This window comes from Ambystoma mexicanum, chromosome 7p (genome assembly GCF_040938575.1).
Source record: "Ambystoma mexicanum isolate Mex_15411 chromosome 7p, UKY_AmexF1_1, whole genome shotgun sequence".
NCBI classification, from domain to species: Eukaryota; Metazoa; Chordata; class Amphibia; order Caudata; family Ambystomatidae; genus Ambystoma; species Ambystoma mexicanum.
The window spans coordinates 165,049,712-165,121,800 of NC_090939.1; the positions used below are offsets into that span (position 1 = coordinate 165,049,712).

A 72,089-nucleotide genomic window follows, 5' to 3' on the forward strand; every position below is an offset into this window, starting at 1 on the left:
CTAATGCGCAGATCTATTGATTCAAGGTCAATAGTTAGTCTTGTTTTCAGTAAATATTATACCTCACTACCGTATCATCTTATCAGGTTACAAAGCTCATGTGTGAGTAGCAGTGGTAAAACAGTGGTAAAACACCACCAGTAGCATTTCCTTTGAGGGGAGTTCAAAGGCGCTACAGGCCATGGGTGTGGCTGAAGGAAGAGTGAGCCGTAAGCAGGATAGAGGGAGCGACCCCCCTGTAAAAGTAAAATATATGGTGGTATTTTTACCAGCAGCTTTCAAATGCCAGCATTAAGAGGTAGAACCACCGTTCATAGTTTAAATATATTGGCATCCTCAGGCGACAGCCATGTATGCAATGTAGGTCCAATGTGGCCTTTCTTGTGAGCCTCTGGCACCACCACCACGGTGTGCCGTTTTTTTTTCTTTTTGCTTGCCCAGTGTCCTGGCCCCGAATATCATCTTCTTCTCCACACCCTGAAATCCTGCACCCCCAAACCTACATCACTTTGACCACACGACCCCACATACTGTACACCTCCACACCAGCAGCTTGTACCTCATTCCCACCACCCACCTCGCATACAGTGTCACCCAAAAAAGACTTCCTATAGAAGAATAAATCTATGAACGCCTCGGAGGATGGCCCCAGGTTCTAATAGCATTCAGCCCGCGGCAGGAAATGGCTGATAATGTCCTTAGGCCCAGGGTATGCTGTCAGGCTGCGACCGTCCAGTTCCACCCTCAACACTAGGCTAAATGCTATAATAGTGACCCATTGAACAATGTCAAAATAAATCCACCACCATTTTCTGGTTTAATAAAAGAGCACAGCGGTCAAATATTGAAAAAGTCTGGTATATTTAAGTCACATAAGGCGAGAGAGAAAGTAAAGGTTTCCATTGTTACATGTTTTTGTCAGAATAGGGTTTGAAAACATGTAAAGGCTCAATATCTAAGTAGTTCCAATAAAGCCAAAATGTGTCGTAAGTGTCAGGACCATCTTGCCAGATCCGCAGGAGCTGCTGAATCCCACAGACCCTCTCCAGGTGTTCCCCACACAGCCCTCAATTCTACAGCTCATTCGGTCACCCGCGAGAAGGGAAAGGTGCTGTGGATAAAAAAACAAACAGCAGAACCTCTGGTCACCGGTTCTTTCAGGATCTGCAGTGGGAAAAAGACATGCAATTACATACTTAACACCCTCCTTATGAAAACCTCTATCTTTCCCACTATCCTCCCGGTATTTAGATGTTCTCTTTTACCTGTTAACCTCGTCCAAGAGCTGGGATGTGATTATTAGTTCTGTGAGTATTCTTCTTTCCTACTAATTTCTCATGATAAAATAATTTGACTTTTTGTTCTCTTCCCTAATCATATTCAAAGTCTTTCGATGAGTAGAATATTTTTTTTGTTCAAAATCTTTTCTTAATATTTAACTATCTCTATGCTAACTAATCAGAGTAACTATTGAAAGAACATATTTACATATTTTATGTATCCTCTTCTTTTGCCTGCCTTCTGAAATAATTGATATCAGTTCTCTTTAAAGGATTTCTTTCTTGGTAGACTATCCCAGTACAACGCTGTTGTTCCTGAATGAGGACTGGTATCCTTGCATACTCGATGGACAGTGAGCTTAATTACGAGTCTGCGGGTACGGAAACAAGGGTGCCGGTAAGCTCACTGGCACCCTTGTTTCCGGATTGGCAAACTCCGAGTCTGCCTGCCGTGGCCGCTGTGCCCGACAGGGCTGATCCTGCCGGGCGCTGCAGCCACAGTAGGCAGACTGTTCACAGAAGCACTGTTTGCATATGGGAATGGGGACTTACAATTTGCCGGCGCCTGACTTCCCGGGCTGCCAGACTCGTAATGAGACAATAATATATTACGGGCCCGGCAGGCAACCCGCCGGTAGCACGGACAGGGTTACCGCTGTGCCGGTAGCACGGACAGGGTTACCGCTGTACTCGTAATGAGGTTCACTCTCTCTAAATGTTACACTCCCACCTGAAACCTTCACACTCATCTCCCTCAGTTTCATTTTCGAAGATGCTCTTATTTTTTTTTTTTTTTTTTTTTTGTGGAAATTACTCAGGATCACTTTAGTACCTTGGTTGTAATGTTATGGTGGGACAGGGTGTTTGTCCACGCAACTTTTGTGGCACACCATTGTGCCCCAGTTATTTAGCAGGGGCCACTTACATTAAGAGGTCACGCCCCCATTCTACAAAATATTCAGCTAAATTACTCCATTGGGTCTATTATAGGGGAGCTAGCAGAACACGTGACCTTCCCTTGAGTTGTTTGGATGAAAGACAGTTAAAGAATTCTGACAATGTTCTAAACAGTCTATCATTGTTCTCCCACCAATCAGCTTCCAATTACTGCCTCTCCATCATGGCTTTGGATTTCTGGAAGTAAGACTCAGTCAAGAAAAATGTTGTTTTATTTATTATGTCCAACTTACACCTTTCCTGAGTTAAACACCTCCCGAATCTATGTACTACAACAGGCCACCTGCTGAACCTGACACTAACTTGCTGGTGGTGGAATGCTGGCAGCAAAGACGCCAACTGCTGCAATCACTTTCCCCCCTGACCGCCGTACAGGGAAGTAATGTGAATGGGAATAGATGATGTGGGGGGAAGGGTAGGGTTTAGAAGTGTTGGAGGTGCTGCCAGCGATCTTGCCACAAGCACTCAAGGGCAGTCATTATCACATATCCTGTAATTCATTCAGTAAACCATTCATAACGAGCAGTGGGCGGAGCACATTACGCGTGTGACAGGCACAGTATATCTTTCATAGGCTCAGTCTATTTATCTACAGAGTGTCCTGTTGCTTGTTGGGCTGGGGGTATGTGCCAAGCAACATAGTCCCTTTTGCCCTGCGGTCCCTTCAAGGGGGTAGGAAGTGTGGAGGCTGGACGGCGTCCCTGCTAGATCACTTTCAGGTTCTGTCTCGCCGTGAACCCCAGGAGCTGCTGAACCCCACACAGATCCACTTGGGCTTCTCGTCTACAACTGAATATATGTTTCACCTGAACCTGAAACACCACAGGGTGGCAGGGAAAGTGGGTAACATAACAAAAAACAGATCTCCTGTCTTCTTGGAGATCTGCAGAAAATGAGAAGAAATAAATGCACGTAAATCAATGCAGAAACACCTGTAATCCTCTGCTAAGAGCTGAGACGGAAAAATAAAACTCTTCTTTTGCACTGTATCTGTTTTCTAGCCTTCCTTGGGCCTCATTACGACCCAGGCGTTAAGGGTTAACGCCGTCGTTAACCCTTAACGCCTATTCTGATTTTAACGGCTGCTGTTAGCAGCCGTTAAAATCCATGGCGCTAACCTGCCATGATGCTTATCACGCCACCGTAATTTACGGTGGCGTAATTAGCGCCTTCCCCACTCCCATTATGCCCTATGGGGCAAAAATGGGAATGGGGAAGGGAAAATGGGAAATGGGGATTTACCGCCCCACTCACCTTGGAATGGGCCGGTAAATCCGCCATCCACCATGGTGTAAACATAGTTTACACCATGGTGGTAAAGTTGGCGCAATTAGCGCCTGGGTCGTAATGACCCCCCTTGACTTTATGTAAGTGCCTCCTGAACACTTGCCAAATAATTGTTCTTCCAAACCTTAAACGGATATCCTTTTAGTTGAAATGAGTTTTCATTGAACATTAACTCTGATAAAGGGTAAAAATCTAACTTTTAACATTTGATTCCCAAACGTCTTGTTCAAATTTAGCAGTCCCTTGATCCTATCGGGAAACGTTTTATTTACTTTTCTTGTTCTCCTTTGTTTTGAAAAGACACTAATCTCCGAATCTCTGAAGCGATACAGCACACCTAGCCACCTCCTACTGTGCTTGTCACTAGAGGTGTAGCCAGGATTGTCTAAAAAGTGGGGCCTGAAACTAAAGTAGTTGGGCCCATCACAGTGGCATTAATATCTGTAAATGCCCACACAGCGTTGCTGAGTGGGTGGGCCTTGACCGCTCAGGCCCTATCCTCTCTACGTCTCTGCTAATGCTGTAGCAACGTGACATATCTATCTGCCACCCATTAGGCTGTCAGACACTAATTCTTATCTGCCACGGGAGATTCTCAGTTTCTTAGTGAGGCTTCAGTTAATGCAGTGTAAAGACACTGTGCCTGGTCTATCACTGCACCTTGGGAGCCATTCTAACTATATGATGAACTCCTAACTGCCTGGAGAGTAATCTAATATACAGATTTTGCAAGTTCAAGGGTCGCTGTTTCCTCCTTCTGACTGGGGTAACAGTCCCTCTTCACTGGTCCCATGAAGTATCACCAGACTTGTGTGCCCTAGTCTTCACGAACACTTGACATAAGGGAGTTTGAGGTCTAACATGAGCAAGAAAACTAAAACAGGACTTGACTGCTTGAGATCTAAGATGAAAGGCAGTTTATAATGTTAAGTGCTCTTTCTTTGTACTTCTCCAACCATTCAACAGCGAGATGCTCCTCCACCATCTTGACTTGGGGTAGCCTTCAAATCCTGATGAAAACTGTTTAAGGCCTAAAATCATGTTTAAGTTCATGTTATTTATTTTATTTGTTGGACATTTGTTTTGCGCACTATACAGCAAAATTGTGTTTCAAGGCGCGCAAGGCGGGCGGGTAAGGGAGGAGGAATAGGTGTAAAACAATAACAAAAGCGTTCTTAAATATTCTTGAAACATTCGGAACGTGCAAGTGCTAAAGCAGGGGAGCAGGGTAGCAGGGGAGCAAGGGAGCAGGGAAGCAGGGGAGCAGGGGAGCAGGGGAGCAGGGGAGCAGGGGAGCAGGGGAGCAAGGGGGAGCAGGGGAGCAGGGGAGCAAGGGAGCAGGGGAGCAGGGGAGCAGTGGAGCAGGGGAGCAGGGGAGCAAGGGAGCAGGGGAGCAGGGGAGCAAGGATCAGGGGAAGTGCAGGAAGTGGATGGAGGGGGGAACCAGACAAAACACAATCTCCCAAAAACTAGTTCCACAACACGCACACTAATATAAAACCATAACAGTCTCTAATGACAAACATCGACCCATAATAAGAAGAAATCTGCTGTGGCTTCAGCGTTAAAAAAATAACGGTGTACTTCCGAAAAGGACTCGTCCTATTGCTGCTACTGTAATCCAAATTTCACCTCGGCAGGATTTATATGACACAGTCTCAGACACCGCGCTAGTAGATTTGGCTCCTAACTTGGAGCTGCCTTTGCCAGCTAAGGCAGTCGAAGAGGTGCCATTTAGAACCCCCGGCTCAGGTCTGAAGGAGGTGGTGCTAAGGAAGTTTTGAGGCCAGTACCCTGGTGTATTGCATGACTACACTGCCTGAAGTAGAGACCCCTCGGACGCAAGGCTCTATTTGTGTGGAAACAAAAGAACCCATGGTCGCTATAGAAATGGCATCGCAAAAAATTAACAACCTTGGGATGATGAGGACATTCTTCTGGTGGGTGCCTTGCTACAAAGGCAAGAACAAATTAGAAATAAGGAGCTGCCACTTTCTGCCTCTCCGGTTTTATACCCAGATACTTCAGTAAATTTCTCAACAAGTTCCTCATCAAATTTTTCAATATTCTCCTTACGGTTATATTCAGCTCAAAGATCGTCCCGCGAATTGAGCTTGCCAGGACAAGACTTGACCACGATTCTGACATTAAACTTCTCATAATTAACACTAGTGAAGTTAAGTGAATCATTGAATGCTAGAATCTGTGAGCACGTAAACCTACTTACTCTTCTAAATTCGAAAGTATTGTTAATCGAGGGTTACATCATGGCTCAACAGCCACATTTAAATCTGTCTAGCCAACACAGTCAGTACAATTCTAGTAAAACTCCAAAGGCGAATCTTGTGGCAGCCCAGAGCCCCTTGAGAAATCAAGTAAAAGAACGAGTGGGCGAACTGGAGTCAACAATCGGTGTGAGGCAGGACGAGCAGGTGTTGGTACTGGGCCAAGACACCTTGGTTCTGATCCTCGAAGATAATCCGGTAATTAGTAATGTTGCTCAATCTTTGGCATCTACACTTAGTGGTAATGACCAGAATACCTCTGTGCAGGATAACTATCCAATCTTCCGGTAAGTAAAAAGAAAGACGAGACAAAGGGGCAAGAAAAGAGATCAATGAAAAAGAAACTAAGAATCAGAAATGACCGGCTAAAACAAATAACGTTGGCTCTAGGAAGTTCCTAAGATCTCTAAACATGCCGATTAAAGAGAAGAAATTTGCATCTACAAAGAATGGAACCCCGAGAGCACGAGGTATGGCTGAATTTACTCACCACCCAGAACAGTTGCATGAACCTCTTTTGATAATTTATGATGAGCATGAGGATCATGGAGATGAAAATTTGAATTTTTCTCCCTATTCGGATGAGATCCCTCCACTACTAGAAAACGGAACACTTGAACAACGATCACAATCTGTGACAGTTAAAATCCCTCGAGAGCCATTCACTCTGGAGTGATCAGAACGGGAGGACATGGATAAGCGTGTCCAACAGGAGAGGCCTCCCACAAGTAACTTGCTGTAATGCTTTTATACACTGAAAGAGAAAAGAGCCCACCTGTGTCAAGATCCAGTAAGGCTGAATAATGCAGCCCCGACATGAACCCCAACCCAGGATTCAAAGTTTGAAGCAAAATACTGTGTATGTTTAAGAGAGGTTGCCGGTCTCAAGAGAAGCTCCACTTTTGAATAGAATGACTGTGTTCTGGCTCTTTGACACAATTCTGACCTTATGAGCTATACAATCAAGAGATCTTGACTTGGTTGAATTTTACAATGATTCCCAGTTGGATAAGGTGCTCTTGCATATACAATCTAGATTAAAAACAACTGTAATTGCAGAATCAGCCTCTTACCTCCATCCGCTGGGTTATGATATGAGGGAGGTTGACAGGTCTGATTTTATGTAGCAGGATGTTACAAAGCTCTCAAGGATGGTCAGTGATGATAAATTGATCACACCTTTGACATTACAAGCCAAATGTGCCTTTACAATTGTAGAATCCAGGCAAATTGTTGAAATACCCCAAGCCTTGTGTGTTAATAACAGGGAAGACAACTAATCTTGGCTGGCTGGAGCTCTTGTGTCTAATGTAAAGGGTTTGTAACTAGAGAATCAGGGGACTGAAAAACAAATAGTCTTAGGCTCATGGAATACTAGAGGCTTTAGTCATTTGCAATCTACAGATAAGAATTGTTTTCTTACGACATCTTACTTCTACAAGAAACTTGGCTTAGGGAGCCTCTAGTTCTGGATGGCTTTTCTGCCCTTCTAAATCCAGCTGCTAAAGGCCCAAAAGGTAGACTGACATCGGGTCTCTTGACAGCTATACAAAATGGCAAAGGCATCGAATTGAAGACCTGGTCTTCTCCTCATCCTTTTATGCAGGCCTCAAAGATGCACAGGAATGCAATAAGGTTCCCTGGACTGGGCAGGTGTGCTCTAATTAACATATGTTGGAATACCAGTGGGATTTTGGATGAAGAGTTTATGGATAGTGTTTCTGAGGTTGTTGATGTACGCATGGGAGATGGTTCTATATCTGCTATTAGGCTTGCCAGTGCTTTAAACATCATGTGTACTGGTTGGAGCTCTCAGGATCAAGTTAGGAATCCATCTTCTTTAAGGAAGGTCCGTGAAAAGTGGTGGTATCTAATGGGGAATAGAGACATGTGGTAGGGGACATACCTGCTGGATCGACCTGGGTCAGGGATAAACTGGCCTTTATTGACTACATATTTGCCTCTTGAAATATGTTCCCAATTACCTCTGAATTTAAGGTATTGCCTACGGTCCAAAGTGATTATAACATTTTGTGGGCTAAATGAGTATTCACCTCTAATAAGAAGCCAGAAAGTAAACATCTGTTAAATCTGGAGGTTAACTCAAGAAGAAGCAGGGTAAAGTGGAATAGTGAATTAGCAGGAAAAGTAAATGATCGTCTTGATAACTGGTATGACCTCCAAGCTGAGGAGGGAACAGCAGCTGTAGGTACCTATGTAATCATACTAAGATTTTAAATGACCAAGTCTCCCCACCCATTTCAGCCATATTTTAAATCTTTTGATCTTTTAGTCCAACAAAGCAAGCGAGATCTGAGGAATGCCATTAAGGAAGTTAAAGCTAGGAGGTGCGACTACAACCCTCCTCAAATACAAAATGTGAAGCTAAAATGTAAAATTGGCTGCAGGGATATAAAGCCAGTCTGAAGCAGTGGAATTCAGAAACGATGATAGATGCAATTAAAAGCCAGTCCGGAGCAGCGGAATTCAGAATTGATGCTAGATGCAATTAGAACCGAACATGTGGGTGACATATGGAACTTAGTCAAAGAGTGTGAGACACCCCAACTTGCACTCCAGGTGAATCCCATTTCACGAGAACCTTTGCATGCAATTCCTTCAAGGCAGTGGCCCCTTACCATCCAACTGATGAGGATTGGCTATTAGATTTTCACATAGAGGATATTCTGTATCTTGTAGTTAAGAGTAGTCGTTCCAGACCACCAGGCCCAGACAGACTTTCAAATACAATTTTAAAAACTCATTCTCAACATTGGGTGGAGGTCCTATGTACGATTTTCAACTATGCAATAAAGATTAAGCAAATTCCCACTTCATGGAAGTCGTCCATTAGAGTTCCAATTTTCAAAAAGGGCGACTGTACCTTTGTAAACAATTACCGTCCAATTGTGCTTCTGGATGCACCGGGGAAGATTCTTGGGACTGTGGTATTAAACAAGCTGAAGGCCTGGGCAAAGAATACTTTTGACATCCAACATACTGGATTTGTTCAACGGTTTGCTACAGGCCTAAATGGATTCAGCCAAAAGTCATTAAGGATTTGGCTTAATCAACAGGGCAAGCTTTCTAAATGAACATAAACTGAATGTGTTCCTAAGCAGGGCTGCCTTTTGGCACTGGCGCTATTTAATGTGGGTGAAGACTTGGGAAAAGTGAATGCTTACCCAACCCATATAAATGGACGGGTGTTATAATGGGTTAGGATGAAATTACCTAACTCGAAATGACCGACTTCAACAAAAGACCTAAAACACACACCACGAAAAGTTCTAACTACCAAAGGTTCCAACATTTAATGGTATGTGTTTATGTGTTTTGGTGGGGTCGGTCTGAAAAATACATTTAAAAAAAGGCTGTGGTGGCCTGGGGGGTTGTCCCCCGCAACACCACGCTCACTACAGTGAGCCGGGGTTGCGGGGGACACCCCCCCCAGCTCTCCCAACAGAGCCAAAAATAAAATAAAAAATGAATAAAAAAAGAAACGGGGGCTGCTGGGGTGTCCCCCGCAAAATCCTGCTCACTATAATACACAGTATAGTGAGCGGAGTTGCGGGGGAAACCCCTGCATGTTCGCATGGGAAATGTACAAACATTTTGTATTTGTGGATTTCCCGTTCTAACATTTCCCATGCAAACATTTCCCATGCGGACAAATCAGGTAGATCCGTTACAATGGCTCCTCTACGCGGACGACCTTGTGTTAATATATAGAACACTGATAGGGCTGCTGAGCGGGTTGAATGCATTACAGAGATATACTGAACGGAATAAGCTAATAATAAATGTTTCTAAATCAAACAGTATGGGTTTGAAACCAGCTAGGCTTCACAAGAGAGTGAATTTTAAGTGGTGGCTACAGAATACCTCCTTGGTCAGAGTTGACCCCTATCGTGGTGGCTACAGAATACCTCCTTGGGGAGAGTTGACCCTTATCGTGATGGCTACAGAATACCTCCTTGGTGAGAGTTGACCCCTATCGTGATGGCTACAGATTACCTCCTTGGTCAGAGTTGACCCCTATCGTGATGGCTACAGAATACCTCCTTGGTCAGAGTTGACCCCTATCGTGATGGCTACAGAATACCTCCTTGGTCAGAGTTGACCCCTATCGTGATGGCTACAGAATACCTCCTTGGTAAGAGTTGACCCCTATCGTGATGGCTACAGAATACCTCCTTGGTCAGAGTTGACCCCTATCGTGATGGCTACAGAATACCTCCTTGGTCAGAGTTGACCCCTATCGTGATGGCTACAGAATACCTCCTTGGTGAGAGTTGACCCCTATCGTGATGGCTACAGAATACCTCCTTGGTCAGAGTTGACTCCTATCGTGATGGCTACAGAATACCTCCTTGGTGAGAGTTGACCCCTATCGTGATGGCTACAGAATACCTCCTTGGTCAGAGTTGACACTTACTTGGGCTTGACATTGAATGGATGTGGTAAGGACTCTTTAAATGTGAAGGCTTGAAAAACTTGAAAAACTTGAAAAACTAGAGCACAGGCGTTAGCATCGTGGGATGTGATTCTGCATCGTAAATGTGGTTGTGTTTCTGTAATACCGGTGTTGAAGTTCTATAAGATGAAGGTGGTTCCGTGTCTGGTGTATGGGGCGGAAGCTATGAATTGTATGCCACCCACAGTATGGAACGTATTAGAAGGGATCATCTGGAAAACATCTTAGGAATACCAAAGAGCTTCCCCATTCAAATTGTAGGTTTTGAGTTGACCTTAGTATCCCTGCCAATGATGGTACAAAGGAAAATGAAACATTTTATAGAAAATGTCATCTTGTTCCCGAAAATTGCTTGTTCCTGGTCTAAAAAAATGCATTGCCTTTTAAAAATGTTGAATTCTTAATTAGATGGGTGGAAAATTGTTTAGATTTAATAGCAGGTATGGCCATTTGTCTCGATGAAACCCCAATGAAGCGAAAAAAAACTGCTGGACAGGTGGTTGGATCCGCACACTATCCCATTGTGACGGATGCAAGGTGTTTGGGAACTTGAGAGGGGAAACTAAGGCTCTGAACCATGTGCCAAACTTTTAGAAAAATTATCCTAGGCCAGAATTTAGAAGTATATTCTTGAGATTGTGTTTGAATTTACTCCCTACCCGGCAGAGCTTAGGCGTGCCGGAAAAGTGGAGTGAGAATGAACTTGGTTGTAGATTCTGCCAGGATCAGGTGGAAGGGGAAACATTAAAACGCCACTTCCTCAGATGTATAGGGGTGTGTATAGGTGTGTGTATAGGTGTGTGTATAGGTGTGTGTATAGGTTTGGCAGAGATAAGAGGTTTGTAGTCAGGCTTGCCTTAACCTTTGCAGTGGTTAGGTTTTTGAAACAATTGAACTTATTATACATTTCGTGGAAAACTGATTTCACGTGATTTTATGAGGGATCATGTGATGAAATGTGTTTTTTGCGATCTAGTTTTAATGTTTTATATTTACTGTTTTTAACTGCCCATTTTAATGTGAAATATGTTATAAAATGTTTTTTGTGAAAGATTTGCATATCGGAAGTCAAAAAACGCTGGAATAAAAAATAATTACAAAAATAAATAAGTAATACCGAGCTTTGATAAGGGATTAGTACTCTTGGATGCACTTTTTGGAGCCATGGACTGGACAGTGCTCTCGCCAATAACAATCGGGGAACATCCCTCTACACCCACAAGTGTGCTTGACTTTTTAGTATTACTGAAGGTCCGACTCTTGTACTAGTGTTGTCTGCCCAGTGCACATAAAATGCACACACATGTTGACTTGCAATAGTGCGCCTGTCGAGAAAGATGAATAGTGCTATATATTCAGACATAACAACCAACATTAGCAAAACCTAAGCAGAGGGTTCCTCTCTGATCTGCATGTCAGAGACTAAGTGGAACATTGCATGCTGCAACTTATGACAATACCACATCTCGCTTGCAAGCCTGAAGGGCATATTGACAGCAAAGTCAATGTAGGTGAGGAATAAGGAATATGGCATCAATCATTTGAAGGCGGCAGAGCAAGGGGCTGCTGAAGTACCTGTGGAATCGCATGAGTGGCCAGCCTTTTGAGGCAAATTATCAACCCTGTCACATTGAAAAGGGGCTCAAGTAAATGTGTGTGTTTAGCTTCCATTGCTCTTAATGATTTCTTTGACACTATTAGTGGCAGCCCACAGCCATGCAACCACACTTTACGTAGGCCCCAGATACATTCGTGGAAGGAGTAATGACATTTGCAGAAGCTTTGTCCACTGAAGGGGTGCAGCTGATATCCTCTGCACCCCTTCAGTGGAGAAAGTTTTCAACAATGCAAGGAAGAGTTAACAATGCTAGGAAGAGCCACGTTAATCAATTTATCTTAGTTGTCTACTGGACTGAAGCCAGGATGTTCCCAACTGCAAGACAAATATCAACAGGGCTGAAGCCAGGATATCCCCCACTCTAAAAGATATATCAACCGGGGATCAATGCAGGATATTCCCCGCTCCATGAGCTATATCAACCGTGATCAAAGCAGGATATGCCCCGCCCCATGAAGGCTAAATCCAAGATATCCCCCCACTCCAAGAAATATAGTAACAGTACTGAAGCTAGGATATTACCCACTCCAAGAGATATATCAACAGGTCTCAAGGAAGGATATCCTGAACTCCAAGATTTATATCGAAAACACACAAACCAGGATATCTACCACTACGCGTGATATTTCAACCGAACTCCAAGAAACATAGTAACAGGACTCAAGCCAGAAGGTCACCCTCTCCAAGACATATAATAACAGAAGTTAGGATCTTTCACTACAAAAGACATATTAACAGGACTCAAGCCAATATCTCTTCCATTCCAGGGCATATAGCAACACGGCTCATGCCAGCATACCTTCCACTCCAGGACATGTAGTAACACGACTCAAGCTAGGATATCCTCCATTCCATGATATAAAGTAAGAGGAGTCCAGCCAGTATATCCCCCAAGCAAAGACAGATAGTAACAGGACGTAAGCCACGATACCACCCAATCCAAGACAAATAGTAACAGGATGCAAACCAGGATATCACCCACTCCAAGACATATAGTAATAGGATCCAAGGCAGGATATCACCCACTCCAAGACATATAGTAACAGGGCTAAAACCAGGATACCCCCCCCCCCCACTCAAAGACATATAGTAACAGGATTCAAGCCAGTATATTCCCCAATTCAAGCCATATAATAAGAGTGAGAATATCCCCCACTCCAAGACATAGGGCCTCCTTAGAGGTCTGCCAGTAACCCCCTGGTGCAACCGGTGGGTTACCGGCAGACTCGCCATATCATTCCCAGCGCCCTATATCCCGGTGTTACCAGGATATTATGGGTGCAGGCAATGGCGGTAAGTTCACATCCCCTGGAGTCCCCAAGGACTCCAGGGGATGTGAACTACTGAAGCACCGGCACTGTTGTTAGCAGTGCTGGTGCTTCACTGATTTATTTCCTGGTAGGGTCCAGGTTGGGCCTGCTGCTAATTCACTGCCCCTACCGGTAGACTCGGAGTAAACCGGTCCTGCAAAATTCCAGAGCCGGTAGTACCGGCTGTTTTACTTGGATTTTTCCCAGTCCGGCTTAGTCGTAATGAACCCCATAGTGTAACAGGACTCAAGCTAGGATATCATCCACTCCAAGATGTACAGTAACAGAACTCAAGCCAGAATGTCACCCACTCCAAGTTATATGCGGTCAGTCAAAAGTCCAGTATGTGGACTGTTACGAGCACTATGAGATGGTTTCGTATGCATAGGAGGATTGAAAAAAGAAATGTATATTTATGAGTTTTGGCTGTTTTTCCTTTGCGCCAACTTATTGAACCAGTTCCAGAGTGTTTTCATTGGTGCAAAGAACTGGTTGACAATGGTTTTTCTCATCTTGAGCAGATAGCAAGGAGTGCTCCGTGCACCACAACGACAAGATAGAATGCGGCTACCCAGGCATCTCTGCAGAGCATTGCCACAGAAGAGGCTGCTGCTTCGACTCCAGCACTCCCGGGGTGAAATTGTGCTACTTCCCCCTCTCCGCAGGTAAGTCGCGGCTCCAGGGTGGGTATCTGCAAGGTTGACTCATCTCATGTTTCCAGTGCACACTGTCACGTGTTTCCATTTGTAATTGCTCACTAAGGAGGTGCTGAACTGCAGGCTTGTGAGTCACCCATCTCATGACTGACTCAGCAAATTCAAGAGTGTCTTTTGGGGCGGCGTGTAGTTACAACCATGACCCGCTATACTGTACCTTGCAACACTGATTGGATAATTTGAAAGATATGTGAGTCCTGGATACAGAATTAGAGGGGCTTCGATATTTTATCCCTGCCTGGGACATGGATGTTCCACCTGCAGGAAAACGGGTTAAAATCTGTGCCATTTCCGATTTATCCAGTCATCCTTCGTCAATTGATAAATTGAGCATCTTAAATTGGGTAGTCATGTATCAATAGTCACTGGATCCCCAGACTGTACTGGGTGCAGTGGCCTGAGGCCCTGTGCCGAATCTAATGGGGCCTGGGCCCTTGCCACCCTCTGCAGTCTGAGGAACTGGTGATCATTGCTATTGGTATGAGGAACTGGTGATCATTGCTATTAGTATGAGGAACTGGTGATCATTGCTATTAGACAGTCTGAGGAACTGGTGATCATTGCTATTAGCCAGTATGAGGAACTGGTGATCATTGCTATTAGCCAGTATGAGGAACTGGTGATCATTGCAATTGGACAGTATGAGGAACTGGTGATCATTGCTATTAGCCAGTATGAGGAACTGGTGATCATTGCTATTAGCCAGTATGAGGAACTGGTGACCATTGCTATTAGACAGTCTGAGGAACTGGTGATTGTTGCTATTAGCCAGTATGAGGAACTGGTGATCATTGCTATTAGCCAGTATGAGGAACTGGTGATCATTGCTATTAGACAGTCTGAGGAACTGGTGATTGTTGCTATTAGACAGTCTGGGGAACTGGTGATCATTGCTATTAGACAGTCTGAGGAGCTGGTGATCATTGCTATTAGCCAGTATGAGGAACTGGTGATCATTGCTGTTAGCATCCTCAATTTTGCGCTGGCTCGGATCATGAGGTTCAGCCAGTGCTTTGAGCAGCCTGATTGGCTGACACACCTGCCCAGGGTGCTAATATTACATATTATTACAACACTTAGAATGTGATTATTAAGCATGTTTCCCCTTTATCTAATCTCAGTATCTGGTTCTTTGTAATGAAGGCTGTTCACCTAAACATGCACATGCAATGACATGCAAAGATCAGGTGTTATATTACTTCCTGCAGTTTTATCAAGGGTGAAGATCCTGCGATGCCACTTTTCGGTAGTGTCACGATTTGCCACAATTTTCCCACTGGCCCATTTCTGAGTGGTTTTCTCACATTCTGTTTTACCAACAGAGACGTAGGAAATGCCAGACAGCAGCTCACCTTGAGACCAGCAATGAGCAATGGCATCGTGGACCGCTTAGGGTATCTCGTACTCTGGGCACTCGTTACCTCATACATGCAAACATACATACTGAACAGCATGCCATGGAGATAGGAAAGATTGACACATTACAACAAGGCATTCATTGTGGCACAATGAAAACAAGGGCCACTTTATGTGCTATGGTCAAACATTTCCCCACTGTACACACGCTTTTAGGCACAAGGATTTTGTCAGGTCACCAAGGACAGTGAGATGGAATGTCTTGTGGTGATCATAACAGAGACAACAGCAGAAAAAAACATGCCATAACTGCAACTTGCAAAAAGCAAAATACATTGTTCCGAAATGGATGCTTATTCTACTCTAAATTATTTTTGGACATTTGTGTCTGCATTGTAAATATGAGGTGTTTAAGAACCGACTCAATCAGTGACTCACCCCTGAAGTGTGCCTGAAATGAACCTTTAATGAGTCTAGCAATTATTGTATAGAATTCCAGAAAGACAAATTATTTGGTATTCCTAGTCTTTCTTATTTAGGGTCACGGCTCAAAATGTTGCACTTGTGGAACCATCTGTTTTCTTTAAGAGGTCTGAACAAGAAAACCAGCCACTTCAGATACAAAGAGCCACATGGTGCTGGCCCCAGCCCAGGACCTTCCAAAAAAATAATAATAATAATAATCTTTTTTTTAGGGGTAGCAAGGGAGACCACAGGGGTAGCAAGGGAGACTTCAGGGGTCACAGGTGCGACCCCTGGTGACCCCTAAATGACGTCCCTCTATGGCTGTCCCCAAAAGAACAGCGGTTGCAATGCAAACACACATTGGCTAAGCCAATAGTTTTGGAGTATGCATTTGATTATTGAATTTTACATTTATAGGTAACAATGCAGTAATTACTTGACCTCTACTTTGCAAGTAATTCCAAACATGTCTTCAAATCAGTGCTTGCAGACAAATAACGGAGCTTTACGATGTGTATTGCTAATGTTCCATGTCAGCAAACACTATGTTTGGAACTTTTTAAAGTAAGCATGGGGATTTTAAGGGTGAGCTAGTGTGGCGGTGTAGGGGTGAGCTAAGGTGGAAGAAAGAAGTCGAGGGGTGTGCTAAGGTGGGAGGCAGTAAGCAAAGGTGAGCATGATAGACATGGATGAGCTAGGAAAAGTGTGGGTAGAAAGAGGTGAGCTGGGGTGGGTGCCTTGTTGGGTGTGGGCAGGGATTAGGTAGGGTGTGTGGGTTTGCAGGGGTGATATATGGAAGTTGTGGGTAGAGTGGGTGGGTAATGAGTGGGGTAGTCTGGGGCTCAGTGAGATGCAGGGAGTGGGTTGGGGTAGAGTGGGTAGAGGGGGTGTGCATGGGTATGGAATAGAGGAGTGGGGTAGGGGTAAAGTAGTATGGGAGCACTGGCGTAACAGGGGCCCCCGCAACCCCTGCTGTGCGGGGGGCCCCTCAGGCACATGTCCTGGGAGGGCCCCCACTTGTAGAAAAAAAAAAGAAAAATATGTTTTTCCCCCAAAAAAAAAAAACATTCTTTTTGAATTCACTCTGCATTCGTAAAGAAATTATTTCTGTAACAGAAGTAATTTCTTTATGAAAGCAGAGTGACTACAAAAAGAAACTTCATTTTTGAAGTCCTAGGGCTGTGCCCTTCCCATGGCATGGAAGACCCTAGGCGGGAGGCCTCCATGTCATGGGGTGAGGGGAGCCCTATGACTTCAAAAATAAATAGTTTATTTTTGAAGACAGTCTGCCTTCACAAAGAAATTATTTTCGTTATGGTTCGGTCCTTAACAGAAATAATTTCTTTATGAAGTCAGAGTGACTGCAAAAAGAAACAATGGGCTTCATGTGTTTTGTGGGTTTTCGTGTGGGGAAAAAAAATAAAAAAGAAAAAAAGGGGGTTGGGGGGGACCCCCCCAAAAAAAACCAAAAAATGGGTAAAAAAAAAAAAAAAAAAGAAATTCGACCATTTGGCATTCGACCAAATGGTGTCGACCAAATTGTCTGTCGACCAAATTTTTCGACCATTTGACTGGTAACCATTTACCGGTGCCCGACTTCCTGATAACAATGGGGGATTACAACCCCGGCGGTCTGGGAAGTCAGGTGTCGGCAAATGATAAGTCCCCATCTAAGTCCTATCGGACTCTATGGGAATGGGGACCACAGAAGCACCGGCACTGTTAATAACAGTGCCGGTGCTTCTGTGAAAACTATGTAGGTGGGTGCCATTCTGCCCGGCAGGTCTGACCTGCCGGGCAGGACGGCAACCACCGGCAGAGCTATCATTTGTCGGCCCGGAAACAACGGTGCCGGTAAGCTTACCGGCACTATTGTTTCCAGTCTGGCATAGGTGTAATGAGGCCCAATTTCTTTTTGAAGTGTTAGGGCTCCCATCAACCCCATGACATGTGTGAGTGTATGTTGAAAGGGTGCACATGTGAATGTATGGGTGGCTGCCTGGGTGTGCCTGTATGGTGAAAGGGTGCACACTTAAATGTATGGATGGCTGCCTGGGTGTGCTAGTATGGTGAAAGAATACACACTTAAATGTATGGATGGCTGGGTGTGCATGTGTATATATGGTGAATGGTGTGTGTGCTTGCGTTCAGGGGTGCAACAAAACCTACATTTCGGGGCTAACCCTTCAAATGTTGAGAGAGGCGCTAACTTCATGGAAACTGAACCGTACCTCAAGAAGAAACTGGGAGGCACCTCCTTCTACCACTTAGCCGAAAAAAACCTGCAACAACATCCCAAAAGACATAAGAAACACAAAAAATCACCTACAATTTAGGAAATTACTAAAAACCTGGTGGCTCTTCAACACCACAGACACAAACCGAAAACCGAATCGGAAAGAAAAGGGATGAATGAACTGGACTTGGACAACACCCAGTACAGACTGTGGACATCTCCCTATGTGAAGAAGCGCCCACGGCACATGGACGAAGGACGCCGGTTAGAGGGGAACACGGGCGACACCCGAACAGAGGCGAAATAAACTCCCCACCCAACAACTGCACTCGTCCATAAATTGCCACTGAGTACCACAGTATAGTGGAATTATCGGGATATTAGCAATCCCCACAATATATGAGCTGTGGACATGGGCGGGTGCGCTAGACGTATGGGTGTGAAGGGAAGACTGGGGAGGAGGGGCCAGATGTGAAAAGGACCCCGAAAGCCAGTCGGACCAGATCTAGACAGAGGCACAGGGGCGCTCCCGAACCCCACATAGGGAAATTACAGAAGCCCAGCGTCTCAATTCAGGAGAAAGATGCCAACTAACGAATTGTACTAACTATTTGCCCCTCTGCATACAACTCTCAAACTCCAAACCAAACACAACCACAGACCTACAGCACAACAAACCGCAAAAACTTCACTACATGGCAACAACAAAACAAAAAACACACATAGACTCGCACAGCAGTACACAACGACTACCGCCGCAAAACACCCCAGGCCCAGCCAACAGACCCACCGGGCTGAGGCCGCCAACAGCACATACCCATCACTGCTCTCTTGCACTTTTCCAGCTGCTCCCCACTACTAACCACCCTTCCCCTTCCTCTTTCAGAGCCGCCAGAGTGCCAGGGGACCACTCCGGTGGTGATAGTGCACGGTACAAATGTCCTTTAACATTAACATGTCCCTTAATGCTTCAAAGAGACGTTATCAATAACTCTGCCTTCCCACCTATTGCAAACCTCCTGTAGCGAAGTGCCAGTCTCCCGTAGCATTCTTGCACAGGAGCAATTGCATGGGCTGCTCATGGGTGTAGTTAGTGGCGAGGGAGGCGGGGCAGTGGATGAGTGCGCAGGGAGCAGTGCCCCAAGCACACCCCGCAGCAGATGGCCTACTCTTTCTAGCATCTGATCTGCAGCAGTTGCCACTTGCGCTCGCTGCTTGGGAGCTGAAGGGTGGGCTTCTGCAGGATCTTATTCAGGAAAGGCAGATCCTGCGCAGCATTTGACTTCCTCAGGAATACCCTGAACTCTCTCAATTTTCACAAAGGTGCTCTAGCCGTGCGTTTCTCTGATTCCACACACAAAGGGCCCCTTTCCCAAGGATTCGCACTGGAGCAAGTGAGGTGCTGATCCACACCTGTGCCTTCTATCTAAGCCATAAAGCCCAGAAAGGGAGCACGTGGAGAGACAGTTGGAGCAGCTCTGAGATGCTCACATGCACATGTGATTCACACAGAGTTCCTCGGAGGCACCTGAGAGAGCGCCAGTGTTAGGCTTTGGTATATAGCAGCAGGTGCATGTCTGTGATGCTCGCGGGATCGTCTCATTGGCTCCCAGAGCCAGAGGTGTGCTTTCATTGCACTGCCCAAATACTACGAGCATCTCCCATCATTCCCAAAAGGGACATGCGCATTGTAGTAGCGGTAAGTGAGCATTGCACTGCTGTACATGTGGGCTTCATGAATACGTAAGCGTTGGGCTTACGTGCTGGACACTGGTTTATTCTTGTCGATGTGGCCTGAGGGAGCCTGCTGAGGCCAGTGGTCCCCAAGCCAATCATGTGGGAGCATAATTTAGCATACAAGGTCTTAAAGGCCCACCATGCTCATCTGAGGCCAGCCTCTGAAGCCTGAAAAGTAGATCCACGCAGACTTGACATGTGGCCAACTTTGCACCAGACCTGCAGAGGAACTGGCCTGCTGTTAAATCTGTTACCAGGTTAATAGTATCCACTACAGAGTGTAATTTGCTTTCTGACTTTTAGAACATTCAGACATATAATTGCTCATTCAACTATAGCTGGTAAGATAGCTATAGCGGGTAAGATAGCTCACTGGGTTGATCGCTCACTGCAGCAATGTGCATGATTGGCAGGTTGCAGGTTCGAATCCCAGCAAGGCCAGTTCGGCTTCTGAGGTTGATAAATGAGTACCAACACAGGTTGGGTGATACTGTATGCATGTGAAGTGTGTAAGGGTAAGTGCTATATAATAACACATCATTATCATTTGGCCTTTGGCATCTGCTTGCATTAACAGTAATTTGGTAATATGGGCCTATACACACTGATATTACCGATACATATGGTGATCCATTCTTGTATGAGATGCATATCAGCTTACAGTGATATCGTAACCATGTTTTTGTAGTGTACTTACGAACAATGCTATGTGATGCCACTTCCTGTTTTGTCAAGGGGTGAAAGGTTGTGTTCCATCACTTCCTGTGATGTCACTTCGGGGTCGGGGTCAAATGACATCACTACCTGTGAAGTCAACATAGGTCAAGAGTCGTGTGATGTCACTTCCACTACCCCTGGCATTTTGGTGAAATGACGTCCCTGCAGCAGTCATAATGCAAGATGTAATGGCAAGGCTAGTGCAGGAGGCGCCAAGCCCTGCTGTCCCTTGTATCTATCCTTGCCAGCATTTGCCGCACAGTGCAATGAGCTGCACATGCAAAAGCTGCTACAATTTCATAAATGATGTAGCCTGCCTTTGCCTCATTATGCACAGTCCTTTGTTATGTACCCAACCATTACATCAGACGCAGCACGCTGCACATTTCTGGCCAAATGGCAATACACCACTGTGCGTACACAGGACTGCAGCTCGGCCAGTCCTGACAGTAACTCCAAGATAATGACACTCAAGTTTAACAAGTCAATGCAATGCAAACCAAATGATAACATTTCAATGGGCAGAAGGTCATCAGTTCTTCTAACGTTCTCTTTGAAACAGAGAAGAAGTGTGTGCTGGCACCGGCTCAAAGACGAGAGTGCGGCATGAAGGGGATCAGTGTCAAGGAGTGCCTCGCCAGAGGCTGCTGCTTCGATTCCATCATTCCAGAGTGTGGTCTGTGGCTCATTCTCTTGTGTGAGGTGCATTGAGAACTCAATGTTCAATACGTTGACATTGCACAACTAATGGTGCTCTCAAGGGACTAAAAGGCACCCCTCAATTTTGAACCTCCATGCGAATCCATCACCTCCTGTGTGTGTGATTGAATACAATGTGCCCATAGAAAGATCGCAGCTGTAGGTAGTTAGCTTATATATGCTGGGCCTGTGGTTTAGTGGACTAATGCAGGGTCACAGGATTCACTCTCGGCTTGGCCAACTCAGCCTTTCATTTCTCTGAGGTTAATTAAATGAGTACCACCGAGTTGGGTGAAGATACACATCTGGTGTGTGTCTACATCAGTGAGACACAAGCCAGGGAGTAAGCAGGAAAGTTACAAGGACACCTGTAATGTTATGTGGTATTTATGAAGCATTAAACGGCTGTGCTTTTATCCTCAAAGTCCTCCAGGATCTTTCTGTAGTTAAACCAGCTGGGTTTCTGGTAGATCACAGTCTGACATCTGTATGCATTGGATTCATAGTTGAGGAATTATACTATTAAGTGGCTGCTGGCCTTCAGTACCAGTTTGGCGACATTAGCTGCACGAAAATTGCAGCCCAGGAAGGTTGCAGCGACACGCGAAATCCCATTAATTCACAGCACTGAGCTGTCAATCAAACAGTGGGGTCAGACTCTAGGACAGCCACCCACCCAGTTGGAATTGGCTTCAGCCACGCATGCCGACAAACAAAGGCCACTGAAGTTTTGGGCTCCTCTCTCAATTCCTGCCTTCCCAGACACACTGGAGCCTGGGCGGGCAGGCAAAACACACAGTGGACTCAAACCAGATTGTGATGCTTGTAGCGTTTCAATGAGCATTATAAGCTCTGTTGCTTGGGATAAATAATGCATGGGTAGTCTTTTCTTCACTAGTGTCTCATATTCATTTCCCTCAAGGTGCCCATATGTCTTTGTCCTGTCTCTTGATCAGTTGTCACTGACCCATCAACAAAGAGCACCTCCCCCTCCTCCAATGGGCTATCCTTTGCTTTGGCAATGTCATCCTCCTCCCCATCATATGTGGCACAGTCATGTATTTGCAAGTCTTTGAGGGCCAATAGGAGTGTTTTGGTGCATGCTTTATAGTCCAAAATTTATGATCTGCAATAGTTACACAAACCTACAAATTGTTACATGTCTTTCACTGTTATGGGTTTAGGGGTGGCGCGTTCAGATGCCGCTTTGTCTTTTATGATTCTTTTGCCGTTGGCAGTCCTGGAGTTTGGCATTGACAACCTTGTACCCCTTGCAAGCCAGGAGTTGTAGGAGTGTGATAGAGTCTCTTCAGCAGTTCTGCTCACTGTCGCTACGGACAAGCAGGTCATCCACGTACTGGATGACCGTGCTGGTCATCGAATGTTTCCTAGGTCAGCATATAATATTCTGTTAAATATGTTTGGTCTCTCGCAGTAACCGTGGGGCAAATTTGTGTGTTTGTAGTGCTTTCCAGCATGGGTAAAGGCGGTGAGGTACTGTGAGTCAGGATGCATAGGTATCGAGAAGAAGGTGTTCTTTAGATCTACCACTGTAAAGTGGTTTGCATCTTTCGGAATACTACACAAAATGGTGGCCGGGTCTGGAACCACTGAAAACTCTTTCTGCACCACATCATTTACAGGACATAAATCCTGGATAGTTTTCCAATTTTATTTATTTATTTATTTTGTTTATTTGTTTAGTTTTTAAAAAAACAAAAAAAATGTATCAACAAATAACCCTTATTAAAACACATTAGAACATGTTAAAACACATACTAAAATCTCTTACAAACATGTTACTTATATCTTTAGCGAATAGATTGATCCTACAATTTCTACTGCATACATCATCGAGCTACATCGAGTGCCTCATCACGTATTTAATGGGTTGCACTAAAAGAACATTTTTGAATCATTTAAAAAGTATTTTAAAACCTTGAGTTTATAAAAATTAAAACTGGGTTTCTCACTTACTCACACTTACTGTGTATTCAACATCCTCTTGTTTTATGTTTTCTAACCCATCTATTATCTCTCTTATTCTCAAGTCTTTATTATAGCAACTTTTGTGTTCTCAAGCTTGGTTTTGATACATTTCCACACTTGGTATAGGCTTATATGTACTGCCTGTGATTCCGTATTCAGCCAGTATATCCAAAATGCATCGCTTTTGGTGTTATCATGTACAAAGTGCCCTAAGTTTATCATGTATTCATTTGTCAGACTTGGACATTGCGAAAGAACATGTTGGGGTTTTTCCAAATTATTTTGTTTTTTACAAATTCTACATATTCTTTCGTCTCATGGTATTTTTAGTTGCACCCCATCAATGTTAATAACGGTAGCTGATTAGTTCTCAATCGTAATCGAATGTATCTAACTGCCGGGCTTGGGCAACTTGTTAAGTATATTTCCGATTGCAGATATCTGTATGTTATATCGGACACATATTTGTAGCTATTTACTTGGTCAATGTGCTCATAGCTACAAATCCAGTCCCAGGCGTCAATTCTTTTTTCGGATATTTGCTTCAATTTATCATTTGATGTTTTTTTTATAGTACAGCGGATGCCACTCTATTGTGTTGAATACTTTTTCAATTACTTTTTCAAAGCTGTCGTTCTTACTAGCTCTATTTTCTAGTAAGCACAGCAGATTACACTTTGGGGATGAATGGATTTTCAAATGCAATGTTCCACTTTTTTTTCCACACTATACTTTTCAATGATGTTAGTCCTAGTTCTAGGCGTATGTATTGGATTGGTGGTATACACGCATTTCACTGCAGTATTTTTCATCGCAGGTTTTTTCATCACCATTTTTTTTTTGAAAAAAAATGCATAGTTTTTTTTTGGGGGGGTTAAAAAATTTAATATATGGTTGTGGGTGTAAGGGAATAAAAAAAAACAATGAGTTTTTCAAAAAAAAAAACGGCGATGAAAAAACCTGCGATGAAAAATACCACAGCGAAATAACGTAGAACCGGATTGGTGTGGACGGATTCAATTTAAAGATCCTTTTCCAAAAACAACCTTCCAGTACCTCTAACGATGATAAGTTTTCCATAGCAAGTACTTCCAGCCCATACAAGATCGCTGGACTAACGCATTGTTTATATAATATTTTCATGCCTTCAATTGAGAACCCTGCCGTATCTCTTGCAAATTTTACGATTTGCTCAATTAATATTCTTGCTTTTATTTTCTTGTTTTCAATTATGTTTTTAAATACCTTATTGTTACTCACATTTAAACCTAGGTACGGATAGGCATTTACATATTCTATATTACCTAATTCCATAACCAGATCAGAATGAAATACTTTTTTTGTGGAGAAAACCATTATTTTCGTTTTCCCCATATTTATTTTCAGTTTGTTCTCTTTGGCACATTTAATTAATGATTCGAACATGCTCTTAATTCCAAGATATGTGTAGTTCATTACCACTCGGTGATCTGCATATGTTAAGCACGTTATAGATAAACCTCCTAGTTTGGGACAACAACCATGCTCTGGTATCAGCCACTCTGGTAAATCTGCCATATAAAAATTGTAGAGTAGCACTGCCAGAGGGCAACCTTGCCTCACTCCACTATATATGTTGATAGGAGCTGTAGTATTACCATCTATGTCTAATCGTACCCGTGCTTGAGTACCTTGGTGTAAACATTCCAGTATTGTTACCAGCCAGTTGGGGCATCCCCATTTTCTTAATTTACTCCACGGTTCTACGCTATCAAATGCTGCGGCAAAAGCAACAAAGATAGCGTATAGGGAAGTTACCGCTGCTTGTTGTGTTTCGTCAATGATTAAGTCTAATACTCTTAAATTATGGGTCGTGCCTGCGCCTGGTCTAAATCCTGTCTGTGTAAAATGCAGTATGTTTTTTTCATCAACCCAATCTTGTAATCTTTGACAGATAAAGGTGGAAAATAATTTGCCTGACACGTCAAGCATCGAGAGTAATCTATCATTTTCTGGTAGACCACGTGTCCCTTTTTTGTATACTGGGCTGTATATTATTGCCTGTAGACAGGACTTCTCTGCCTATTCTTCTGGGTTTTGTTTAAATATGGCATTTGCCAGGCCATTAGGTCCATATTGCCCCTGTTGCCTTTTTGAAAGGGCAGATCACCCAGTTGCATGGTGAGATGAATGGCACTATTATCCCGTGGTTGAGCAGGGCCTGTATCATGTCTCTGATTTCCTCCTCTGCTTCTCTTGATAGTGGGTACTGTTTAACCTGGGGTAGCACTGCTCCTGCCTTTAGTATAATTTGTAATGGGGTCACTTCCTTTAAAAGGCCAACATCATGTGTGTTGGTGGTCCACAACTGCCTGGGTGCATACTCTAAGTCTGCCTCGGTGAAGGGAAGCAATGCCACAACGGCCATCAGGGGGTACTGCACCCTTCTGTGTTGCACCATGATCTCACAGGGGATACAAATCTCTAAGATTATTTCTCCATCACTGTCGTTGTTTTCAAAAAGTTCTGAATCTGTTACCTCCTTAAGGGGTACGGTGGGATCCACAAGTACTGTTATTTCCATAGAGAAACATGTCTGGGTCTGCACGACCACCACCTCTCCTGCCATTGCGTGCATTATTACCATTCCCTCATTGGCACAATGCCCTGATCATTGAATGAGATTGTCATGTTCAACTTACTGAGCAGGTCCCTTGAAATCCAAATGTTTAGCTTAAGGAACCGTAGAAATAGCCCCAGAGAAGCCCTGCCTGTGAGGTGTTTTGCCCAATAATGGGAAGTTTCCCTCACTGATGCATGATTTCTCAGTACCCAAATCAACCATAAAAATGAGTTGCTTATTTCCTATCTCTGCCCCCACCAAGGGTTCCTCTTCGGGTTTGAGGGTAATTGACAAGACCGGATATGCAAGAGTTCTCTGTGGGCTGTCCTAGTCAGGATATGTATTTCTTCCAGGAAATTAAAAGGGGTTCCCCCCGAACATGGCTGCACATTGAAAGGGTGGCAACCATGCCATTTGGTGCTGGGTTTGTGCCACCTGCCTGTTGAAATGTATTCTGGGGTGCACATTGTTGCACCACTTGCTGCTGCTGTTGTTGCTGCTGTGTGGGTGGTTCTGGGATCTCTGGGGGCAACTGCATATAAGCCTGATGTATTTTATGGGGTATTGAGGTCATTCTGGGGATTGGGTCTTGCGGGGTCCCCTTGGGTGGTGGACCATAATTTTGTTTCCCGCAACTGCACCCTATCCCCTGCCTGCTCCTACACTCCCTTGAAAAATGCAGCCACTTTCCACAATTCCAACATTGTGATGGCCGCATTCCCATTCCTCCAAATCCCCCCATTTGATCCTCAGAACCCACCTCTTCCTCACTGCTGTCCTCCTTGTTCACCCTGTGGGCTGGGGTACTGTGTATTACCACCCCACTGTCTTTGTCCTCCTTCCAACCACACCGTAAGTATTTTAGCATTTGCAAAGTTTTGGGTGCTTCCTGACACTTGTGACTGTAATGCCATTGATACTGATGCCTCCACAGCAAACATAGCTAATTTGTTTTGTACTAGTTTCGATTCCCCTGCCTGCCACCTCTGAGCAGTTTCCTTGTCACTTAATTTATTCTTCTACAATGGTGTATTATTATGCTTTGGATTTCAGCCCACCCCTTTACTTCAGTGCCCAGAATTTTGTCTATTGCCTTTTGCACCTCTTTGGGTAGGCCCTTTTTAATGATAAAACAATAAAAGGGTATTGATTGGTACCACGAGTTACCTGTCTCTGCTCTCCACATCTCCTGAACCTTGGAAATGAACTGAGAGGGGTCTTCATCATCACCCATAGTGCATTGCATGATAGACTGTTGGTTGGGTGTGTCAGGGAATTCTGCTGTAGTGCATACCATAATTTTGCTCGGATCTTGTCACTCCTGGGTATCCTGCTTTCACCCACACATCCCCAGCTTGGTATCCAATAGTCATTACCAATACGCTGTTTATGTCGCTGACTGCCAGGGGTACTCCGGCGGTTGGCTTTTCAAATGCGTTAATCCACTTGCCCGCACCCGTAGTCAGGGGCGAGAGTGCCTTTCAGAATATTTGTGTCTATCTGTGCCCATGCACATAGTGCAGTCTGCTGGCACCTTTATGTATAAGGGGCATCTGCATCCTTGCCCTACCCCATCAGTCCTTTTCCCACCTCCTCTCTTCCTTGACACTGCCATCCGGCCAAACCTGTTCTCTAACCTGCCCTCCCCCTAACTCTCCACCCGAGGTGTTTGCTTAGGTGCTTGTCATCCTCATCATCTTCGTACTCAGCAAATGTACTCCACCCGTCCTCCTCTCCTCAATGGAATCCAAAATTCTCGTACCCCAGGCTATCCGCCCTCTTGTCCCCTTACCCTTTCTTCTCTATATGAACGCTTGTTAGAGCTGTGTTATCCACCCTGCACAGGAAGTCTCCTGCTTTCCACCCATCAGACCCTTGCTCTGCTGGCCTATCGGGCTTTACTTCAACCTGTGTTGCTCGTTATCTATTTAATTCTGTTTGTGCCTCTGCCAGTGCCACATCAAGATCTCTCTTATTAACATCGGCATGTGCTGGTACCTCTGGAGGGGATGCATACAGGGGTGGTGGGGCTGTTGCTGCACTGGACACATACGTCGGATTGGTGTAACCTACTGTGAGGCAAGCTGCCAATGGGTATATTCCCTCATGCTCTACTGGTGCCCCGCCCTCCTTTCTTGTACAGTCATCAGTGCTTTCACATTGTGTTTTTCCTCCCCCAAAATCTTCTGGATCTTCAAACATCTTTCATAGATCTAATATCTCTTTCCTCTTTTGTAACTGTTTCCCCTTATACTTAACTATTAGAAATGTAGATATGTGTTCTAAGATTCCCTTATTATGGAATCCCTGCTCTGGCCATGAATGGGGCATCCCCTCTCCTATTGTCTCCGTCACCCGCTGCTTAGGTCCTGATACAGTGTCAGGACCTTAAACATATACTCCATGGATGTCTCTCCACCCATTGTAATATTCTGTGTGCCTCACTGTCTCTACGCCTCTGTTAACGTGCTGCACGTGCTGCTGCTGTTCTTCAAAAAAGCCAGTCCATCACCTCCTCCCTCCCAACAAAAGGTCAAAAAAATAACAATTTCCCCCTACTCCCTCCTTCTCCCCACAGCCATCCTGCTCTCACACTCCACACATTCTACACACTCAACTCACACCAATAATTACAAAAAAAAGCCCCTCCGCTGGCCTCTACCCTACACAATAAAAACATGACAAAACAAGCTAAAATAACAAACTAAAATAAAAACGACTACTATTCCCGAGCCCACTAATTATGTGGGGCTCCTATTTATTTCCTTTTTTCTTCTGTTATGCAATGTTTGTGGCACCACTTTCTCCGCTGTCTCGGGAAGGCTCCCTACCATTCCATTTTCCTTTCCTTAATATCCTCCTTAAAACATTAATAATACCAAAAAATAAAAGAAACCATATCTACAACACATCACAATTTCACTCTCTGCGCATTCACGCTCTTTACAGCCTCCCATTCACCTGTCCCTTACTTGTTATCACTTGGAAGGCTATACTCACATATGCATGTTCACCCAAACTCCTCCGTCACAGAGTCCTCAATAACACTGACCTGCCCTTTCCTCTGAGCCGCACCCCGCTCCAAAGAGCAGACAGGAATTTTGCAAAGATGGCTTCTGCAAGGCCACTGGTGAAAACGTGTTTTTGGGGCTGGTTCCTGTAGGTGAGAGTGGCCCCTTCGGAGAAGCTGCCTGAACACCTCTGCTGGTACGGGGGGCTGCTGTGATCATGTCAGGGCACACCCCTAAATGCTCACACCATAAAAAATACAACCGGCTAGGGAGAAAAGGCCAAGAAATTCTTGCAAGAAAAGAAGTTTTAATTATACAAAACATGGGAGTGCCAGCAAAGAACGCTGCTGCCCAGGAACGTTCAGAGCAAAAAGGGTGCAAGCAAAAGCTTAAAAGCGAACACAGCGTCACTCATACACAGTAAAAACCCACGTGGCTGGTTGCTGTGACCCTGTACATGGTCAGTCTACTCCATAGGGCATGCCAGGCCATTGGTCCCAGCCCTGTCCGTCCATTTTACATCACGTGGGGTCAGCTGGGCTCATCGTCTCAAGGGAACCAAGGTTGAAAAGACAATTAACTACATTACACTAACAGTGCTGCTCTATCATTATACAGGGCACCTTGCATGATCATAGGCTGGTACAGGGTGAGTCTCGAGGTCGCTCTGGCCCGCACACATTTCACTCATCCCAGTCACGTCTTCCGGCTTCCAAGGCTTCCACCCTCACTTTTGAACTATAATTCATCCCTCCCTATACCTCTTATTAAAAATCATTTCATTATAAAATAAAGATAGGGTGACCATTCTCTTAGATCTTTTATGGTTCACTAGATTATAGCCAGTGGCCTGGGGTGCACTGGGATCTCAGAATTCAGGGGTCTTGGGACTCGGACAGTTGTAGGGGCTATAATTCGTAGTTTGCTGGGTGGGGTTCGGAGGCCTGCTCTGGCCAGTTTGTGATAACGTGTGCAGCAAGGCACTTAGCATTGTCTCATGGCCTTGCAGGATACTCTCTTTCTAGGGATAAACATATTGGCAACTGTTGTAGAACAAAGGAGAGTTTTTGTGGCAATTAGCAGCCTGGGTCTCTCTCTCTCTCATCAGAACTTGGGCCTATTCAGATTTCTTCATCAGGTTTGTGGCCTGTCTCTAATGGGCTGACATACAGGACCCATACTTCTGCCATAGCTACAAAATGGCATTTGTTTATATGCACACACTAAGGGCCTCATCACGAGTTGGGCGGTATCCCAGTGGTATTACTGCCGGGATACCACCAGGGCTAATAGCATTACTGTCAAACCCCCCGGTGCTATTAGAGCCGGATCACGGGTTTGGCGTAACAGTAATTCCCCATTCCCCATTGGGTCCATTTGGGAATTCCCCATTGGACCCAATGGGGAATTTGTGGCCTAAATACCGTTGGTGGTATTACTGCGTGGTATTTGCACCAACAATCACTGAACTCCCGGCGCATTTACGCCCAGCTCAAAGTTGGGGGTAAATGCGGCCAAACCCTTGATATGGCGGGCCCTTAAATGCGGTGGTAATAGCATTACCACCGCATTTAAGGTTTAACACCAGACTCGTGATGAGGCCATAAGTTTAAACATCTAAAATTCACATCATATTATGATCATGCATGGCCTATTTATATACTCCTCTGGCACATCACAGGTCTCCTAGTTGGGCTCTCCTCACCCAAAAGCACACAGGGGGGTGAGATGCAGTAGTTCCCTTCCCAACACTGGGACACACCTTGCTTAGCTTCAAAGCGAGGAAGGAGTCAACCCCCTAAGGCCATGTTGCCTAATAAATGAGCCCACCTTACAAGACCACTTAGAGAAACATGGCCTTAGAGGGATGGATCCTTCCTCACTTTGAAACTAAGCAGGGCCGGTCCCGGCTACTGCATGGATGGGCGCGATTCCACAGTCCCGAATACCATTTGTTTTCTTAGTTTTAAATATCTCATAACAGACAGCATCCACATTATTTGTTTTTTCTAACCGTGCTACTGTCAGTCCTTGAAAGTTTTGCAATCAGAGACAATTCTTTTGTCTGATGCTGAATTCCATTCCGATGCCCATGGGCTGTTTGTGTGCTATACAAATGTAAAAAATAAAAATAAATAAAATTTGTAGTCTCACAGTCAATATGGGGGAATAATGCTACAATTGTGCACGTTTTACATATATTCTTCGGTACCAGCTTTTGATTTTCGACATGGGGACAAAAGTACCTGAGCATATGTTATTCTTGAACCTAATCATTTTTTACCCTTTTTCCATGCTGCTTAAATGTGGTTAGTTAGGGTTGTGCGTTGTATCGCAACAGTCACCAAGAGTTCAGCCATAAAAAGAGGCTTATAGCACGCTCCTTAACCAAAGTGGGTGATCCTCAGCAAATAATTTAATCTCAATGCACATTGACTAAAAACATGGTGAGTTCTCAAAGCCAATAAACAATGAGGGACTCCAAGCCAAAAGATACACCCGTTCGTGCTTGGAAAAAACATGTATATATATATATATAGAAAAACTAGGAGACCGAGGTATTAAATCTTGTTTAGGTGAACAGGCAAAACTAGACCATGGATGGAGCACTAATCAAAAAATACCACTGGGAAAGTACAAACCACATCACAAAACAGGAGATGAAAAAATTCAATTCACATCCTAAACATTTTCATTTAATTTAATAAAGTGTATCATAAGAATTCTAAAAACTCCTAATGTGTAATAAAACATTGAAGTCATAAAATACAATTCATGGAGAAAGTTAGTGCATGATTATCAAAACAATTACTCCAAAAAATAATAAGCAACACGCCCAGACCCATACAATTCACCAATCACTCCATTCATACTAAACTCATACATATCTACAATTCATACCACAAAAACAATGGTGAAAAACACGGACTATACATAAACACAGATAAACTTATTGCACAAGATATTATAGCACCATGTTCAAATTCTAGTAACAAGAACTATATTGCTAGAATATCATTAGAATGTCCTAACATTAGAGACCTTCAAAAGGTCATATTAATTGACAATTATGGCCACATCAAGGGTGGACAATTTAGAAAACCGATATGTTTCTTTCCATCTTCATAGTTAAGTTAATTGTGTGGAAATTCATCAGGGTGACTTAGGAACTGAAGTCATCAATGATCTATGGTGCTGGAGTGCTGCGAAGCTCCATAGGCCAGTCTCATCCTGGCACCTAAACAAGAAATGGAAGGGACAGAGATTACTGATCTCGAATCGATTGATTTTAGGAGTTCAGTATAAATCTGTGGCGGTGCTCTATCAATGAGCGTGAATACAAGGTCACATGACCTGTTGAAAACACCAAGAGGAGGTCACAAGCAACTAATGAGAGGACCAACAGGGTATGGAGACTAAATATATTAGGTACCAACCCTCTGTACAGTGCAAGAGAGTGAATACAAAAGGAAGAACTATCTAATTTGGCAGTCTAATAAAAACCAAGTAATCCACATATAGTTGGTAATTCTGAGGCAGTGAAAGCAGGGTACACCTAGGTAGCCATGGCTGGTCAAAGCCAGAGAAAATGATAGTAATGCTTTTACCAGAAGTAATCTGGAATACTATAAAGAGTGTTAATTACATAATTCAGTAGCTTTGGAATTAAGGATAAAGTAGCACTTACTCTGCCATATACCGAATCGCGGCATAGGCCCCAATAGTTGGATCAGACAGATAAGACCAGGCGCAATGTAACCAAGCAGAAATCCTGGAAAAGCATGCCCTATAGAAATGAAGCATAAAATCGAAATGCCAGATCGAAAAACAAGTATATGGACTTAAAGGATATATCTAATCATATGAAGGCTATTAGGGTTAAGTAAAGAAAACAAGAACCGAACACCATAAAAACTTACTTGAATGGATAGGTGTCAGTTAAACTTTGTATAACAGTTTAGATTGCGACGTACACCATCGCGTTACTGGAGCCACATAAGTGGAAGCAGAGATGGTCGTAATGAAAGTCGCCCGTCAAAAGTTATTTAAAGCATCTGGCAAAGGGAACCTTAAGAACAAACGTTGTTAGCAAATTAGACAGCCTGTCAGTGTATGTGCTGTTTAAATACACGTATACTCGAACGCAAGTGTGACTCCGCACCGTATGGTAGAAAAGAATACATTACGAAAGGCACATTTTACAAAAGCGGAGGAACAGCATGCATTCAGAGGACTGTGATAATACAGTGTGGTTCTGTGCCGAAGCATGCGTGAAAACCCGTGGGCGGCGCATATCGTTGATATGTGTAAATTGGGATCAAACGAAGCAAAACTGAAACACACAATGGTCATCCATTTCACCAAATGTGTAAGGTAGTAACAGTGATGGTAATAAAGATTAAAGCCCAAAGAGCTACACCGTAATTCGGAGGTAAGAAAACTTGTATACAACTGGTATCTACGAGTCAAAAATACACTCGAATGCTTACCGTGTGCGGGAGCTTACGTCGAATATCCATGGTGGAAGTAAGCACAGTCTCTTCATGTAATGGAAGAAGGACTGTAAAATGAAACTAACAGCTCCATATATCCTGTAGAGCATCACGGTACTAGTCACGTGTGACAGTGCGTTTAAAGTAAATAGATGCGGCCATACTGGAAAGGAGTCACTAATCACATAGCAATGTTGTGAACTTTATCAAGATTAACACAACAAACCAGATGGGCGAAATGGTACAAAAGAAAGAAGGTGGATGGTTATACAATAGAACAGAAATAATCGTTACATCTGAATTCAAAAATGTATCATCGAAGAAAGGATTTAGAAAATGAGGTCTAGTTGTTCATTAAGGCCAATTAAATGGCTTTTGGTGAGGAATATTAACCTCATCTCTTCCTTTACCAAGATACTTCTGCTTGTGTTACCGCCATTTGCAGTACGTACCTTTTTCAAAACAGTCCATTTCAGATCTTCACAATCGTGTTTGTTCATCAGAAAATGGCCAACCATGGGAGCTGTGATGTTTTTATTCCTAATGCAGCTCTTATGTTCGGTAACACAGATCTTTATTTTGCTTTTCGTTTGTCCAATATATAATTTTGGGCAAGGACACCAGATGGCATATTCGACTCCACTGGTATTGCAGTTTGAAAGGTGTGTTGTTGCCAGGCTTTTGTCAGACCTATGTCAACCACAGTAGTGCGTTTAGTAGACGAACAACATTTGCAACTACCGCAGGGTGAATGTCCACTAGGTCTTGCTAAACCCCATTGTTCAGTAATGGTGAGCTCAGAGGTAGAATAGTCACAAATATCATTCCTCGTAACTAATTCTTTGAGGTTACGTCCGCGTTTGAACGCTCATCTCAGTGCCGAGACTGGATTGTTGCTTTGGATAACAAATGCCAGTTTTTTCTAATTATACTGACAATTTTGTGTGACAGCGGATTATGCGTACTGACAAAAATCAGACCATCTGGGTCAGGTGTAGAAGATTTGCTCTTGTATTCAAGAAGGGCTTGTCGATGATTATTAGAGGCCCTTTTGAAAGGCTGTTTTACAATTTGTCGAGGATAACTTCTCTGTATGAGATTGTTACTCAAAATCCCGGCTTCCTCCTTAAAGACATCAGTGTTGGTACTGTTGCGCTTCAACCTAAGAAATTGGCCGAAGGAGAAATAGTCACGAAGTGTTTTGGGATGGAAGCTGTCATATCTCAATAAAGAGTTCCTGTCCGTAGGTTTATGAAATGGTTTGTTGGTAGCGTGTTGGTAGTGTTATTAACTAAAATGGTGAGATCTAGAAAATCGATTCTATGTCTATCGTAATGAATCGTTAATTGTAAAAAGGGATTGATGCCATTAAGCCAATCAAAAAATGTCAGTAGTAGTTGTTCATCGCCGTGCCAAATCATGAGCACGTCATCAATGTACCTTTTCCATAAGATCTGGTGCTGGCGAAAGATGTTGGTTTCGCTGTAAATGCTCTGTAGTTCAACTGAATTAACATAAAGGTTCTCAAAGCCTGCAATCTTGTATACATAATAAAAAACACAGATATCTTTCAGCTATAGTGGGTTTCTCATCCATGCAGTTGTGATAAAAATGCAATTCCAGCGCAGCAAAGAGGCGTGAATTTACCAGCTGTGTTATTAGTGCTCTGAGGGGGAGGGGGCTGCTTTGATAGCTGCACTGCAAATTCAAAGTAGGCTGGAGAATGCCCAAAATAATAGTGTCTCACAATTAAAGAAATAATGATGATAAAGATGGGTGACAGGTAAGTATAACAAAAAAAGTATTAGGCGGAGGCACAGTAAATGGACACCAAAGCATGCTTTTGCAGGAAACATGTGCTTGTTTCATTCATTTTTTTTAGAAGCTGCAGTAGCTGATAGCTCATTGCGAATCCCAGGGTAACATAGTAGGAAGCAAAGAATGTTTGTTACTTTTGAGGTCACAAAGCAAAGCTCACGAGTCCTGCCGAAAGGCAATAAATACACAACTATTTTATAATTTCAGAATGTTTAATTTACTAAGCCTGATCTATTGACTGTTTCAAAAAGCCCATGGCGGTTTCAAATTGCCCATGAACACATTTCTGCCCGGGAAGAAGGTCAAAGAGTTGTTAATGTGATACATTTATACAGTGACTTGTTTTTGGTTTAATGCTCTAGTAGTGTCATGGCAGAAGGTTCTATCTCATGTCAAAGGGAGATGAGATGACCGGGACAGATGAATACAGTTCTGCTGGTCATCCCTAATATTTCAATGAATCGGCATTACTATGTGGGAACTAGGGGTTGGCCTGTGACGTCACAGTAGGAGCCAGGGATGGTGTGGCAAGGTCTGCGGGACCCAATCACTGAAGGTAATGTATGTCCATCTATAGGGGTCTAATATGCAGTAACCAATCAGCTACATGTGGGGAGACTTTTCATGTTGCCAAATGCCTAGTGTTCATTATTTTAGACGGGTATAAAAGCTTTTGATTTTGGGGTGTTTCCTTTACAGTACCTTTTCGTGCAGTTCTGTTCCGCGTTGTGTTTGAATATAGTTGTCCCAGCTGCGCCTGAGATCCTGAAATAAAACTGTGATACTTCTGGCCTGGCGTACACTCCTTTTTGACTCGATTTGTAATTCTTTGCTGGTGAGTTCCGAGGCGACCCCCGACACACAGTCACCAGGACTGACCCTGCTTAGCTTCAAAGCAAGGAATGGGCCAGCCCCCTCAGGCCATGTTGGCTAATAAATAAACCCACCTTACAAGACCACTTAGAGCAGCATGGCCTGAGGTGGTCAGATCCTTCCTCGCTTTGAAGCTAAGCTGGGTTGGTCCCAGTTACTGCAGGGATGGGAGACAGTCCACAGTCCCGAATGCCATGTGTTTTCCTAGTTTTAACACACAGAATATTCATTATTTTAAACCATGCTACTTTCAGTCCTTGAAAGCTTTGCACTTAGAGACCATTTCTGTTGCCTTTTTCTGAATTGCATTCTGGTATTTGTAGTCCCCTAGTCAAGATGGTGGGAATAATACCACAATTGTACACGTTTTGCCTAACAATGCTCTATAAGGATTCATATATTTGAGTGACACTGTTGTATGTGTAATTTTCAAGTTAGCTTTATAAAGCAGAGTTTTGTTGAAAGCCAGACATGGGGGTTGGGAGGGGAAATGATGAGAGGGCAAGTAAATCATGAGAATTTGCCCACAATGTGGCAAGAGTGTTTGCAATCCTGGACACTGGTGCAGTTATTTTCCCCTAATTGTGGCTGCTTTTCAGGACACAAGTAAAGGACACATGTGGGTGGACAGCGTACATTTTTTTTCAGAGGGCAGAAGCAACCCCTTGGGTCTTTTTGAGGATGGCAAGCTTGCTCCAGTATTTGGCTTCCCGTATTTTACTCAGGTTGCCATGTTCCCAGAGTAGACGCTTACTCACAGGCCCAAAGCACATGTTTCATATTGAGATTTCGTTTTCCAGGGAATATTTCACAACAGATTGCTGGGTTTAAAAGGTGAGCACCCTTAATAGTTTGCCAGCATATTTATTTGAACATTTCCAATCTCAGGTTATTTTTGCGGTGTTCATTACTTTTTTTAAAAGTCCAATGCCATTTATTTCTGTTCACTTTCATCTAAGGAGTAGATCTATTGAACTACATTTGTATATTTCACTTTAAGATATATGTTCACTTACGATGAGCGATGGGTTGAAAGTGTTTTAAATTATAGAGTGGCCATGTCAACCTTCACCCAAATCAATTGAATGACCCTAAGATTGCCTTGGAGATCCTAATGCAGTTTGTTCTACCCATTTTCTTTCTTTTTCAATAGGATGCAAACGATTGATTTATGATTGTTTTCATATACCTTTGAATATCTTGCAAACTAGCCACTATACCCCTGAGGAACCGTCAAAATTTAGATGGGGAAACACGTGTCGGGAATAGGCTGGACACATTTATTTAAATCAACAAATCTAAGATATACCCATTGTGAATAAGAGATGCTATGAATTGAATTACTATATTTCAATGAAGATACCATCCCAACAATTGGAACAAACTCAGGCTAAGAAGAATTTATAGAATTGAACTCCCTTTTTTCTTCTTGATTTTGTTGTTCTAAGTGCAAGCGCAAGCTACAATTAGGTCTCCACCTTAAATTTCTAATTGGGAATACACAGATCGTGTTTCCTTTCATAATTACATCATACATGGGGCCTCATTACGAGGTGGGCGGTATGGGGTTAACGGTGCCGGTAAAGGTGCCAGAGCCGTTAACCCCATACCGCCCTATTACGAGGCCCGCTTGCAGGACCCGCTCTTGACGTCTGGTTTTACCAGACGTCCTTAGCTGGTCCTGCGAGCGGCCCAGCATGCTAACAACGGAGCCGTCATTAACGGGAACGTTGTTAGCATGCTCCCCATTCCCATTGAGCCCTATGGGGGCTCAAATGGGAATGGGGATGGTCCGGGTCGGGGTTCCCTGAATGGGGAAATATCGGGCCCTCCAAGGTCAGAATGGCCTAGTAATTCCACTTTCAAAGACCAAGGACCCGGACCCGAGTTTGGAGGCAGCCATGCCCTTATTAAGGGCATGGCTGCCTCCAAACTCGTAATGATGCCCATGGTATATGTGTGCTGTACAAATTAAAGCTGGAGCAGTCATTACACAGAGGACTTCAACAGACCTGACATGTTTACCTGCAGAACGCAAGCTACGGCAGTCAGAGTCACATGGCATGCACCAATAGTGGCCTACCCAGCGCTTAATTTGCCACAGCCCAAAAATGTTCCAAGACGCGTGTGATATGATATGATATTTATAACGCGCTTTATTCCCAGAGGTTTGTAAGCGCGGTTCTACGTTATTTCATCGACTACTTTTTCATCGTGGGACTTTTCATCGCCAACATTTTCATTGCCAAAAACTCTTTTTATTTATTTTTTATTTTTGGGGGTTCCCCCACTCAACCCCCCCCCCTAATTTAATAATCATACCCCTACCCCTATAAACCCCCCCCCCAAAACATTTTTTTTTTAAAAAAAGAGTTTTGGCGATGAAAAATGTTGGCGATGAAAAGGTAGTCGATGAAATGCGTGTATACCTGTAAGCGCGGACCCGGGGATCGAACCTGTGTTGCTGTACGTCGTCTTGCTTCCAAGGTGAGCGCGTTACCCCTGAGCTATCCTCTCGAGATGCTGCCACGTGGCAGCAGCAGATTGCCGCCCACTGCTGTGCCCACAGGGTTGCATTGCAGCTCCAGCTCCCACTGGCTCATTGGGGGTCATGTGTTCACCGCGAATGGCAGCTGTATGATTTACAAACACTGATCAAAATAACAGAACAAACTAGTTGTGTTTTGAAACCAGGCACCACATATGTGAACTGTTTCTTTCACCGAACTGCAAGAAACTACGGGAATACCGCCCGGTCAATTCCTCCTACACAGGGCTGTAGCGAACAGACTCACAAAACGATGGCCAGAGATGGAGACCCTCGACACCGGCCACGAGGCCATCGAGAACCTACTATGTGCGGCGGAGGGAGGCCACGAAACCTCGAGGCTCTACGAGACCCTACTGAACTGTGCTACGCAACAAAGTCTCAAGAGTAGAGATAAGTGGGAACTTGAACTTGGCGAGAGGTTCGAAGACAAAGAGTGGGATGCAGTGACACACTACCACAAAAAAGTATCCCGGAACTCACGGTTCCAGCTCATACAATTTTACATTATTCATAGGGCTTACCTCACCCCACGCATCATCTCCAGATTCAACGACACGAGCACCGCAACATGTCCCAAATGCCTGGATCCCTCTGTGGGAATGACTCACATGTTCTGGGGATGCCCGGCAGTCCAAACCTTCTGGTCACAGATCCAAACCAAAGCAGCCAATGCGGACATAACGCTAGACGTGCAATCCCCCAAAGCCTGCATCTTGGGGCGCTACCCCAGGAACAAAAAGAATAGGTCGCTGAACAAACTCAAAGACCTCATGTACATCCTAGCAAAAAGAAGGATTGCCATGGCCTGGAAATGCCCCAAGGCACCCAATGTTGCAACGTGGTGGGAGGACCTACGCAAATGGACCACGGCCGAGACGGGAGCATGGGAACTGGCACAAAGACACCAGAAAACCGACACCTCCGACGACCTATTACAGTGGGTGGCCCTTACGGTATCCTTGTTCCACCCTGAGGTAGGCAGCTCCACCGATGGAGACATAGACAACACAAACTAACCCAGATGCGCAGAGACTGCAGCGCGTGATTGTGTACTTGGTCTGGGGGGGAGGAGGGAGGGAAAGGGAAGTTACTACCAATCCTCCATTGGCTTGGAGGACACTATGTTTGTATAGTCTTATTGTTAAGAAAATAATAAAGAAATTTAAAAAAAAAAATATGTGAACTGTTTCTTCACAAAACACACGTTCTTTTGATTCTATCGGTGACGAGTGGAACATTTAAAAAATCTTCTAGGGAAAACAGAGGAAACATGTTGAGTTGATGTAGCACAATTATTTACAAATGTATCAAAAATCTTTTAGTGAACTGATTAACTGGCCTGTTAAACATAGCCACAAAGGGCCTCATTATAAGTATGGCGGTAAGGCAACAACGGTGCCGGTAGCGCTACCGGCACCGTTGCTATCTTACCGCCATACTACGAGCTGTGCTCGTGGGTGCCTCTCAGACCCTATGGGGCTCAAGTGGGAATGGAGATGTTCCGGGCCTGGCACCTGCAAAAGGGCAATTACTGGGTCCGGCTGGGCTGGAACAGCCCGGTAATTGCCCATTTGCGGGTGGCGGACCCGGATGCGAGTTTGGAGGTAGCCTTGCCGATTTTACTGGCAAGGCTACCTCCAACCTCGTAGTGAGGCCCAACGTCTTCGAAAGGTTGGCCTTGTCCCTCTGGTCGTGCTGGTGACTGCCCAAAAACTGGAAGTGCCTAATTTAACGAGACAATGAACGTGCCTGCCGAGTGCCCCCACCTGCAGAGGCACAGCAATGCAAGCATCAAACGGCAATGGCACATCTTAATGCCCTGCTAGGTTCTGCCAGCAAGCTTCCTAGGTGGGAAGTGCCAGGGAGTCTCTGAACAAAGGACAAAGCAGTTGCCTGCAAACACTCTCCTCAGCTTTGGGACGTCCACCTTAAAGGACGACACAAGCCCTGCAAAGACGCTAGGAGGAGTGCCACAACAAGCATCAACCATCCAGAAATCATGTTTGGCTGGCTGCTCCCTGTAGCACACGCAGAGCCACCCACCTGGTTGCCAGTTATGACCCTGCCACAAGGTCACAGCCGGTGACTAGACCAGGCTACTAGCATGACCATCACAAGCACCACCGCTTCAGTATCTTCTGCCTTACTCATGTCAATGGAAAATTAGCACAGTCATGCCATGTGGCTCATTGCTGTTGCTTGTGTTGTGTCTAAAACTCATTGGGCCTCATTACATGGTCGCCGGTATCCCGTCGGCATTAATGGCGCGATACCAGTAATCTGTATTACCGTTTCTGCCAATTGGTGTGCCGGAATTACCGGCAGATTCCAAGTGGTGGAAACGCTGGTAAATCCCCATTCCATGGAGTACCGTATGACTCCATGGGGGGATTTGCCGGTATTAACAGCACTGGTATTACCGGGCCAGTAATGCTGGCAGTTTTTTACTAGCAGGGTGGCGGTTATACCTCCCGCTCAGTGCTGGAGGTAAATTCACCACCCTATCATAAAACTTGGAGTGTGCTGGTGCGGAAATAAGTGTCGGGGCTCAGACCTGGCAAACATCCCCACAAATTAAGCACTCTGAGAAAATACACTTTTGTGATGACTAAATTCAGCATATCTTTAAGGGAAGAGGACGCAGAAGCTTATTTGAGTCTGGAATAGTGCACAATTCCTTGGAAAAGGCCTTTGCCCAGAAATTGGAAGCTATTGGGGATTCTGTGCTTGGCTGCACGGAGGGCAGCCACCTGCCGCCAGCGCCTCCGCTCCATATGATCAGACAGCATCCATGCAAATGCATCCAGATCAAGTGCATGCTTAGGGCATTGCAGACAGCGGACATGTCATTGGGAGTCAGTGCATGCATGCAGTGACATGTTTATTTGATGCAAAATACCTGCACTCCTTCTTTGAGTCCCCATTACACCTCTGATTACTGCCGGGGGAAGCAATGTGGTGTAGGTCGGGCAATCACAGGAGACCGAATCACAAAACATAGGTTAAAAAACAAAAATGAGCAATCTGTGAATCAGTGTAAACATGCCTGAGAAAAGTTGAACACCTCACACACACTGATTAATAAGGGAAGAGCGTTTACGGTCTTCAAAAAAGGTTCCCCGGGCACACAGACCCTGCTTAGGCGTTTTATAGTCGTGATAAGACATCTGCTAATTACCATAATCGATTCTTACCACTCTGCCAAATTCTGAGTTTTGTTTTTGAACGTCTTATTTCTGGAGGTAATTACCTCCACACAAGGTAACCACACAATTACCTCCACACACAAGAGCATGCATTACCGCATCCGGTAATTACTACCTGCGGTAATTACCGGATCCCATGGAGTTCTCTAGGATTCCTGAATGTGGGATAACAGAAAGGTCTGTATGCCTTGGAGTCCTGCAAAACCTTCCAGGAAGCCAGATAATTACCACATGCGGTAGATGGATCTGGTGGTATAACTGGAGATAATCCTGCCAAAGTCATAATCATGCCCTCCATGCTTTTTGGGGTCTCATGAATTGTCTGAGCAACTTTCCAAATGGGGGCTCCATTTCTTCAGGAAATATCTTGCCCTGTAAAATGTGGTTGTGGCTTTAGCTAGCTACTTTGGCTAAGCTTTCTAAATGGCGTTCTTTCCTCTTGACGTTGCCTTCGGGGGTTCATTTCTGAGCTGTGTATGTGAGACGGGGCTATGGTCACCACCTCATTCAGCAAAATGGGTTGAGCTGAAATGATGATTTGGCAGATTGAAAAATCTTGAAGAAAGCAAGAATGATGGGACCTTAGTGATGCCACGGAACCTTTCCTGGCAATGGGGCTTGCAATGATGTTTTTTCTTTTTGTGCAGTAAAATATAGTGGGTTTACTTTTTTCGGGCCTACTATGAATCATGAATAATAGACATTCTTTTTAGCACTGCAAACAGAAACAAATGGATTATGTGGATTTTGCTTGAATACATTTGCCCAGTGCTACCTGCAGCAGAATGCTTTGGAGCATTGTTCCGCCAACAGAATTCAAGTGTGTCTAACACTACTTTGGTGTACCAATGCCTTCAAAATTCAAGTGTACTCACAATTGCTCTAACATACTCCACCACCTACAGAATTCGTGCTTGCCTAAGACAGCTAAGGTGTGCTCCCTGCCCTCCAATGTTCAGATTTGCGTAAGAATGCTTTGTTGTTGTACTCCCACACCTACACAATTCACATCTGACTAAGATTGCTTTGGTTTTCTCCCCACCTACAAGATTTGTGTGCACCTAAGAGTGCTTTAGTGTACTCCCCTGCCTACAAAATTCACATGTGCCTAAACGTGCTTTGGTATGCTCCTCCACCTGCACAATTCACCTGTGCCTAAGAGCTGCTTGGCATCTTCCCCAAACCGAAAAATGTTGCATGTGCCACAGACTGCTTTGGTGTACTCCAACACCAACAAAATACATGTAGTGCTCTCGCTGCTTTGGTCTCTGAATTGGTGTTCTCCACCTGCACCCAGAAATCATGTGCCCACAAACCCCCTACACACTTCCACTGTAATTTTTAACCCTCAGTAAGCTACATTATTGATTAAACACTACTCTAACCTACAATATAACTGATTTTAACTTAACTCTGCGTATCTACGCAAATTCTTTCCTCTAACCAGCGCTATGTAGTATTGCTCCTGGCCCTTCAAATGCCAAACCCAGAAGGTCCGGATTTAACGGTGCTGGTAAAACCGTACCGGCACCGTTTTCCGGACCGGCTAACTCCGAATTATGTGGCCGTGTGGTGTAACTCCACCGGACATGGAAACACCAACACCATTACAGCATGGTGCCAGTGTTTCCACTGCCCCCATTCCCGTGGAGTTGTGACTCCACAGGATTGGGGAGTAACGGAATGCTGCCTCTGGAATAACGGGACCACCGGGGCTGTAATGCCCCGGTGATTCTGGCAAGTCCGGAGCTGGTAAATCCCCACGAGTCCAGCAGGAGACTGCCGGTATTACCGAAAGTGTTTACTCTTTGTGTTATATATAGATGAGAGCTTGAAAGCAGTGAACATCAAACCTCGGGAAAAACAGGAAAAGTGTAATCTCCTCGAACAAGAAGAAATTTCATGTGCTGAGGTTTACATGGAACATCCTGTCATTGTGTACTTTATGGATACTCAGGTTCCGTAATCAGGCAATTTTAAATATACCACACGCGACATAAGGTAGCAAACTAAGCGATGCCCAAGTGAATAGTTGGGGTGTACAGCCAATCATTTGAGAGAAATAACAATGTGTATCATTAATTTGATCAAACTTCAAATGTCTTTCTTCTGTGGGGAGTCCAACCAGCAGTCCTAGGTGAACAGAGTAAATAGTAAAGCAATGGGTGTGCAATTGTCCTGCTTACTAACTGGATGCATAAATACCTACTCTTTCTTCCAATGTGTGGATTCCTGAAGTCAAGTTGCAATTTATGAATTGTTGAAAGAACTCCTTTGGAGAAGCACATAAACCGATGTTTTGTGTACCTAAAGAGCATGTCCTGTGTGTCTAAAATGTGCTTTGGTTCTGTTAGATATTCTGTCACATGTTAAAACAGATGAACGGTGTACGTTTATGCCCTGATAACAAACTTTGATTGTACAGTTATATTTCATTCTGATGGTTAGTCACATGCACACATATTCATTGTTGTTCCCTACTTTTAGGTGCATAGCTTCATCACCTGGCTGCCCCATCAGCATGAACCATCATTTACATGGAACATCCGATCAACCTGCCCGGCTTCAGTGTCTCTTGATCATTTAAAAAAAGATATTTCTAAGTGATTTACCAATTGTCAATAAATATTGTACGGCTAGTTCTGTAAAAAATAATAAAAGTTGCAGTCAAATCTCTTGTGAATTTATTTAATAATTATTTGTCTCAAATATGCCAATACCACTTTGTTTAAATAGATTTAAATGTATGGTACTGTTTTGTTTATCCAAGCATAAACCCACCAAAATGATATGATGTCAATTGGTTTAATATGTTATTTTTTTCCCTTTTTTGGGAACTAACTCTCAGTTACACGCTACTTGCGTTTTGCAAACTGTAAAGCTTAAGTGGCATGCAATCAAAAACTCCCAGAATGCGTGCCCAGGGCTGGTTAAGGAGTTATTCACGTGTAACTTCTCCACAAAGCATGTGGATGACATTGCACAACATGTCGAATCTGATTTCACCAGTGAGGTCATCAAAGGCACACCACTGATTAGACACTAGAGCATCCATGACATCATCACCATTAGCAACTTCCTCTTCACTGACATCAATACATACCTAGAGTAAGTGGCCATTTAGAAACCCGGGCCATCCTAACGCCAAGATTGTGTGAACATTCTAGCTCTCTGCCCATTAAGTTAGTAGAATCCAGTCCTGAAATGTGATCTCTGTTCCAGTCCTGGAATGTGATCTCTGTTCCAGTCCTGGAATGTGATCTCTGTTCCAGTCCTGGAATGTGATCCCTGTTCCTACAAGTATTTCACTGAAGATTTGGGATAGCAAGGGTGGACAGCCAAAGCAAATGTGTATCAGCCTTCTTCTGGCACTATGCTTGCTGAGCCAAGGAGGGCAGAATTGAGCATTGTGTGATTTAGTGACTCCAACCATGCCTTTTTAATGCACATCGTTGACTGAATTTGGCGTTGAAGAGACCTCTCTAGGCCATTGTTTCATGAACTCAAATAGATACCACCAAAATGGCCGTTAGCAGGATAAATAAAAACTAAAACGTCTTGACCTCTGCTATTGGTTTACTAGACTGCTCTCTTCTCTTTAAAAGTTGAAATGAAAAATTGCAGATTTAGTGTTTAGAGTTAACTGGACATGCTTCTTGTATAATTCTGTTATGATGTCTGTGCATGTACACCTAAGATTCTATAGAAGAAACAGTGTGTGTCATTACTAGTATGGCAGTGTGGCAAAATGTGGCAGTAAAGTGGTGGCAATTCTGTGGCTGCTACTTCTTGGCTGCATTACCGCTCTGCCGCTCTCTAAGTTTTGATGGTACGTTTGAGGATGCACCTCCAGCACAAAGCTGGAGGCAAATCATCCACCTAACTGACAAAAATAACCAGATTTACCGCATGGAAATACCGCTCATTCATGGTAAATCTGCAAAAAAATCCCCATGTAGTTCTAAGGCCTCCAGGACCAAGTGGAGGTAACAGTAGTCAATTCTTGGGTAAATTAGCAAATGTACTCTTGATCTACCACCAAGCTTAGAATGAGGCCAATTGTCTCTCCAAACAGAAAGCAGGGCATCCTCAGACCCCAATGATGGAAACAGATGACTCATCCATGCTATCCTCACTTCCAAGCAGCTGCCAGAACCAATGTATATGATTCATGTGTACAAACACTGTAATATTATGGTGAATATTGGAAAAAATGAAATGAGCATCAAACCCAGTGTGTATTATGCATTTAGTAATTCAACCCTATAACCCTTTAGTCACACACACATGTGTGAAACATGAACATCTGCTGTCATTCTTATGTTTCCAAAAAGTCAGTTAAATGGATACAAATCACACACTACCGCTGGAGTTATTTGTCCCCTACAACATTCCCACAGGAGTATGTCAAAAAGGTACGAGAGGAGTGCCCAAGGTGGGCTTTCTTGCCATGTTAAACGTCTATCAGAAAATAGCGAACATGGTTATGCTAATTTTTGATAATGTGATTTACTCAGTAAGATAATTGTGTTACATTCTAATTATGACTACAATATGAAATGGAAGTGATCATTCCGAAAGATAAGATGCGAGGTTAGAGTTCCTAGAAGAGATAATCAGGAAATACGTTTAAGGTTGGAGGAATTGAGTCTTAGAGTAACCAATTTGCAGGCTAAAGAAATCCCCTCACCTAAGGTGGGTAATGTAGAACTAGACACACAAGAATTGGTATGAGTAGACATGGTAGAAAATGCTGAACAAGGAGGAGGGAATGCTGAGAGAGTCAGATTAGTTTTGACACCCGTGCCTTTAGCCCCACCAGAATTTTTCTGGGGGATGTTAAAAGGTGTCAGACCACCCTGGCTCAATGTGAGCTTGACTTTTTGTGTAGGCCACAAGCCTTCCAGACTAAAGGAGCGAAGGTAGCCTTCATTTTATCATATATCACGTGAGAGACAGCAAACTGTTCAGTGTTACTAGTGATTCAAGGAAATCCTATTATGAGGAATTTGGGTCAATTTAAGGCTGAATTTAAGACATTGTTTGGCAGACGTCAGCTTTCTCAGGGGGTTGAAAGCAAACGTTTGGAAATAAGACAAGGTGGGAAGGATCTGGTGAAATACATTACTCAGTTTAAGTTGCTAGTTTTGGAAAGTAGGTGGCCACAGGAGAAGCAGGCTTCCTTATTTTATCGGGAACTGCAGACTGAGTTAAAGGATGCCTTAGCAACCATGGTGGACAGACCCACGCTTGAGAAGTCCTGATAAATATAGTAATGCAAGTTGACTATCGCTTAGATGAACGAAAGGTAGAGAAGAGGAGAGGTTTTTCTGAGCCTGTGGTAGTGAGAAAAGAAAGAGCCAAGGCTGAAATCGATAATACAGACATGAAAACAAGAGGCTTTGTAAGATCTGAGAAAGAGAGGGTCCCTTGTCCAAAGAAAAGGATAGGCGAATACAAAATAACCTATGTTTGTATTGTGGGAAGTCTGCACATTTTGTTGGGAATTGTTCTTGGTGCCCACAAACCTTTCAGTCTCCCAGTCCCACGTAGACTCAACACGTGGCTACCACAATTCAAGTGGCTGTCCCTCTAATCAACCTCAACATTTCCTTGACTTTTCAGGGGGAGTTGAAGGGAAGTGAGCTGGTAGTGATAGACTTGGGAGCTACTGGAAATGTCATGGATTGAAATGTTGTAAAAGCTATGAGGCTCCATGTCAAACACTTAACAGAATATATTCCAGAGAATCTAGAGAAAGGTTTTATTAGACATTCACAACCACCAGCTGCATCGCCACTATTTTTCTTTGATAAGATAAGAAAGAGGGCACTCTGTGAACTTGCATAGACTACAGGGCTCTGAATAAGGTTACTATCAAAATAAGTATCCTCTACTGTTGATTTTGGTAATGCTGGAACAGATCCAAGGTGCAACCATTTTTACGAAGGTAGATTTACAAGGATCTTATTATCTAGTACGAGTAAGAGAAGGGGATGAATTGAACACAGCGTTTTGTGTGAGGTTTGGTCTCTTTGAATACCAAGTGATGCCTTTTGGCAGCAACCTTTCAATTTATCACAAACAAAGTTTTGGCAAAATTTCTAGATGTATTTGTAGTAGTCTACATCGATGATATTGTTGTATATTCCAAGGGGCAGGCAATTCCTGGACCTGTTTGCTTAATTGGTCATCTACACTTCCTATGATATTACCCATGGTAACCATGCAATGAAATATATGCATCTTTGTAATCTCAGGGGATGGGTCCATAGCCCTAAAACCTAGGCACGCCACTCTGAGACTTACCACATACATCTGAGTGGTCTCCCTTTGGGTCTGACTGCTGGACCACTGGCTTCCTCTTAACTAAGAGGCGAAGACACTGTGTTCCCATTCAGGTGTCTCTTGTGTTCCTCCCACTCTGAGGGTACCCTTTTATCGTGAAGTTAACAAGCTCAGAGAATGACTTGACTAGAGGGTAGCCACCTCTGGGTTGCTGTCCTGGCTTTCTTCAGAGATATCAAGGATTATCTTGCCTATCCTTGGGTAGAATGGCCCAACTGGATTCGCCAGGTGACTCTCCAGGATGGGAAAGGCATTGGGCAGTGACCATATGAACGAGTTGAGACAAGAGTCTCCAGTTGTTCTGGGGATACTGGTCCCCATCCAGCAGTCATAGGTGTCCTTCCTCATTCACCAATTCATCCAGTTTAGATATTTGCCCCTGGAACTGGATACTTCCTGCCTTCTGAGTGGCTTTATTTCACAATAGGCAGAGCCTATAGACCTTATAGATGTGTCATGTTTACTGTTTCACTCGTAGTGCAATTTTATTGTTTTATATACTGTTGGTCACATGACCCTTCCGTTCATTATGTATGACATTATTCACATGGTTAACTAAATATGTCTCTTCTTTTCAAATTCATGGACCAATGCTATTGTAAGTTTTTATTGAATAGTGTCATACTAATGCAAAAATGATGCTTAAAAATATACACCAATATTGCTTTAGAGCCCCTATGTATAGAATCCAAGACACAGCAGATAGACTTAATTGTTTATTTTACTCCTTTAATATTGTGGAAGACCAGAGAGGGCGTGTACAGTATCGAAATATTTCATCAAATTATTTTTATTGAAGTCGTGTCGAGTTGGCTGGAAGTCGTTGTGTTGAGGTGGTTCCGCCTGAGCTTCTACTGTTGAGCCATCCCATTAGAAACATTCTGAAACAAAAAACATTGGGTGATTATTAAGGAAACAGGTGAGATGTTGCATGTTTAGATTTTTCACGGATCAGAGCTTGAATGATGCATGCAATTATGCATTGTGTCACTTGCTCCTGAGGATGCACTGGTCCTGCTCTCCCATAGTCAGGCCCAAAGCACAGTTTGAATCCATAATTACTCTTCCCAATTATTTATAATAATCATAACTCGTTATTTCACGTCTTGAAACACTTGTGTATAGGCGCCTTACAAATGCCATATCATATCATATCATAACTCGCTGAATACCCCACAGATATTCCGAAGTATGGACCCGGGGATGGAACCTGTATTGCTCCACATTGTCTTGTCTTGCTTCCAAGACGAGCAACGTTACCGCTGAGCTACCCTCCGATGCTCCTTACCCTCCCCTCCATTTGCAATCAAAATACAAGGAAGCTTAAAAAAAGTGGCGGTAATTCCACTACCACCACTTTTCTGGCATTAACAGAATTACTGACGTTTCTACCGCACTGCCAAATTCAGAATTTAGAGGCAGAGTGGAGGATTCACCTCCAGAAAAAGCATAGGATTGAAATCAAAATACAAGGCATCTCCAAAAAATACACATGGAGCCCCACTACAGCATTGCGGTAATTCCAATGCTGCCATTTTTTGGGAAATAATGGAATTACTGCAGTTCTAACTGAGCAACAAATTTAAAGTTTAGAGGAGAAGTGGGGCTTTCACCTTCAGCAAAATGCTGGAGATGAATCCCCCACTTTACCTCCCAAAATCGTAAGAATTACCACAGTGGAATTACTGCTTGCGATAATTCTGCCAAAATCGCCATTGAGTGCCCTGGAGTCCAAAAATGGGGATTTGCCCTGCATTCCCACCACTCGTAATCCTGTCCAGGGAACCTAGTGGCGGTAACGCTGACCGACTTTTGCGGTAATTAGGGTGATTTACCACCAAATTACAGCCACACTCGTACTAAGGCCATTAGGCCACAATGCGATGTATGCATTGGAATTTCAGCAATGACTTCATCACTGATTAAATTGCACATTATTGATGCATGTAATTTAGAAGAACTGGTCTAGCTATCAAAGAAAGTTCCATTATTGAGTACATTTAGAAGCAAAGAATTTGTATAAAATGAATTAAAGGAGTCACACGTGGCAGCCAAATAAAGAAACCCTTCACGATAGAGCCAACGTATTGATTATTGGGATAACAGATGTCTGAGCACCCTACAAAACACCATTCAACATAAGAAGTCTTAGCCAGACCCTTTCATTTTCCAATCAAATACACAAAGGTGTTTAAATAAAGGGCACAATTTCGGGAGGACTTGCAGGTCCGCTTTTGTATCGTTTTACATATGTTTTCCTCTGCAATGTGCATGTGTTTGGATCAGGGGTCAAGTCCTAAAACGAAAAGTGGGGGGACTCATCAACAAATGCAATGGGATATGACGCCCCCATAAATTAGCATATGAAGGTGAAATATGCAAATTTCATGAAATTGACTTTGTATAACCAGCCAAATTGCACAGGACGAATGGCATTTGCCTTTCATAAAATCAACACACACGCAAAACCAAGAGAGGATATTTTCTTCTAATAGTGTATTTGAAAACGTTAAAAGGTGTGCATGTTTTAAGCTCCACAAACCAATACATGTGTTTTCACTGGAACATGCAGTACCGAAATGGGACATTTCCCCTTTAGTTGTTTGTTAATGTTCATCATGTTATATAGTGCAGGGGTGAAGTGTCTGGCCTACAAACCTGATGACTACGGTCAATCCCTGAGGTCGGCTTTAATTCATAAATTCAATTTAGTCTTTCAATGATTTTCATCATAGATGGGGGGGACGGAGTCCACCCTCTGAAGAAAGTGGGTGGACTCTGTCCACCTGTGTGTACCCTTGACTTTAGCCCTGGTTTGGATGGTGGATTCCTGGCAGAGGGCTTGTATCCAGCCTATTGATGTGCCGAAGTTGGTTCTCAAGGGTGAGCTGCCCTGGCGTTACTCCTCCCCGTCATGGCCATACACAAGCTTGAACCAAAAGGTAAAAGCGACTGCCCTCCTAAAAGACCTTACCTGGAAGAAACCCCATAGACCAAAGCTGTTAAACGTTGATGTGTGCACTGGTGATAGGGAGCAAGTGGGACCGTACATTGTAAAAAGCCAACTTCAGCCAAAGGGCATGCCATGAATTCAGCATGGTAAAAGACATGACCAACTCTACCCCTTGGACCACAAGACCCCAAAATGTGCGGCGGCGCTGCCCAGATAGTCTCCTTCATGGTCCAGGCCCAGAAATATCTTAAGCGGAAGATGAATATGTTCTAGGTCACTTCATCGCTTACCCTCCAGCAACTTCACCCGAACATGTTGCTGGGACTCAGCCGAAGATGACCTGTCTGACGGCACCGAGGCTTGGAGCAAAACGAATCAAAGGTCGATCCTTCCTTGCACCAACTTTGCTAAGGCTCACCTGAGCAATCAGAGTTCTCCCGAAAGGAGATGTAGGTGTTATTAGAAGCATCCAATATTGACAAATTTCACGATGTACAGAAATCCACCGATACAAATCCTATCAATTAAAGAGAGTAGGGCAAGAATCACGGGGGGGCGGTGTACACAGTTTGTTTAAATCGCGTTTCATTAGATTAGTTTAATTTATTGTTCTTAATAAGCATTGGTTAGTTGGCCTAAGAAGCACAACGGATGGCCTGGTGACGAGGTAGCAGATACATGATTTCAGAAAACTGTTATTAAGGAAAAGAGCCCGGAGTCAATACCCCTCCAGAACCTAAGATGCACAGTCATGTTACAAATATGTGTAGATAATAGGTTAGAGAGTTAGGTGCAATAAACAGTGAAAGCCCTGCCTCCGACATCTTCAAAACATGCAAATTCGAGGGCAGGCTTGTAGAGGACGCGCACAATGTACCGTTTGGGACACTGTGTTGGATGGAATCTCTCTTTTACAAAGAGAATGGCTGAGATTGTAGCAAAAGGAAATATGCACTATCTTCCAGGTCACTTGGAACTCTCTTGATCCTCCCAGGGGCTCTCCTCTTATTGACTTGCATGTCGACGTTGTTTCCAGAGACCGTGCAAATCCTATTGGCTGCTTTTGTCTGTTTGCGGAATCCATATTGGAAGGGTGTAATTCATATACGGATCTTTTCTTTTCTAATTCGGTAAAAGTCAAGTGATTGGATAAACACTATAGCAAAAATGCGATCTCATTGGCTGTACACTAGTCTTACTATGGGACCTTGCCAAAGTATTTGTTTAGGTTCTCCAATCCATATTGGAGGACGCAATTCCTCTGTTTCAGACTCAATGTTATTCTGACCAGAGAAATTGCATATATCCACTCCAACAGAAATCCTAAACTGAGGTTCTGCTCACTGTGTAAAGAGACACATATAATTCAGACTATAGAACACATTGAACAGAGATGCCCAACCTTGGATAACGCAAGAGTTGCGCCTTTCAGCAAATACCCCCACAATGTTTCTTGGTTATCCACAGGTGATGTTTGCCTGAGGATAGTGAGCAGCAATGAAGCAACATTGTCAATTGCCTTATTCAAACATTTAGGGATGGCAGGCCTGAATTCGCTCAAAGACAGGTGATCTCAGGGATAATTGATGAGTTCTACCTCCCTTATCTGATAGTTTCTTTCTTTTATGCAATGATGAATTCATTCGGTTTTAGGAGGAATGCATGTATTGTGTACATCGATGGTCTTGATTATGATTTTTTTTTAAAGATTTTAGGAATCTTTTGATGACCTCTTTCCAATATGCAATGGCGATTTATCTAGTGTTTAGTTTTTAGGAGGATTATTTTGCGATGCGATATTTTTTCTGTTTTAATTCTAAGGCACTGTGTGTTAAGTTAAGGCTAACGTTCTTTAGCCAATTCATTAAAAAAATAATCATTTAAAAAAAAAAGTGTGTTCACATTGTTATGTACTTGGGGAAAGGTCAGTGAATGTAGAATCATTTTGAAAAAATGAAGGTGAAACAAACAGGAAGTGACTGCATAATCGACACTGGTCATGACATCCGTGGCTGTTCCCATATGCTAGATTCCTCGCCCGGGCCCTCTGGTGGCCAGTGCCTAATGGGTGTTGCCGAGCTGCCTCTCCCTTTGTGCACTGGCCATCATGTCCATGTCATGCCCAGCACTGCAGTTCGGAAGCCCTGCGGGCCCTCACTCAGGATGCTGAACCATAAATAGGTCTTTTGGCCTCTGTCACTGCAAGCGATAGGGGGAGCAAGGAAGCACAGCACAAAAGGGCATCTGTTTACATGCTCTCCTGATGTCTTCATAAGGACTATGGGAGGGAAGGGGCAGTCCCTTCTCTCCGCACTTATGAGCCACCCGCTGGCTGCACTTGTGAGTTAACTGCACTTCCCCCTCGGCCTCCCTCTGGCACCACTCCCCTTCCATCTTCCCCGCACGTGCGTGATCTGAATGACAGAAGGCCTAGTAAGATCGTTTTTTAGTTCTCCCTTTGTTTGCCCCTCCTTGTCTTGTCACGTCTAGAAACACTTGTGTGCAGACGCATTATAAATGCCTCATCATGTCATATCAATCAAGTTCTTGCCCTGATAACGTTTGCTGTGTGTGGACAAGAGATTGAGCACAAGGCCATGCACACAACAAGAGTGAGGGACCAGGTGTGTAAGTATGAGTGTGTGTGTGTGTGTGTTTGTGAATGGCCGGATACCTGTGTGCCTGCAGGAATGTGTGTGGGTGTGCATGTGTATTTATACATGCATGCACACATGTGCAAGCGACGGTCAGGCAATGGCAGCATCAGGATGGTGTACTGGTGCTGACTTCAAGACAAGCTGTTGCTGGTTGGTGATGACATTGCTTGGCACCGAATGCAAAACAGTGTGTTAAAGTGCTATGCTGGCATATGCCGGGATAAGATACCTTGTTATGGTAGCAATATTGTAAATGTTGTGTACTGTGAAATTTACAGTTACTTACATTGGCTGTACTTCCCTATATTGGCAAAGCCAGTGTGAGAATGTATTATTACAGTGGCAATAATTGCATTATTGGGCACAGCAAGCAATAATTAGTGTCTACTTCCATTGGCAGCACTGGCATACATTTTCAGAGCCATTATGAAAATGTATTTCTACAAAAGCAGACTAGTGACATATGATGAGTGCACAGTATCATATAAGTATTTTACCTTGGCAATGGTGGCATATATAAAGTGGGCACAGGCATCAGTTACATGTGTAATGCATGGGCTCTGCTGGTATACATTGTATAGAGGCATCACAGAGTGTGTTTTACAGTGGTAATGATGGCATGTAATGAGGGCATATGTGTCTTGACAATGCATTGTACATTTCTCCTGTGCCCTATTGGCAACCTGGCATCTATTGGATTTTTCCCTGTGTTACCCTATACAACCTATTGCAAATTGTATGTCTTTCGACCTAATTTTTCACAAAACAAGTGTGCTGTAAAGTGCACCATTTTATCCCACTGTTTTAAAAACAAGTTGGGGAGAGGACCACTCAGATCACCCGGTTGTTGGCGCAGACCACCTTGCTATGCCCCCTGCTTAAGTCTCAAGGCAAACATTTACTCCTCTCCAGTTCAAATATTCACCAGCTGCTGCTGCCTGGGCATCAATAGCATGAAAGTTGCCCAGCCTGGGTGAACTACCTCCTGACAAAAGCTCAGATGGCTTTGTTGAAGAGCAATGTTTCCGGGTGATAGAGCTATGATATGATATGATCTGATATGATACGGCATTTATAACGCGCCTGCACGCAAGTGTTTCTAGGCGCAAAGCTGGTAATGGCAGGCATGATTTTCGGGTACCTGAATGGGCACGACATCCTGTGCTAGGCATAAATGACACAAAATTCCTATGACTTCAGCTTAGGCCTAAGAAAAGGACAATTGACTAATACACTACTTTATTAATGTGGAAATTTAAAGAGCACTCTCAGGAAAAAGTCAAGTGCTATTGAGGAGATAAATGACAACGTTGAATGGGGCACTTTAGTGGATCAGGGATCAAGTCGAGGGGACACGCGGGTGGACGGTGTCCTCCCACTGGACGCCGCCCCTTCATTTTACAGGTCGTATATAACATGAATAACATTGCTGATCTTTTCTGAATTGATGCCGACCACGGGCCGCAGGTTCGCAAGCTGGACACCTCACCACTGCACCATATAACCTGATTTCAAATAGCAGTCTCATTTCAGGACTGCATGTTCCAGGGAAAACATTGCTATTCGTTTTTGGAGTGTAAAACATGCGCACTTTTAAACTGATTTCAAAATAGTATTAGAAGAAAATATCCTCTCTTGCTTTTTTGTGTGTCTTGATTTTATGAAAGGCAAAGGCCATTCACCCTTTGCTATGTGTATGGTTATGCAAAGCCAACTGAATGACATCTCTATATTTTACCTTGATATGCTAATTTCCGGTGATGTCATATCCCATTATGTATTTTAATGAGTCCCCACTTGTTTTAGGACCTGACTCCTGCAGTGGGTTGAGCTTCCTAACACAAAGAAGGGGTGATTAGCAAGGGCGAGCGAGCTTTGTCTCCCTGCCCCCATTAGGACATGACTACAGCCCTTGCATCCACCAATGCATCTATTGGTTAATGGCTAGTTCAGCCCTTTGCTTTCTGCCAAATACTATAACAGAAAGGTCCATGCTGGTATGATAGCACAATGGCTCATGTGTTTGCCACAATAACTGGTTGTTGCTACCTCCATTCACAGCTTTGAATCCCAGCAGGGCCAGCTCTGTCCAGTGTCCTTCTGAAGACAATACATTGAGTAAAGGGCGAAATAACCACGCCTATTATGGCAGTGTTTAGAAGCAACAGGAATCCAGCATGTAATGCTATACATCCATCCATAGAAACAGACGTATCCAGAGCTGATATTGGGCCTCATCAGGGGTTGGCCGAAGTGGCAAAAATGTGGTGGTAACAATATTACCGCTGCATTACTTCTCCGCCCAATCCAGAGTTTGGGCAGAAAGTGTCCCGTAGGACACCATGGGATGGGATTGCTTGAATCACTGGCACGATTAGTACTGGTGCCGGTGATTCAGGCATTTATCTAGTTTTAGGGCCTGATCTGCCTGACAGTAGAACAGACCCTTTACCGGCAGACTTGGTGTTGGTCAGTCTGGAAAAGTGCAGCTATACGTTGTCACTAATACCTTATTTCCGGACCGGCCAACTCGTAATGAGGGCCTAATGTTGAGTTTCACAAATATGGTAATAGTTGTTTGCATGTCAAGCAAGCACACATCTTTGCACATGTTTAAATGTATTGAGTTGCCCTTTTCTTGTACACATTATCTGGCCTTCTGCTGTGAGGTAGATTTTCTCTTGGGGGTTACAATGCTTAAGACCCATTGGGCCTCATTCCGAGGTTGGTGCTAGTCATGGCGCTGTTAGCGCCATGACTAGCGCCATTACCGGTACCGTATCCGCCCTGGTTCAATGGGGATTTACCGGTCTAGTCCGACCTTTGCGGGACTGGTAAGTCCCCATTGAAAATGTCAATCCCCATTCCCATTGAGCCCCTATAGGGCTCAATGGGAATGGGGAGGGTGCTAATAACGGTACCGTAAATTACGGTACCGTTATTAGCTCTGGAGTCCCTTTGAGGGTCCCGTCCGTAAACGCCTGCTAAAACCAGGCTTTAAGGAAGGACCCGCAAAGGGACCTCAGAATAGGGCGCAAAGGGATTACCGGCACCGGTGCCATTACCGGTGCCCGGTATCCCTTTGCGCCCGGGTCATAATGACCCCCCTTGTGTTTAATAACCCCAACATTACCCCTTTTCATAAAGATTTGGACTTTTACACATGAAAGGGTCACTGAAAAGGAACCTGGACTTTGACCCATTTCCATTGATTACTGGGCAGCCCTCAGCTGTGAATAGAGCTGGGCATATCAGCTCCAAGGAAAACCACAGAATGACCGGCCATTGATTCCTAGGCAGGAAGCCCTGTCATGACATCACATATACAGACAGGACAGGACAGCTGGGCAAACATTGGGTGGAGGAGTGGCACATCTCAGGCCCCTCCCCTGGGGCTACACCGTGTGGAGAACGCAAAGCACGCCTAAAGTAGACCAGTCGTATATAGAGAATGCCTTACCTTCTTCGGGGTGGTGAGGGGGTTGCGGTGGAGGAGCGGGAGGAGAATCTGGCTGGAAGCACCAGATCACATTGGGAACGCTAGCATCGAAGCAGCATCCTCAGCTTCTGCACTCAGACGGGGAGACGCCAGGAGGGCCGCAGTTCTTCCTTAATCTTGGGTTGACCACGCATTGGGCACCACCCGTCGATCAAAAGTAAATTGCGAATGAGATGTTAGCCTGTAGATGTATGCATTGTCTTGAAATTCCATTAACCTTTTGTAATACTCTTAATACCGGAGACCTGTCTCTCAGAATTTGAACCTTTGCTGCTCTGAGTTGTCTTGTATCCAAGAGAAACACGTTGCCCCTGAGCAATCCTCATGGTCATTCACTCCATTCTTTCAGGACCAACATATCGTCTCTTCCTCTGCCTCCGCCACTACTCCCCCATAAATTGCATGTTCAACTAACTACCTCGCAGAATTAAACTGGAAAACTCTTCTCTTACTGAAAACCATCTACAATGTGTCCACATTAAATTTGGAAGAATGCCAAATCTGATTCCCTATTTTACATTTTTGAACTTGTACACTCTACATTGAATCCCATTAAATATATTGCGTAGGAGCTGATCACTGTTTCAACTTCCATTTCATGATAGCTGAGCCGATTAAATAATTAAGTTGGTGAAGCAGAGAGTCACTGACTCTCTTTATGATGCTGAGAGTCACTGCGCAGTCCCAGAAGTCACAATCCATGCCTGGTATTTGTAGGTCTCAGAAGGGAATTGATGTCCCCAGACAGCACCTTTGGTTTTCAGGATGCAGATGTGCATTGCTTAACTACAGTCACAATAAGAAGTAAAATTGAGAAGATGCAAAGGTGTGTTCTGATAAAGGTGGAATTTATTTCTATCATTGCCAGTTCTTTAGACCTGTCACATTTCAGTGGGTGTCAGTGAAAGCGGAGAAAACAAACCAGCAGGTAAGAGAAGGTGCAGGAAAATAGAAATGAGGAATGAAACGTGTGGAATCTCCCTACATTTATAAATAGACAAAAAAAAGCACAAACACTTAAATAAACAAAAATGACATGCATCCTCGGGAGGATAGCTCAGGGGCAATGTGCTCTCCTTAGAAACAAGACTGCACCGACCTACACAGGTTCGATCCCCGGGTCCACGCTTAGAAACCTCTGGGTATTAAGCACGTTATAAATAACCTATCATCTCACAAGAAACAGACCAATGATGAAAGGACGTGGATCCTTGATAAAGAATATGGAAAACAGAAAAGGTAATACTTTTTTTTAAAACAGGACAACATAGAGAAAGATTGCTTTGCAGTTTATTTCGTTATGCATTTATATTGTATGTAGATATAGCTATGATATGATATATTTTATTTGTATCACGCTTGTACACAAGTGTTTCAGAGCGCGACCAGGCAAAGGGAGGGGATCAGGGGAGAAATAAAAACAGCGATCTTACTAGGTCCAGTGGGACTGTACTATGTCAGAAGTGGTACTGTGGAAGGAATAGTGGGTTGTATGGTCACAATGGCAATGATAGGAGCTTGGCTAGAGTGTGAGTGAAGTGGTTAGCAGAGTGGGTGGGATAAGTTAGGAGGAAGCTGACTAGCGAGAGAACGAGCCTGCGATCAGCCTAGATGCTGCTGAGGTTTAGGTGTATAGGGGGGTGTGATGCATAGACATATGCGTGGGTTTGCAAACCCAAGCTTTTTGAATTTTACACTGCAAAATGATGTTAGTAATTCTAAGGAAGTGAGCCCTGCTCAGCAGTCCTCTCTTCCATAACGTTCCATGCTAAAAAAAAGTACATTGCACATGTGCTCTGCTTGGGCCCAATCTACCAACACAGCAGCAGCTGCAATGTAGTTTGGCAACATGACAGTTGCAGAGAAACATGTGCACTCCTGTAAACAGCCTGCTGGAATCCCAATCCCCTATTGATTATGTAGTAGATTGCTCTAGCCCCAAATACCGTGGTCCATTTTCTGTTTTTCTACATATAATTTACCTGGAGAAGCTGTGGTTTTACAGGTAACCTTATAATTTACTCATTGAGTATAGACCTCTGGCTGCTGGGGAATGCATTATTCTGCTTAGCAGACTATATTGCTGCATGTCTAAATGGAGAGTGTAAATATTTTTTCTTCTCCGAGGAGCAATATAAAATATTATTGGAGATTCCGGCTTTGTTTGAAGGAGCCAAAACAAATGAATTGAGTATAGATGGAATAACAGAAATTAATAAAGTAACTCAGAAAAAGAAAAACGAATCCATACTGAACTCTACAGAAGTTTTATGTTAGAGTACTTAAAGGGAGAAATAATACATGAAGGCCTCCACGTGAGGAATATCCTCAGGATTTTTGTGGACAATTGTAGATTCCTAAAATATTTTAGTGGGGTCGGTAACAAATGTTCTAGGGACCTGATTATCTTCATAATAGAAACTGCGGAAGAGGAAGCCAAGGTTCAAAGTGAAGAGATTGAACAATTGGAGAAAGTCTTCTCAGAAAACAGCATCGTACAAGACGCAAAAAACAGCTAGAAAAACTAGGGGAAGAGTTAAACAAATTTAAACAGCTGAACCTAGATTGTAAAATTAATAAGCTGAAAAAAGACCTGGGTGTCTATAAGGAAGAAAAAATGTATCATTATTTACAGATAGGATTCTATACGGAAACAACCAGTGGTCCATACCATTGGAGACCCAATAGATTTGTTACTTTTTCAAACACTTCAGGGTCCTCAAGTGGCTTGGACGATCCGAGTGCGGGGTAACCAAACACTAGCTCCAGCAACACAAGGGGACAACAGACAGGTTTTTTGAAAGGGGAGGCCAAAGGGGGTGCCCGAGGCAGAGACAGCAGCAATTTAGACCAATGGTCAGGACCCGCCAATGGTATCAGAACCATTAGAGATGGACAAAATACTGATTTGTAACTTATCCTCATCTATCCTGACAAGTGCCGAACTAGAACTAGCAAAAGGTTTATCCTTTGTGCCGGTGTCCAAGGCAGATGCCTTCACCTGTGAAATGGAGTTACATAGGTTCTTCAGGAACATCCGACTCAAACATTACTTTGAGATCTATCTACCAAGTTTGAACAGGAAGGACATGAGAACCCACAATGAACTAGAGATGGTAAACATCACTGGTCTCAAAAATAAATCACATTTCACACCTCCACCACATGTGTGCCCACCAGAAATCCTCACTTTCGAAAAACCTAGTGATAAAACAAACTCAAGAAACACTCAAACAAAGAAATTATCATCAAGACATTTTGAAGAAGGAAGAGAGGGAGAGTCTCAAGAACCTCTGTGAAAATGATTTGTTGACCATCAAACCCGCTGATAAAGGTGGAGGTATTGTTATTATGTACAGCTGCAAATATGAAGAAGAGTGCCTAAGACTGCTGGAAGATATGGTCATTCTATACTAAGCTAGATCGTGACCCAACAGATAGACTCAAGTCTGAAATTACGAGTCTCATGAAACATGCCAGTGACGAAAAAATTGATAAATCAGGAAGAACACATATAATTATGTAAGAATCACCCTAAGAACGGTGCATTCTATATTTTACCCAAAATACATAAGAATCCAGTACATCCACCAGGTAGACCTATAGTCTCGGCTATAGATTCATTATTAGAACCTCTGTCGATATACACTGATTTAATTTTTTAACCATTTGTACAGAAAATTCCTGTGTACTTCAAGGATACTACCAATATGATTAACATCATAAGTGACATGAGGATTGACAAAGATGACATCCTTGTGACAATGGATATAGTGTCACTTTGTACCTCCATTCCCCAGATGCAATGCCTTGATGTATTAGCAACATTTTTGGATAAATGAGCCACCCCCCCATGCACCACTGACAGGGTTTATCCTTGAATGTGCTAGATTAGCGATGAGTGAGAACTTCTTTTTGTTCAAAAAACAACTGTACAAACAACTAAGGGGCATGAGCATGGGTGCCACTTTCACACCTGAAGTGCCAAATCTGTACATGGCTAATTTTAAAGATGTACGTATCTTGGCCGTGGAAAACAGTCTACAAAAACAAGACTTTGGAGATAAGATAGTCATCTGGAAATGTTTTATTGATGATGTGTTTCTAGTCTGGAGAGGGTCGAGCAAGTCCCTGCTGTTGTTTTTTGAGTGTGTCAATACATGCGAACCCAATATAAAATTGACCATCGAGTGGGATCACAAACAAGTGAGTTTTCTAGACCTTATGGTCTGGACAATTGATACAGCATTGGAGACCACACTCTTTAGGAAGAAAACAGATAAGAACAGTCTTTTACACTATTCGGGTTTCCATCCCAACGGACTCAAACTGAACTTACCGTATGGTCAGTTCCTACGGATTCGTAGGAACTCTAGTAATGTGAATGATTTCCAAGAAAATTCAACCATTCTAAAGGAGAACAGGGGTTACCCCAAAATACTTGTGAAAGAGCACTACAAGAGGGCAGCGAATACACATCGTGACATATGCCATGCACCTAGAGTGAGACCAATTAATGATCGCTTGATCTGTGTGTCTACGTACTCTTCTATAAGCAACATGCTTAAGAAAAGCATCAATTAAAAACTGGCACTTGGTAAAACAGACGGGCTCTTTGGCAAAAAAAAACCTGTTTGCCTTTAAATGCCATACTAATCTAAGACAAAGACTTGTTCACACTTACACTGACATGGAAGTGAATCAGGCAGTGAGAAACCAATGGGGTTTACCACCCATCATTGAGCACTACAAGTGTGGCAGTTGTGCGGCCCGTCCCTTACAGAGTCAAGAAAAAACTTTGAACATGGCAATGTCAAATGGAAAATGAAAGGGCATACAAACTGCCTCACTAAAAATGCTGTGTACATAATTATGTGCCAGTGCAACATGTTGTATGTGGGGAAAACAACACAAGTGCACCAGCATATCTCAGAACACCGGTCATGTATCTGTAACAAAATTGAGGATAAACCCCTGGTTGATCGTTTCAACCGACTCGGACACACGAACCATGACGTAAGTGCCCACGAGGAGAAGGGATATGTCGACAAGGTTGCATTGGGCCGAACAAAAATGGATTTATTCCCTGGACACTGTGAAACAGGGTCTGATCATCTCGATTGAGTGGAGCAAATTGATAGTATCATAAACCCCAATCAGCGCCACATTGATCTACTCAGATGCTGATTGTTGTACTGATCGTGCACTTGCCACCGGTCATCAACCTATCAAGCCACTTCTTAGCATCTTCAGTTGAGGGGGCCCACCAATCATGATATGTATAAAACCATACAAGATTGGATGGCCTGCAACTCTCTTGCTCTGAACGACAAAAAGACCGAACTCCTCATTGTAGCATCTAAAAATACTCAGACTAAACTTGACTCCAACTATGCTAGTTTCCATATTGCCGGCAATATTATCACCGTCCAAAAGAAAGTCAAGACCTTAGGAGTTGTTCTTGATGAAGAACTCTCCATGAAATCCCATGTTTCCAGCATTAAGTCCAGCTGCTGTCTTATAAACAAGAAAATAGGATACATTCGCCCATTCATCTCAGAAGAGAATTGTGCTCTCCTGTCCACTGCACTGATTAATTCGAAATTAGACTACTGTAATAGTCTCCTAGCGGGCACCACAGCCTCTAGCATCCAATCACTACAAGTGGCTCCGAATAATGCTGTGCGTAATATCTTTAATCAATCTCGTCGAACACATATATCCACTTTTAGGAAAAAACTTCATTGGCTTCCAGTCAAACATCGTATAACACACAAGATGCTCACTACGACCCATAAATGCCCAAGTCTAAGTAGTCCTACATACATGTCAGCTCGTATTAGCACTAAGCTTAATGTGAGGAATCTTCGTTCATCCACTGCGATCGTTCTTAAACACCCCAAATTCAGGACAGCCAAATTTGGAGGTACCACTCTGGATGCCTCAGGGTCCCCTTCTTTGGAACACACTTCCAGCCTGGATAGGGCAGATCCAAAGCTATACTGTGTTCAAATGTGCCATAAAAACTCACTCTTTAACTTGGAATAACTCATTGACTCTTTTCTCCTCTTCTGCCTCAAGTGCCTGTCTGTCTTTGTCTTGTCTTTGTGTGCGCCCTGAGGCCCACGGGCATGTTGGCGTGTTACAAAAATTTAAATAAATAAATAAATAAATAAATAAATAAATAAATAAAATGATCTCTGGGTGCTGCTGCACCCTACACTACGTGGATGGTTCCACAATAGTCCAGTTTGGACTAACCTACTTTGAGGTTTTCCATTCTGTCTATAATTTTTTTCATTGTTTCCAATCAAATTATTTCCAAATTAATTTTGTCCAAAATCATTTTTTCCAAAAATGTCATTTTGTCTGCTTTCACCAGCAGTCAGTGAGCACTAGGGCCGAGTGGCTGACTCCACAGTCTAATGTTGGAGCCCATTGCATTTATTGATTTCAACCATTGTTCAGCTGCCGTTCCACTTCAAGGGCAATCCTTACCCGATACAATACTTTCCAACTAAAATATTGCTGTTGTACTTTACACACAGATCATACTTAACAAGGGGTAGCTGCATTGAGCGTCCCCATTGATTTATTTAATAGATCCATTATGCTTCGATGTGGGGATCTGTCAGTCCTCTTTCTAGTTCCATCATAGACTAGGTAGCGACGCCCATTGGGTCCTCGCTATTCTCAAGGGCTCCATAGATTGTGCCCGGCCCACTCAGAGAGGAGGAGGATATGATATGATAAGGCCTTTGTAACGCGCCTATACACAAGTGTTTCAAGGCAAGACGAGGCAGGGAGGGGGGAACAAGGGGAGACAGACAACAATCCTACTAGGCAGGTGTCATTCAGATCGCGCAAGTGCATGGGTAAGGGGGACGGGAACAGTGCAAGGGGGAAAGGGAGAGGGGAAAGTGCAGTACAGGGTTAGTAATGAACAAGATCAATAATAAGGTCCAGCTGGTGGCAAGTGCAAGATAAGTGCAGACAAGTGTTGGAAAGGGGGGCTGTAGGGATACAGAGACAGTCCCGCAGTGCAGGGGTTGCCAGGAAGGCAGTGCAGGGGAGAGTGGCTGGGCCAAGGACCGAGATTGGTGAGTAGCCCAGTTGCTGATTCAGTACAGTTTCAGTGATTTAGCAGGGGAGAGGGAGAGAGAAAGCAGAAGCAAAGAGGAAGGTTTTGAGGTGCTTCCGGAACCGGAGATGGTTCTCCTCAAGTTTCAGGGGGGCAGGAAGGCTGTTCCAGAGGGAGGCCCCTGCTTCGGAGAGAGATCTCCCCCCAACTCGTTGCTTGGAGAAGCGGCTGACCCTGAGGGAGTTGGAGGCGGAAGAGTGAAGTGCTCGAGAAAGAAGATATTTAGGAAGGGAGAGTTGAAGGTAATTTGGCCCCAGGCCCCAGAAGGCCTTGTGGACAATGCAGAGGGTTTTGAACTTAATCCTCGCAGCCAAAGGGAGCCAGTGAAGCGATTTCAATCCTGGAGAGATACGGTCCCTGGGCTTGAAGCCAAGGACAAGTCTCGCAGTCCTGTTCTGGATGAGTTGCAGAGGGCGGAGAGTAGAGGCAGGCAGATTTAGATAGAAGCTGTTACAGTAGTCCATCTTCGAAAGAACCAGGGCTCTGGAGACAGTGAGCTTCTGGGGGAAGGAGAGGAAAGGAAGGATACCTCTGAGGAGGTGCAGCTGGTAGTGTGACTTCTTAGAAACGTCAGAAATGTGAGGAGAGAAGGAGAGTGTGGAGTCGAAGATGACCCTGAGGTTTTTTGCCTTGCAGGTAGGAGCAGGAAGAGGGCCAAGAGAGGCCGGCCAGAGAGCTGCAGCGAAGGAGGGAGTGGGTGTGCCGATAAGTAGAATCTTGGTCTTACTGGCATTAAGGCAGAGGTCGTTGGCGGCACACCATTAATGGATAGCAGAAAGACAGTCAGAGATGAGGGAAGGAGAAGAGGAGGCCGAGGGTAGCCTGAAAATGAGCTGGGTATCATCTGCATAGCACTGAAAGTTGGGGCAGAGAGCAGCGATGCAGTGGGCGAGAAGTGCCAGATACTGGTTGAACAGCCAGGGAGAGAGGTTAGAACCCTGGGGGACACCACAAGTAGAGAAAAAGATGTCAGACAGGAAAGATCCCAGTTGGACCTGAGAGGGTCGATTAGAGAGGAAAGAGGTCAGCCAAGCCAGAGCCTGACCAGTGATACCCAGGTTATCACAGAGACGGTTAAGCAGGATGGTATGGTTGACAGTATCAAAGGCAGAAGAGAGATCAAGCAAAATGAGAACACATGGAATGTTAGAGTCAAGGTTCGAGAGCAGGTCCTCACGGATGTTCAGGAGAGCAGTTTCCATGCTTCTGGCAGCTCTGAAGCCAGACTGATGGTCATGAAGGCTACCGACAGATTCAGCATGGAGATTAAGCTGGGAGATGGCAAGTTTATTCAGGAGCTTGCCCAGGAAAGGAGTGATAGAGATAGGGCGATAGTTAGCTGGGCAGGACGATTCGGAAGAGGGTTTCTTAAGAAGAGGGTGCACAATGGAGTGCTTGAGTGGGGATGGGAGGACTCCAGAGGCGAAGGAGTGATTGCAGAAGTCAGCAAGGGCAGGAGCCAAGGAGTCGATGTGGTCTTTAATAGTTTTGGAGGACAAGGAGTGGACCTGTGTTGACGAGACTTTCATAGATCGGACTTGTCTCTAAACCTCATCAGCAGAAAAAAGGGGAAAGGCAGAGAAGGAGAGAGGAGGGGTGGCTGCAGAAGGGCCAGAGGATGGGCAGGGAATAGAGGGGGGGAGGTGATGGGAGGAGAGTGAGGACAAGATGTCCTGAGTTTTTTAAATGAATTGAGAGGCCAGTGCCGTACAGAGGGCCTGGGAGGGGACAGGAGAGGTAGAGACTGCAGCAGGGTTGGCCAACTCCTTGCAGATTTTAAAGAGTTCAGTCGAATTGTTAGATGCCGCAGTGATGCGGGCTTGGATAAGGGCTCTCTTCTTGGTGAGAACGGAGAGCCAGTATTGCCTTTGGAGCAGGCGACAGGCCAGGATGCCAGTATCAATTAGACAGACCATCCAGGTAAGCACTGTTTTGATGGCCCCGGCTGCAATTATTTTCTCAGTGATTCCCTTGCTATATTCAATACGTACGCACTGTCTCCGTATAATCATTAGCGCATTCCTTCATGTATATTCAGTCTGCAAACAATGCTGCCTTATGAGCACTGGGTGTTATGTGATCAGAGCACATCAGTGGACGGCACACGGTAAGAGGGTCCGAGGTACACCGCATGTGTAATTCAATCATGCAACGCTGTCCGTATAAGCACAGGGTTTTATAAGATCTCAGCACAACAGCGGACGCACACGAGGCATTAGGGTGCGAGCACACGCTGGTTACATAAGCAGTAAACAGCCTCACAAGACATGCATGTTCCTTAAATAGCCTCATTCCAGTGATTTGCACGTATGCCCATGGGGGTAGGAGTTAAACCGTATGCCAGGTTTTTCTGGATCCAAAACACGTCCGATGATGGTGATCATTACTAACACTAGTGTGACTGTGTCTACAGACATAGCAATCTCTAGACTGTTGTGTATCTTTACTCAATTGAGGTGTGTATGAAACAATTTGTCAACCGTACCTGCTGCAATATTGTAGACGATCCTCTTGTTCCTCCTCTGTCGAATTTGCTGTAAATGAAGATTTAATAATCTTCAGAATTTGCCGGAAAGGAAGATTTAGTACATCCTACTTGGTCACTCAATCGGCGAGCTGTAATCACCGGGCAACTGACTGGATACCTTCTTGGGTAAGTCTGGTGCTTAAAGGTTGATGGAGTCTGTAAATAGTTAAAGGCATATGAGGGCGATGAAATTGGGGTGTGACTTAACACACATGCTTCGTGGTTCCCTCCCCAGTTCGAGTATAAAAGAGATATTACCCTTCTTCATGATCAGTTGAAAATTATCTTAACTGACTGACCCTTAAGGAACTCATGAGTCAGATGAAGAGAGGAACCAACGCTTAGTGGTCAACTCTCATGAATGTGTAAGTGGATGTTCACCCATTGTCATTATGCAGAAGTGATGGATGCATTAACTTAGATTGATAAGATAAGGAGAACCGTGTTCATTGTGTTCTCCTGTTCTGTTTCACGCTGTTCTTGATGTGCTTGCTGGAAGTCCTGAAGGATAAGATCCCCTTTTGACACTACCCCCATCAATTGGATGTTGAAGGTGAGTGCCAACTAGTATAGTCCTTTTTGATATATACACACAAGTGTTCTGTGTCATTAAGAGTAAGGGGATAGAGAGTAATGTGATGTTATTGTTTGTTTGATTTTGTAGATGTTTACCGGAAGACATTGTTCACCTAATGTTAGTAGACCAGAAAAGATTTGAGGTCTGGCTAGATCCTGAAGAAGGTGGATGAATTGTGAGCCAATTTAACTACGGCCACTATACTACGACTGAAACGTATGTAGATCTTGTGATTAAGCTGTGGAGCTATTCTACATAACTACACACAAAGAATGGTCACTGGTGTAACAAAAATGTACATTGAGATGTCTTTTTGCACAGGTTACATTTACCTGTTTTGTTTGTAAAAATTGATCATTGGTTGTAACGCACTACCCAGCTACCCGACCATATAACCCCCCGATGGTGTGGACTCTACGCAAACCAAGCGACGACAGTCAAGACCGAGTTAGAGCTGATTATATGGACTAATACGACTGAATCTCCTGCAAACCATGTTGCAGGTCGTTAGAGACATCATGACGACATAGCTGCGTAAGGCAGGAAGCACATGTACAACCTGCACATTCGGGACACTCACACACCAATCCACATAAAGAACACGAACGTACAGTTCTATGAGCTAGAGGACATTGTCATATGCATACTGTCTGCATGTTTATCATTTTGCCACTTAGGCTCACTACAGCACTGAAGAAACACAAGATGACAGAAGAGCTTGTACATATGCGTGCAGGTGCTTCACGCTATTAACCCTATGGATGGATAGGAGCACGCAAGGGACCTGATCGACCATGTTATGCACTAACCCTATGGACAATTACGCTGAATACATAATCGGGGCCGAAGTAGGCCTTGGGAAAATCCAGCAAGCCAGAATCGTCTCACAGACATCCCAAGCCGCAAGATGCTGTGCAAGCAGAATAGCCCTGGCAGGGACCGCTGCCGCCGAAGGCCATGATGTTTCAAGTGACATTCCTCACTCACCGCGCCACGGTGAGACCGTCTATAGGAGAGAATATTCCAAGCCAAGATACAAATTAAATCGAAGTAATTCGGCCTCACCAACGGTCTTCTCACACGTGACTCGGCCGAACTGACATGGTACCAAGACCTCGAAGCTGGCAAGACGCGGCCATCTCACGTTTGGGACGGAGCTCGCAACTAATTGCAACAATCCACTTACAGCACGCGCTGGGAATGGACCGCTCTCATGGTATTAATAGAAGCACCCCATTGTTACAAACAGTCACATAGTCACACCTTGTTGATACACACTGTACAAGAGCAGGAGTCTTATGGGCTGGGAACAACGGTAGTCCCAGGCTTGGGGGCCCGCGGCATGACCAATGAGAACATGGGAGGATAGGGGGTGGCAGTGGGAATCCCCAGCCAATCATCGGGCTCTCTGATGTAACACTTTTCAGATAGCAATTTTTAGGGATGATCCTAGTCTACCACCTGATACAGTGTCCACCAGTAACACCGCACACTGGGCCTCATCACGAGTTTGTCGTTAACCCTTAAATCCGGCGGTAGCGCTATTACAGCCGGATTTAAGAGTCCGCCAAATCAGGGCTTTGGCGGATTTCTCCCCAGCTCTGAGCAGGGGAAATCTGCCGAAAATTTGCGCTATTACCACCGGCGGGAAATCTGTCGGCGGTAAGAGCGTGAAAATTCCCTATTGAGCCCAATGGGGAATGGGGAATTCCCGAATGGGCTCAGTGGGGAATGGGCAATACCCGTTCCACCAAACCCGTGATCCCGCGCTATTAGCGCGGGGGTTTGGCGGTAGGGCTATTAACGCCAGTGCTAATAGCACCGGCGTTACCGCCCAACTCGTGATGAGGTCCACTATATGTTTCTATACTGGACCTACCACTCAGGGAACCAACCCAGAGTGGCGTTAGGTTCAGAGAAGGATTTTGGTAAGTGACGCTGATTGTGACATCACAAGTGTACAAAAGTGGCCTTCAAGCCCAAAATCGGGGAGATGTGCCTGGACTGGATTTTGCTCCATGCTTGTGATTCCCTGCTTGTTTGCTATAATAAAACAGCAGTAACCCTTTGCTCCTTGTGTGGACCTCGACTTCTTTGGGACATCGGAAGGAGTTAGACCCTTCTGAGGGCTGGATGTCCGCGGACCCTAGGTACTTCTTAGCCGACCCCAGAATTTACCCTAACACCAGGTGGACGAGTTTCTTTTATTGAGACTTACATTTTGGATTCAGCCTCCAAGAACATAGCTTCTTCCTAAAGAGAGTTATAATTATAAGCAGTTATTTATAATGCGCTTAATACCCAGAGGTTTCTAAGCATGCACCCAGGGATCGAACCTTTGTTGCTCCACGTTGTCTTGCTTCCACGACATAGCTCCTCTCAATGCAGCCGTATCTTCCCTTGTTAAGGACACCTCACAATGTCAGGCAGATTGTGAGGGATTCTACCATCTGCACAGAAAGAGTGCGCTTGCCTGGGCTTTCTTTGTTTGCTTAAAAGAATAAATGATGGGTGATCAACCTCCGAAAATATGTGGGCCATTACCGCACATATTTTCCACGCTCACTACACAGCAGAAAAATAGTCATGTACTCTGGGAGGACACAGCTTACTAGCGCCTCCCTTCCCTGTCATGTGTAGCTGACACCTGACAGCCACGGTCACATCAAAAGCTTTTGGGCGTGGGCAGCCAGGTTACAATTTCAGGCCCCATCGATTTGCATCTCCATTGTCAAACCTTGCTGGTGGTGGCAAACACTGAAGAATGTTAATTAGCATGCCACAGGGAACCCCTGGGTGCAGGATGTGACAATGGAGACCATGCACCAACACCTCTTTGTAATGCAATGTGTCAACTTGGTAATAACACCCCTCCTTGCTATGAAAGGGAGGTGAATGTCCTGTCTGGAAACACTCCTTTCAGAGCAGGGAAGTATGTGAATTGTAGGAGACAAAAGTCTGCCTGCTACCCCCTACTTCAAAGGAGGCATATGTCGTGATCAAGCGCTGCATAGGGCTCAGGTAATTAGGGAGACACTTTGATGTAGAGCATGCAGGAAGATGGGTGGGACTTAGAAGTATATGTTGTCATCCTTTCCCTGTCTGTTGTCTCTTGCCAAGCGCTCTGATTCTGACGTGAAGCATCACTGAAGATTGTTGATGGGGATCCAGGATTAGCTCAATTAAGTTAGCCTTGGCCTACACCAATCCCTGGGCCCCGTTTGGCTTTAAAAGAGTGCTGAGCGCCTCAATGATCACTGATCAGATTATCTGAAGACTAGGCAAGGAGTAAGAAGAAGGACTCATTTGGACCCGAGCTGAAGGTACAGTCTACCTTTTATCGTACACCAGTGGAGGAAGGCCAGGAGTTCCAAGAGGGAAGCAAAATCTCTCCCCTAAAATCTCACAGGGAACAGAGGGAGTATCCCACCTCAGAGGACCCATCCAGCAGCTCCAGAACTGGTACACAGCCAGCAGACAGCGTGCCCTGCTAGGTTATGACAGCAAGCTACCTAGGTGGGAAGTGCTGGAGAGTCTCTGGATAAAGGATAAGGCTGTTGCTTGCTAACACTCTCCTGAGCTTTGGGCCAACCGCCTTGAAAGGACACAAGCCCTGCGAAGAAGCTAGGAGGAGTGCCACACAAGCATCATCCAGTATCAATCTTTGTAAGGACAATTCCGGGAGAGTCGATTCCTCAAACCCCATCCGGCTGCACCGCTGACTGTTGAGATGCCTCGACCAGCATTCCAGATCCACCAACCAGCACGGAGACAATGATTCTTGACCCCGAACTGCTGTGCCGGACAGCCTGCATACGACTGTCCAGCCTCGCTTGCCGAACTGCTGGGCGCCTGGTATCCACAGTTGTCTCCTGCGACTCACTCTGTATCACGGGCTGTGAAGTTGCCTGGAACCGCCTCAACGCTGTTGAGCACCAAGAACGTCTTCAGCACCAGGTACATTGTGGTTCTGCCGAATGGTCCTTCACTGACAGCCCCTGGAAACAGTTAAGACCAATTGCCCCTTTTGTACTGGAACCAAATAATCTTGAATGATAAGACTGATTACTTTAACAGCGACTCTCCTGACAGTATCGAGAGTGCTTCCCTTTCCATCGTGAAACTGTCTGTCCTATTTGTTCCTTTACAGTGTGGGTTGTAATTGTAGTGTGTTAGAACTGTCAGTTGTAGTAATAATAAAGTAGACATTTGTATACAACCTTGCCTGGACAGTCCCTTTTATCATTGGGAAATGCTGTTCCGTCCAAGTTACCAAAATTGGACAAGGAGGTCTTATAATTCACTTCTATTCCAATCTTTTCAGATCCCTTCTGGTGTACTAGAGGTGAGGGGCTGATTAATGGTTTAGAAACCAATATTCATCTCTGGACCACTGGTGCCCCGGAAGTTGATTTGTCACACAGATTCCATTGGAATGCATTGGCTTTCTGCCAGCATGAAAATACATGCTGGCGGAACACCATGTGCTATTTCAAGGCCAAGTGGAAGCGCACTGCAGAAACGTGTTTCACTTTCCGTGCCCCCATTCTGCCTCCAAATGGAATTAAAATCCCCCAGAGCATAAAAGCAAATAATACACGGATTACAACTTGGTTTTAGGCTTTACTTTTAAACCCCAGCGGTTTCAAAAGTGACCGCCATTGTCATCAAAAGGTCAGTAATACTAACACACCTCATCAGACA

The 72,089-nt window shown here is 44.2% G+C and overlaps 1 long non-coding RNA gene across 1 annotated transcript; it reads left to right on the forward strand.

Moving 5' to 3' along the window:
- The first annotated feature begins 13,738 nt into the window (after window positions 1-13,738).
- Window positions 13,739-44,355, forward strand: LOC138525790 (uncharacterized). Its single transcript, XR_011283433.1, has 2 exons — window positions 13,739-13,879; window positions 44,171-44,355. It is a non-coding gene; the product is annotated as an uncharacterized lncRNA (long non-coding RNA).
- Window positions 44,356-72,089: the final 27,734 nt, after the last annotated feature.